Below are 50,807 nucleotides of genomic sequence, written 5' to 3' on the forward strand. Positions count from 1 at the left end.
CACCTGACTAACCAATATTAGGAAGATATATTGTTATTTTTAGCTATACTTTGATTGATTATATATGTAATGATTTTGGAGGCATACATATTTAGAACTTATAATTATATGTTGTGATTTATTTTAATTTTCATTTACCCAATTTTGAAATTCGGCTTTCGTCCCTAACCAAAGATGGCCTTGGCTACCAAGTCCATCCCTTAGAGTTAATTTTTTAGTCTTGGAGTTGGCTTGAAATTTTAATGTATTAATATTACGGTCATTATCAAAATGGATAGCGTAAGAGATCTTGCAGTGTAGATATTCATCTAAATAAACCAAATATGGTGATACATACGTATCTAATTTTTGTAACCAGTAAAATTGAGGCCTCAAAGATAGATTTAGCTCATATGCTTTGAGGCTTGTCCCAATCGATCAAGAAATCACAAATTTATCAACTATAGGCCCCGTTTCACTAAAGTTATTACATTTTTTAAGTACTTTTTTTTCGTTTTACGAGACAGGTCATTCTTTTACAATACATCACATTTAATTTAAAAAATAAATAGTACTCCGTACTCATTTTAGTTAATGGAACACACAGACTTGAAACTACAAGTTTAATTGACCGGCTCACGAGTCATGATTAAAAGTGGTGACATCCACATGAAGGGAAAAACTATAATACACACCCCTTATTTGGGTGTGTATCATATGCACCCTCAAAAATGTTATGAATTATAGAAAAAAATGTTACGAATCGTATTGCTAAAAAGTTACGAATCGTATAAAAGGTACGAGATAAACCAAAATGTTATGAATCATAATGAAAATGTTACGAATCGTACTGCTGAAAAGTTATGAATTCTAGAACGAAAGTTACGAAACACTCTAAAATGTTATGAATGAACCACAAAATAGGTGCATATGGTACACCCTTTTAAGGGGTGTGTATTGTAGACTTTCCCCCACATGAATGGTCCATTTAAACCAAAGATGGTGATGCATATATAGTTAAAAAAACTACCCCTAAATTGTGTTACTTATAAAGTTCCGATCAACAACAATGGAGCCTATAAAGGTCTTTTCATTGAAGAAAATTATTATATGCTTCGGGCATTGGCTCGACAGTCCAAGAAAAAAAATATTGTAGTATAAAATAACAACAAGACTTTTGATTTATATTGATGGAGATCCACATGAATATATTAGGTAGGCTAGTCTCTAGTGCACTCCTTAAAATTTGTTTGTTAAAGTGTCCGTCTAAGCACGTTTGGGACTCTATTCTATGAACGTTTTTTCAACCAAACACTAAACCTTGAGTTGACTTATATACTTAATGACAGACTGTCGTTGATTAATAAATTTGAAAAATCATCCATTTTTAGGGACGTTTTTTTAAGGAACACATTGTGAAATCTTCGTTGAGGGAAAACTTCATTGAGTAAAAGCACGTACCATTGCCCCATAAATACCAGTGAGTGAAAATTTGGGAATTGTTTTTTTTATGTAAACGTATGACTATCGTCGTCCAATCAACTAGATTTTTTCGAAGACCAATGCACTCGGCGGACGCTGAAATATGAGCGACTTGGATTATTAAAAAAAAAAAGCTTCAAAGTGGGCCCAACAGAAGGTGCGGAAGATCCGGTCTAGATATTATCTCCAAAAATATGTTCTTTACCATACGCGTTTTAGAGCATCCGCAATGGGAAAAATCAAAATGTGCCACGTCAGTATTAGATTATTCATTTAGTTCATAATCAAACATAACAACCTCTACCTCCACATTGGTTATTTTTGCATTCCTAACAAAAAAAACCCTCACAATACACAATGCACCTATGTCCAATCGCAAACGAGTTCCAATCACGCATCTGACCACACCAAATTATTCGTCTCGATGAGACGATTCGAATGTGGTGTGTTTTTTAGTTATTGAGTTTTGTGTTTGGTTATTGGTTTTGGTTATTAGTAAAAGTTGTTAAGTTTGGTTATGAAATGAGTGGAATTTGGTTATTTGTTAAAAGACGTGTAACTTTGCTTATTATAATGTGAAGTATTTTTTTAGCATTATTATTAAGTTTACTTATTCACATCTATTTGCGTATTACAATGCGGATGCTCTTAGGATAACCTTGGACTTCTTCATGGCCCAATGGAATACTTAAATAATGCATTGTCAACCTCGTATTCTTGCTTCTCTTTATAGTACGGAGTAACATTTTGTTGATAGACAAATGCCTGCCGGCCAAGCACATTAAACAAGGGTTTATTACGGACAAACACAAAGAATCTTTTAATAGGTTTGTGTTATTGCCCGCGCAAAACTCGCCAAATAAACTAGCTAGGTGTTTTTACTAACCAATAAGTTGCGGATTACATCTTTTTAGTTGTCTTCATTTAATTTTTTTTTTCTCATTTTTTAGTTTTGCGTCAAATTTTTATGTAATATTAGTTCGTCTCGGCGAGCGGAATCAGAAAAGTTAAAAATTATGACTTTTACACAAATATTTTAAAAAATATCCAAAAAAAAACTCAAAAAATCGATTTTTATGGCTGGGATCACACGTACAGACTGTTCTCTTCCATCCAAAAAAGAATTGCAGACAAGCCGGATTCACGAAATACATACACAAAGACCCCTAACTTGTGGGATTCATGTGCATATATGCCCCGTGGTTTAGTCTTGGGAGTAGGAATGCAGTACTAGGATAGTACTGTAATAACCAATATTCTGAATCGAACCTCCAGAAGTCAAATCAATAAATAACTAAAAGCTGTGAAATGTAAGCAATCAAACCTGTGGATCTCTCAAGGAAACATTTTGGGATCCACGGGGTAACGAAGAAATGCAGAGGAGGCACATGCAATATTATGCCGCTACCTTTACCAGGATTTACCAGGATCGATCAGCTCCTCCCCAATATTGCATATTTCGAACCCTTCCATACCCCTAAATGCACACATTTTGTGGGCCTACTCTGGCCCTGAACACGACCCGAATTGTTCCTCTTGTAAAACACGTAAAGAATAACATACTAAGCTGATCGATCGTATATCGATAGGCATGTAAACAAGTTGGATTTCGTTGGGTTAAATGGATGACGACTTTAGTTTAAACTTGGACCTTGTAATTTGTGGAATACAATGAAACTTATTCGCGTATTCATCGATATTCGATCAAACAAAACTTTCAGAGACAAAAACTTTTTTGCATATTCTGCGAAATAAATTGTTCCAATCAGTGTGAAAGGGTATTGTTAGGCCATCCACAGTGGTATAATCAAATGCCAATTGTTTTTAAAGTTAACAATGTTGGTGCAAAAGATTGCTCACAATGGTATAATCAAACTTAGCAACATCCTTAGAAATAGTCAAATTTTAGGCTTTGGATAACCAAAACTAGCAACTTTTTTCAATAATCAAAATTTATGAACCCTACACCACATATCCAAAATTTGTATTCACACGCGTTTCAATTGGTATTTTCTCCTTCTCTTCTTCGCCTACTTTTTTTTTTTGGTAAAAAAAATAAAATTGAAGAATAAAATTTTTATGTAGCCAAGTTTCTTCTCCTACTCTATATCTTCTTCACTTCACCCACAAACTATTTCTCTTTCTTTTCCTTCAAAAGTGAAACTCATATCTCTCGATCATCTACAATTCAACTCATCGTCGCTGGATTAAGGTGTTTCACTCTTCTTTCTTGTTTCTATTCCCCCCACACCCCACCAAAGAAAAAAAAAATCATAATAAGAGGGAAGGAAGTCACCGATTTTTTTTTCCTAAATTAAGAGAGGGAATCAATATATTTTAACCCATAAAAAACGTAAATAGAGAGAAGTGAATGACGGAAAACAGAGGGGGATAGAGAGTGAAATCGTAATGGACCCCATATTTTGGTTATGGACTAGAAGTGACCATAGTGAAGCTTAATATTGTTAAGCTTAGAAACCTCTTAAGTGAATAATCAAAAGCTGATGTGTCAACTTTTGATTATCCTTTTTTGATTATACCACTGTGGATGACCTTAGATATGAGATACGGATATGAGCTGATTCCTTACTTTTCACTTCTTGCCAATCAAATACAAAGATCATTTATGTTACATAATAGAAATTACAAGAATTTTATAATTTATAGTGGTCAACTGAGTGTAATGCGATTGCCATGGGAATGAAGACATTAAATAACTACTACTACTATACAAAAAAAAATATCTCCTTAATGTCATTGCGTTGTGGACTTGTCACCTACCTTTAAGCAACAATTAACTATATAATAGTGTAACTACATATTTTCTCTCTTATTGTTTCGATAATAGGGTTTCTTTTGATTAGCTTTGGCACGACACAACGTAACTTGAACCACCCACCATTTTCCGCTATGCCAATGATAGTAACATTTTCGGCCAATAATAACATCTAACGATGCAAATATGCTTACACACAAAAAACACCTCTGCCCCTCAAGTTTTTTCCACCTTCTACCAAATCCATGAAAATCAATATTCAAAGCCAAATAACAGGTAGAAGCAAAAAATAAATAAAAATAGCAGTAAAAGAATCCATACATCATACCGTACTACTTTTGTTCAAACCCTGTAGTTGGACCTGGCCCAAGGCCATATATGCAGTAGGAAGTGCCATAAAATTGGGCATTAAAAGAGTTTCTCGTGTTTGGGCTTCATATTGGATATGCTGTTCGTAAACAAAAAACAAAGCCTTCACATAGCCGAACCTCTAATGTTACTCGTGGAAAAATAGCTCGAGTGGCAGCAGAGATGAGCAATAAATTCAGACATTTCGAGTTCAATATTTGACAACTTTTGGGGGCCAAATCGCAAGAGAGAGATCTCTAGTGAAACCCCTAGTTTTGGCATAAATGATTTGCATTTGACCCAATTGAAGAGGGGAATAATCAAAGTACGCGTAAGTTGTCCCTTTACACCCATAAATTCCCCAGCCCGTAGGCACACAGCCAATTCCCCAGCCTACGTGTTGGTACGCCAAAAAATTGAAAGGAAATTGCAGAACATTGAATAAAAGAAAAAAAAAACTTTCTTAGATAAAAAAGATTGTCCTTTATTTTGCATAATGAAAATTGAAGGGAACAAGTAGATAGTACTCCTATTTACTTAATCTCATTTTTTTCCCCATAAAGGTCAAACACTTGATCCTGATTCTGGCAAACAAAAAATTCTACGGACATAGATGTTCGTTAATTTGTGTACCATCGATCAATCAATACATACTTTGTACAAATGTAGTTAGGCTCAAAAGTCTTCATACACTCGATTCTTCATTTCTTAAACTTTTGTTTTTTATTTATAAAAAATAGAGAGTCAGAGAATCGTGGGAGAGGAGAGCGAGTAAATTGAGAGAGATAGAAATGTGGAGAGGGTGAGAATTACAACTGAGAGAATTTTGGGAGGTGGGGTTGGTTCTATGTAAAGAAGTTAAATACAAATTACACTTTAAAATTGTGAATTAATTTTATATTTAATTTTTTAATTTATAGAAAAAATATATGGAATGGTAACAACACTAGACATTGACATTATTTTTCCTACTATATTACACAATTTTTTTTTCCTTCCTCATGTATCGAACGAGTATAACACTAATAGACGCAACCGTTTGTTCGGAATGGTCTCGAACACGCAATAAACAAACAATTATCAACCATATCGGAATCGGAATCTATGCACGTCGGTAGCATTATTTTGGTTTTCCAGCATTTCTCTTTCCTGCAAAAACCTGTACATACAAGCATAGATAGATAGATAGATAGATAGAGGTAGATACAAAATACCCAAATTGATAATCAACCAAACCCATCACCATCCCCCATGAGTAACCAACCCTTTCCCCTCCTCCTCCTCCTGCTCACCGTAACCCTCATCGGAACCAGCCAATTCTTTCGATTCGCAGAGGGAGGACAGAGGAGGATCCACATAACCGACGACCTGGACGACGTGGTCGACGACGAGGAAGACGAGGAATGGAAGCAGTGGGGGAAGAAACCGCAGCCCGAGTACGACCCTCCCCCCACCGACTTCTCCGGCATGGACCTGCCCCAGATCCAGGCCGAAATGATGAAGCGCCAGTTCGGCCAAGTCTTCGGCTTCGTCAAGCTCCGGTTGGGCGGCGCCAAACGAACTCGGGTATCGCCAACGCTTTTTGTCGTCTCTGTTTCTGTTTCGTGATGTACTTGCTGTATAGGATTGGAGTTTTGATTCGAGCAATCCTACGTACACACCCACCAACCACAACCCTCTTACGTCTCTTACGTATATACGGGGTCTACATAAGTAATTATGGGGCCCATACATGATGGGGTCTGCGCATTCGTGAGAAGGGTGTGGTTGATTGGTGTGTGCCTATCATTTTCCATGTCGTGAATCTCGTGATTTGGATTTCGAGGGAAGTCAACGGGGTTTGATAAGTGTAGCTGAAATTAGAACGTTGAGATGGGAATGGGGTAGATAGAATTAGAAATGAACACCTTCTCGGAATGATAAGTGTAGCATCAATAGATACGGCACTTTGGATATGTTAGTATTGATAGGCTGACACTATAATTAGGAGGAGTGATTTGGTTATGGCAGAGGACAATACTACGAGAAGACATACCAGTATTGACTTTAGAGGGGTTTAATCGATTGGGAAAGCTCATACCCGACATTATGTGAAAGCTCATTTGTATGCATTTTATATCCTATGTTGCATTTTGTTTTTGGGAGAAAATAATTGATATAGAATTAGAAGCAAACACCTTCTCGGAATGATAGGTGCAGCGCCAATAGAAGATAAGATGCGGGGGAATGTATTACGGCAATTTGGACATGTTATTATGGATAGGCTGACACTATAGTTAGGAAGAGTGATATGGTTACCGTAGTGGGTAACACTTTGAGAAAAGGGTAACACTTTGAGAAGATATACCAGTTAGAGGTGTAGTTTTATTGATTGGGACTGAAGGCTTGGTTTGGTTTGGTTATTGGATATCAAGGAAAGTTTATGTTGCATATTACCAAGGTTATGTGAAAGCTCATTTGTATGCATTTTATGTCCTATGTTGCATTTTGTTTTTGGGAGAAAAGGATTGACTGATTGATTTGTTTTATTCATGGTGGTAGATTCTTGTTAACTGATTCCTAATTCACGTAGAAACGTTGAGCTTATTTGGTTTTGCAATAGCTTTGGGGCCTATTGTGTTTTCAAAGAAGCCTCTAATGTGCAATATCCACCTTATTTGTGCTGTTGAAAGATGACATTAAGCTGAATAGGTTTTTGCCCTTGAAATTATCAGGATATGGTATCTGATATTGCTATGCAATGGTCAAAACTTTCAAGAACTGGCGCTATCGAGACGAAGTTTACGGGTTTTGATCTTGGCACGATTATGTTCACTATGGAGAGAGGCCAAGACTCTCTGGAGGTATGTTTTATGTCAGCAAATCTGAAATCTTGTCTCTTTTTTAAGCTAATAAGCAAATCCAAGTATCCTTGACTCGAAGATATATGAATGTCCCACTGAGAAGTTGCATCTATTTTTCAACTTTAGAGGACTATGATGAATTGGCGCGCAAAATTGGATACTCGCTGGTTGCAGTATGGTTCTTAAGCCAATTCCAATGTTTTTTTTATTATTAAGCGACGGTTCCTTTTAGATATTACCAATTATCATCAGCCATATGTGCTCTTCATCCATTTGTCTTCTATTGAAGCTAGAAACGCTTTTCAGAAATGTCAAGGACAAATGTTTCTCCTGAATTTTCATTAGTTCAAAAGATCATGTTTTAATTCATAGGCAGGAATCATTGGGCATTTAACTACAAATATAGTAACCAATTCCATGGTTTAGCAGTCGATTTGTTTGCTTAATGTTATCATGTAATTATAGGTGTGTAGATTGCTAGCCTCCTTCAAGTTTGGTTGATCCATGTGTTGTGGAGTTTACATCCCAAGGTTTCATTGTGAATGGTATCTCATTTTATGCATCCTTCTTGGTTTGTACCAGACTGAATTTTATGCATGAGATTGAAGATGTCTAGCCTCAGTAACTTTGGTCGGGATCCTACATTTCCCAGTTTTCACCCTCTTAACGTATCTCATTGCTGATTTGTACCTGCTCTTTCCCAGCTTAAAGAGTTCATATTGAACCAACCAGAAGCATACGAGATTAAGATAGGAGAACAAATTTTCCGAAGACCAGGAGATCCTCCTTTTGAACTACTTCTCGAGAAGCTCCACAATGACAGAAACACAGCGGATAATGCCAGTCCCATAGAGGATGATGGACACCGAAAAGATGAGTTGTAGATCACTGGAAATCCTTCCAGCATCCAAAGCCAAGAGCTCTGAAGGATTATTTTGTGCAGTTCATCTTTCTGATAATACTGTTTTCATTCCTTTCTAATCGTCGTCATGAAATCGATACTTGAGTTTCAAGAGTTTCTTACAGAGTACAAGTCCTTGGATTTTGTTTCTGTGTTCTGGTCTTTGTTTAAGTCAGTCTCGCTCCATTCGGTCCATTTCATCATTTTTCAAATGAAAATTTGTTTGGTCTTTGACATTTCGAGTTCTGTTGATGAATGATTGGATGAATGAAGAAATAAAGTCATACAGGTTGTGTTCATCTTGTTTTCTTGGGTTTCATTTTGCGTGCTTCACCAACCATCCACCAAGACTTCCACGTGACTGGAGCCAGCACCTTATTTTTTGAAACACGACATAATTTGTTTACACTCTGATGTAACTGGAAGAGAGATAATCGATTTATTTAACATATGAAAGAGATTAAAAGAAAAGAAAAGAAAAGAAGAAGAAGACTGAAGCTCCTTGTTTACTTTTTGTCTAAAACTTTTTCGGTATTTTTGTACTTTCATAGTTTTTTTTTTTTAAAATTTTGGGATTAATTACTCGTCTCGACGGGAGGAATTGAAAAAGGATAAAAATGTAGGCCAATGTTGAAAGAAGTTTATATCAGACGACACTTTAGACCAAAAAAGACAGTTATTTGATTTTTTTTTTTGTCTTTGTTGAACTTTTTTTTTTGTTTTTGTCATAAATTTATACTTTTTAGACTCTTCTCGTCGCAACGGATGGTCAATTCAAAAAATATAATGCAAATCTAACAACAATTTAGAAAAAAACGAATAAAATACAAAAAACGAAGAAAAATAAAAAGTTTACAAGAATGGAGCCTGAATGGTAGTATAAAATCTTGTAAAGGGTAGTGCTGTTTTTTTCATATATAGTTCACCACGCCATAAGCGTTTAAAAAAAAAGGAAAATAATGATTCTCTGGACATTGTTAGTAATCTGTCATACATTAACTAGACTTTAAATCTTAAAATTACCTGAAAGTGCAATTTAATGTCGATGGGAGTGCCCAAAAATTTCCAAATCCGTGTAAAATTATGGTGAAAGATTATCATGTCAGATGAGTAAGTTGGTGGATTTACAGAAACGCCCGATCTCAAACTAGCTCGACTATATAATCAATTCACAAACCGTCTCAAACTCTCACTTTTAATCAAGCGTAATAACTTTATCATACACGGAGTCGAATAATTTGCAATAAGCTCAAATTGTTAGATACGATAGTCCTTGTTAGAGAAGTTGGGTAGGTTATATGAAGACGTGTAATTTAGTAAAACATGATTTAACCGTTACATGATATGACTGACCATAAATTTACACAATAATTTACAACGTGGTCAAATGGGTAGATACAAGATGCCTCTTCGAGAAGTTAATTAGGATATTATATAGAGGGTTGACATAATCACATTCTTGTTAACATAAAATAATGATGTTCTTGTTAAATTAGAAGTCATGGGTGCTTTGAGTTAAGAAAAGGTGCAATTAAGGGAGTAATTTGTGATAAAGATCAAATTCTTGGGTTTTCCTAGTAATAGGGCAACAAGACATATCCAATTTCTACGCGATCAGAATCAGAACCAGCACGAAATCGTAAATCGAACAGGTACTCTCTCTCGGATCAAAAAAAAACAGGTACTCTCTCTCTCTCTCTCTCTCTCTCTGTCTCTCTCTCTCTCTCTTTGTGTGTGTGTGTGTGTTGTGTGCGCTGTTTCTTTATGGTTAATACAGATGCTTAAGGATCAAAAAAAAATACAGATGCTTAAACATGATGTGTTTGAGGTCCGATCCCCACACCAGGAGTGAAATGGCAAGAAACGGCGGCTTTCTGGGCTTCTGCCCAGGGCCGGCCCTGGTTTGAACGGTTACAGATGTAGTCGGTGATGCCTTTGATTGTTGTATTTGCTGATTAGTTGCCCAGAAATCAAGTAGGTTAGACGAGGTTTCGAATCACCGAGTTGTTTTGGTTTTTGCTGAAAGTGAATAACCATTGCTCAAGTAGGCAAAACTAATTTTTACAAGCCTAGTTTGCTGGAAAGGGAAGTTAACCTAGGTGAGTCAAAGTTATGACCAAAGTCACATAACTCGCGCATGTGAGTGCGAGCAGGAAAGCGTCTTTTAAAAATATCAGAACCACTATAATTCGCGAGAGCGAGATTGAGTATGAGCGCAGAGCGAGGATTGAGAGTGGGAGCAGAGGGCACTTCTAAAAGATTATGCCCCCATTTGTTTTGGGAGTTTGGATTGATTGGAAATAGGGGTAATGAGAGAGAGAGAGAGAGAGAGAGAGAGAGAGAGAGAGAGAGAGATGGGAGTAATAATTGGAGAAAAATAGGATAATGATTAGAATCCAAAATCCAAAACCCAAAAACGAACTAGGCCTATGTGACTAAGTTTATGACCACAATAGCTCCTGCACCTGTGAACCAAACTGAGAATAGCTAAAAATTCATCGACGTGCTTCTTGAATCAAAGCAGTTATAAGTACAGCCATTCGTTGCCTACGAGGTGAAATGATTGTGTGTCTTACTAATGATAAGGGGCAGCTTGGTTGGCGTTGCCAGTATTTATTATAGTTTTGTGGAGTACAAATTGTTCGTCTTGATCAGCGAGAAAAGATGTTTGCATGTCAATATTTTACAGCATTGTGTAGCACAATTTTTTTTCTTGATCAGCAGGAAAAGATGTTTGCATATCAATAGTGATGAGATGGTAAAGTTGTTTACATGTATGGTTGGGGTGTTGTTTGATGAGTTTTTAAAAGGTTTGCATGACTTCATCTGGTGTTGCGTTCTTCTAATGTAGGGCAAAGCCGTGAACTAAACTTTGCCCCGGTGGGTTAGGTGATGCATGGATTACATCCTTGGTAGTTGGGGAAGGCGTTTCAGAGAATTGAGATTTTGTTTATTTGTAGGTTCCGTATGTGCATGGCTAGAGAGGGCGTAGAGTTATAGAGGCCATTTTTGGACGTTAATTTGGTTTGGACCTTTGTTTTATGTACTGGAAAAATCCAATTGATGCTTTCTTTTCAGCACTTATATGCACCATTACTTAAAAACCATTGCAGCTACGCCATTTTTTTGAACAGTTTATGGACATGACGTTTTCTAGAAGCCACAAATGTTTATGTGCTTATCCTTGAACAGATTAAGGACGTAATCCGCACTCTGACTCAACCAACAAGAGGGTAAAGTGAAGATTACCCTAAAGAATAATCAGTCGAGAGAAGGTTAGTGAACCTAATATAAGCTACTAAGCTACCCCAGGCTGTGGAAGAAAAGAAAAGAAGGCTAGAAAAGGTAAACATGGGAAAAGGAGATACCTTCCTTAGAGCTAGGTTTCGTCCCTCTGAAGATTTCCATAAAATATACTGATAAATTCCAGCGGATTTGTAATTGGAATTTGTTAATATCTAAATTCGGTGCTTGAGAGGATTGGTGCAGGGGACTCGTATAGCAATTTTCTTACGAGTTCTTTCTTCTATTTGTTAAGATCCAAGATTGTTTGTTTCTGGTTTATTTTTACCATCCTTTATAAGATCTTGCCTTTTTCCTTTCTGTTCCCCTTCTCCCCCTCCCCCCCTGTTTGACTGATCAAATATAGAAAACTTGAACATTGATAGATGGCTGATACTGAGGAGGGAGAGGAACCTACCTCTCGAGGAAATGAATGGGAAGTTGTGTCGCTCACAGCATCAGCTTATGCTGCTGCTCCTGGTGGTCCAGATCCCATTGTATTGAATGACGATGACAAGGGAAATGCAGTTGAGGAGGGTGGGGCTCAAACTTCACATGCGATGCTTATGTCCGGTCACTTTGTCTTTCCGTCATGTAAGCATGAGAACTTGCCCATGGAACCTGAAAATATTGAGATCCAGAATTTACTAGGAGTTGAAGATGACGTTACAGAATTGGGTGCTGATGAAGGGCGTAGGTCAGATACAAAAGACGAAGAGAACTGGAGCATGAAAGGACTGGCTATGCCAGATGAATTTCCTGGTATTGAGTTTTTTGATGAAAAGGTTGACAGGCTATCCATTCCTGGAAACGAGTTCAACGAAGGGACGACATTGCAAGGGCCAAATTTGACTGAGAAAGAGCAGAGTATGTATAGTGCTTCTGACTTTAGCTCTTTCCATGGTGAAACAACCATCGGTGAATCAAACACTGGCGACAATACAGTTATTCCTGGACAAGTTGAACCCCCTGAGGGAGGCCTGGATTTGGACATCTCACAGTTTCCAAAGCGTTCAAAGGAAGATAGAAATGACAACTCAGAATTTCCCTGTGAAGCTTGGTGGAAGAGAAGAGCTGCTTCTTTGTATGCTCAGGCAAAAGAGGCAAATACGTTTTGGTCAATTTTTATTGCTGCAGCTGTGATGGGCTTCGTAGTTCTTGGGCAGCATTGGCAACAAGAAAAGTGGCAGGCTTTGCAGCTTAAGTGGCAGTTCAGCATCAATGATGAGGTATGTCCATTGCTATTTATGTGAGAAACAACAGTGTTATCTAACGGACATTATGCTGTTGTTTTGGGGGAATACATCTGGTTGGCTAGTGATGCCACAGGGATGGATATCAGAGTATTAGACTCTTTGTACTAATTATTCAGATGATGTTTTTAGAATAGATTGGTTGGATAACTTCTAAAGGTAGCCTTCTTAATCGTTCTTGGTGAATGGCTTAAGGGACAAATACGAGACACAGATACGATACTACTTGGGAAAACATACAATATGTTTGAAATTGTAGGACACAAATCTGTCACAGATGGCATATCATTGCAAGAAATTCATTATGTAAGGAATATATTGCAAGAAATGCAATATGTCATCCAAGATTGAGAAGGATGTATTCCATATTGCGGAAGGAATATTTTGACTGGTACTCCAAAGGGGACAAACACCCTAGTGGCCAAGGTTGCATTCTGCCTCTCCCAATGAAAAGAGTAGTAGACTCAAGTTCGAGTGTCCTCAATTTTCCTATAGAAAGTTCACTTATTGTATGATTCCAAGGCACCTTTCTCACTATTTTTGTTGCTTTTGATTGTGTCTATGTCATATATCGTGCAATACTGGTTGTATGCTTGATTTGGGGCCATATATAATTCAAAAGTTTCTTTACCAAGGGAATTTGGAGTCTTTGGACACTTTGGGATCTGATGGGTAACTGTTTTGAGTTGCGTTGGCATCATAGCCAATGTTTATGAAATTTATTATCGACCACAAACGTGTGTAGGGTGTCCTCTCTGGCATTGCTGGTGTTCAACGCAGACAAAGTACCTTGTGACAAGTGGTTGTGTTGCTAAGCTAATGGTAGACAAGCCTCTTTGATAAATGAATTTGGACTTGCAACCTTGTTTAACCTGATTGTTTTATCTTTTACACTATCCTTTTTAACTCCCAAGGGAGACCTTAGTAAGAGAGTGGAATTTTGCACAAATGTTTCTCAAATGCTCTCACGTTAGAGATGGTTTATGATGAGATTAAGTCCAGAACTGATAATTACTTGCTTTGGTGTATTGGCTGTGCTTGATTCCAGAATTTTATGTTGGGCTATGGTTCAAGGCCTCCCAAAATCATCCTGATTAGAAGTTTTATAGCACTTATTTGTTCTTTACTCAGAAACATGCAAACTTGTTTTCTCTAATTTCCCTGTTCAGTGGTGCTATTTGCCGTCTTTGCTTTTGTTGGAGGTTTGTAGATTCATGTTGAATGAATTTGTGAAGGTTCAAAATTTCATGCGATTTTTTAATCCAATCTTCCAGAGTTTCTTCTCTCATAGTTGGGAAGTATTTTTGAAGTCATCTTTTAGTGCAAGTCAATTGATTTTATATCTGGGTGCTTTAACATTCTGATGGACTGGAGAAACCTAACAGGATTTTTGTTGCCAAGATTATATGGTCAACCTTGAGAAATTATTGGCAGTCTCCAAATATTGTATTATGTTAGGACTTTGACAAATCTGTTCGATTTTCGCTGTGGTGGCCAACACCTCCAATGCTAAGTGAATAGAAGTTGCATGTTGACCCAAGTCATTTATGGGTCGTATATAGTCTTGCATATAAGATTCAAATAATGCTGTATTCAGAAACTTCAGTGGGAGGTAGGAATATGATATTCAGAGTTGTGGAATGTTATTTGTTAGAGAAATTTTCATTTCCACAGCATACTATACTTGTATTTGTAATGCAAATCTGACATTTTTTGTTTGCTCTCCATACTACAGAAGTTGGGAAGGATGTTTGGCCCCATTTCTCGTTTCAAAGATGCCATTGTGGGTGGAAACCGGAGGGGTTCTTTTATCAGGGGCACCTCCTCTACCGAGCGTTGAGATGACGAAAACATTAGACTTGCATTGACATGACAACGAAAATGAGAGACAGAGAGAGGTGTATATAAGTGGTGATTGTGCTAGTTTGCTTCGAAGTGTGATTCGCTTATTTTTCTTTAAGATGAAGCTACAGGGTTGGTTGGTTACTTGTGTGAATATTTGGTTCTGTTTGAATGTATTACTCCATTTATGTTGCGAAAAGGGTAGCCATTTGGAAGACTGGGTGTATGGTTCTGTTTCAAAACCTGAAACCGTGAATGAATCAAGGATTCGGTGATTTGCCATGTTGATTGGAGATGTGGCTCTTTTCTAGCCGTTGAAGACTCTTTACTGTTCATGGCGTAAATAAGTCGGGTGACTCGAGCCCAAGCTTGAAGAACAAAGTCAAGTTGCATCCACATCAAACGGTCTTGTGAATTTTTCGGTTCGATTCTCATTCGAGTGTTATTACTTTTTGGGTTGAATTTGTTCGTGCGGTATTTTTATCCCGGTTTTGATTGGGCCTCGATGAGTGAATAGTGAGATTACTCTTTGAAATTAGTTGGTCCATGAAGCGGCGGATATTGAGCTTAAAAAAAAAAAAAAACAAATCGAACGATCAAATTGACCAATGCTGGTCTTATGGTCGAGGCCTAAGGCTTGGGTTTGCTCCCTCATAGGCTCTCAAACTTAAAAGGGAAAATGATGGTCCATGACGTGTTTTGATAATTAATACTCGTTAAGGACATGCTGAGAACAATTGTGCTATTAATTCTTAGAGGCAGTCCATACGAAATTTTTGCTCCGGCTTCAAATGGGTCCCACAAATGGGGTTGATCTTCCACATATTAGTCGAAGTACGCGCAAATGGCTGGAGTGGTCGGACACTTGAAATATTAAAAAGAAAACACAACAAATACACAAGCAAATGTAGAAAATAAAAAAAGATATAATCAATTGAAAAATGACACGAACATCCCAAAAAGATAATTAAATTGGGACAAAGGGAATATAATCTAACTTATTTAGCTCCCCGTACCGCTAAGGTTCTTATTTTTTAAGTACTTATTTTTTTCTTTACGAGACATATAATTCTCTCACAATACATCATCTTTAATTCAAAAATAAGTATACTTATTTTAGCTAGTGGAACACATTATTTGCTTTAAAAAAACAAACTAATAGTCTTTGTTACCAATTATGAATAATCACTTATTTGAAGAAGAAAAAAGCTAGATTATTTTCAGCTATTTGAGGCTTTTTTATATTTTTTTTAAGCTGTTAAAACATGAATGGACAAAAGAGTCCTAAAATGAATAAGCTTATCTTACTCAAGTTTTAACTTTTAAGGACAATCTAGACATTGTGTTCATAAAAAGTTACTATTTGACAGCTTATTCAAGAAAATAGGTTAAAGTTTTTTTACAACTATAACAAATACTCCTTTAATAAGTTAATAAAATAATCCATTTAAGCGAATAATTTTAGCAAACGGGCCTTTATCAGTCCCATCCTGCACTTCTCCGTACCGGATAAACACTTGTTGGCGGGAAATAATAACTCTCTCTTTAGTCTTTTCTCTGCTGGGGAATACTGTATTAGGGTTCTCTGCAATTCTCCCTCTCCAGTACCCTAAACCTCTCCCGCCTCTTGCTGTCTCCCTCTTACTATCCGTACAATGCCCAGCCAGTACTCGTCCTGACTCGTCGACGAACTCTCTTTCATTTGTAAGTGGCAGTCTACGTTCGCCCGGATCTGCTTTCGCGATCCTCCTTTCGGTCTTGGCTCACTTATGTATACTACACCTACCGAAGAACGAAAGTTAAAAAGGCTTCCCCATTATCTCTGTCGCTCTTGCTTGCCTGTTCGCGTGTTTTCGCACCCTAGCTTTGCGCTTCCAATCTCATTACCACAAATATTTTGCAATTATTGGTGCTTTTGAATTGCTTCGTAGTTGGAAATGTTGGGTTTGTCAAGCCTCAATTGGTGTAAACCCTAGACAGGAATATTTTTATGAAAATCCATAATAGGTTTTAAATACTTGATATACGCAGCCGAGGTAACGTGTACTCTATTTTTCATTCAAATGAATAGTGGAAAATGGTGCGTAGCCTTGCTTTTATTGTTTCTTTTGTTGATTGTTCTTCACGCGCCTTGCGGGTTTATTGGTTTGACCGGTTCTCAACAGTCAATTTTGCTGGAAATCATATGTTTCAAGCTTTTTTTCTCATTGAGGGTTTTCATTATCTTGGCAGAAATCACGGATTTAAGACAAATTTTGAAGAAATGGGTAAGGAGGAAAGTTCACAAGTGACCAGAAGAACTACAAGATCCTCCGCCTCATCCACCCCCAATTCACACAATTTGGCTGAATCCACAATACCCAGTAATCTCCAAGCTATGACGCTCGACGATCTCACATTCGGAGATGAACCCATAAGCTTTGAAGACTTGATTTCTAGCTTTCCAGGAAGGCGGATTCAAGTACATGAACTAATAGGCCTTATGGGTCCATTGAATTCTCCCATGATCCCTTTGTTTGTATATGGAGGCGCTTCAACCGGGAAAACAAGTGTGGTTCTTCAAGTTTTCAGACACTTAAACAGGCCCTTCGTTTATTCCAGCTGTCGTACTTGCTATAGTCCTAGGATTTTGTTTGAGTCAATCTTGAATCAGTTGTTGCTTCATCGGAAAGATGCAGGCAACGGGTATTCGAGTGCAAAGCGATGTGAAAAGCCATCTGACTTTGTTAATCTTTTACGCGAAGCCTTGTTGACTGTTGTAAGTAATCTCAAGGGGGGTTTGGGGAAGTCAAGTTTGAAGAAAAAAGGGGGACGGGTTAAGGGGAAGATGGTGTACTTGGTTATTGATAACCTAGAGCTTCTTCGGCAGTGGGATAAGAGTGCTACTGTATTGCCTTTTCTCTTTAAGCTATATGACATTCTAAATGTGCCAGAGGTGGGTTTTGTCTTTATTAGTAGCACCTCACCTGATACGTACTACTTAGATACAGGTTACGTAGAGCCTATTCCTGTCTATTTCCCTGATTACACAGAGGATCATCTTCGTGAAATCTTCATGAGGAACCAAGCAAACCCTAAGCTTTATTCTTCTTTTCTCGAGTAAGAATACTAGTAACTTGTTTCTCTAAATGCTGTTATAGTAATCTTGTTTTTTCATGGTTCAGTTGGCGATTATGTATTCTTTCTGGGGTTTTTTTTGAAGCTTGGTATTGAGGCCATTATCTAGAATTACACGGCGCGTTGATGAACTATCTGCTGCTTTTTCACCATTGTTCAAGAAGTATTGTGAACCATTAAGTGACAAGAGAGTTGCTCCCAGTGAAGAAATGAAGAGAAGGTTGTTTAGTCATCTTCAACCGCATATCATGCCTTCTCTGAATGAGGTATTTAGGGTTTCCTCTAAGCCTTCCTCTGAAGGCAAAGTCAACAAGGAAAAGGCCAAACGCAAGGGCATTGCACAGAGATTTGGGGGTTCTCCACCCTTCGATGAGTTGGAGTTCCATATGTCTACATCTGCTAAGTATCTTCTTATTTCAGCCTTCCTTGCTTCAAGAAACCCTGCGACCCTTGATGCATCAATGTTTGATTCAACAGGGGGTTCTGATAATCGTAAAAGAAAGAGAAAGTAAGTAAATCGACAAATGGATATTTTATCACACCTGTTTATGGATGATAATGCTATGTCATGCTCTACTTGTCTCAGCTTGATATATTTTCTGGCAAGTATTTTGTATTAGAGATTCTTCAGAAGGACAAAGGCGTTTGTGGCATTGGCAAGTGGTTAGTGAGGGAACTTATATTGCATGTCCTTGAAAAACAACAGGATTTGTGATAAATTCCTTGTTAGAGCCAAGTTATATTCACAAATTAAAACGAAAGCCCTGCAATTCTTGAGAGATTTGAAGAGCTTGTAATATTCTGCATGCTTTTATCCCTAAATGCTTCCATTTAGTTTAGCATTTTGTGCTTGGTGACTCTTTCCATTGCAACCTTAAAGGAAGTGCTTCACCTTTTTTCAATTCAGCACTGGGTACCTCCTGATGCTTCCAGTATTGCTTTGCCTGATATCATCTGCTGTTAATATAGTTTCATTTTCTTTATTGACTTAGGAGTTCTGAAAAAGCAATAGATAACAAGGAAATGGCTGAACAAGAATTGCTCATGAAAGGACCGGGAACATTCCCGATGGAGAGGTTATTAGCCATATTTCAGTGCATCACATCTGTAGCAGAATATTCACTTGAGGAGGAAGACCAAGCAACTAATGGGCTAGGTGTAGACAGCGGGGATAGTGGGCTCATGTCGGATGTTCTTTTGCAACTATCCAGTCTCTGCAATGCTAATTTTATCAGCAAAGGAGGAAGCTGTCCATTGGAGGGTTCAACCCGGTACCGATCTACAGTATCTGAAGATATGGCTTTGAAGGTAATCTTTTAAATAAGGCGTGCAGAAGTTCTTTAATATTTTCATGTGATGGTACCAATCTTCATCCAGTTTTAGTAAAAATGATTGACATGTGCTGCTTGTAATGGCTGATAGGTAGCAAGGAGCCTGAAGTTTCCTTTATCAAAGTACTTGTACAGAAATTGAAGTGCGACAGGGAAAGCAACTGTTTACATTCTCCAAATTGTTTTGGGAGTCTCATCCGGAGGTAATGTTAGCGTGAAGTGATATATTTCATTCACTTTGAATTCAAAGAGCCATCAACTTGGTGAAGCATGATTTTAAGATTTCGAGTAAATCTCATAGATGAGCAGTTGAATACATAAACATCTTTCCTGAATTGATGTAGTGGACAGTGATGACCACCTGTTGGTCATGGGTATTTTGGAAGGGCTGAGAGAGAAAAATTGATATTGGATCCCACTCATTTAACTAGTTGCCCTACTGTTAAAAGGTGTATATATGTTTGCCTTTTCTTTGCTTTCATTTATGTGTAGCCAATTAACCTGGGAGCTCAACAAAACATGTTAAACTGTTAAAATGTAGCGTCATGAAATTTGTTGTTCATTACATGGTTTTCATTGCAAGTCATTTTTTCTTACGGATCTGCTGATGTTCATGAGCTGGATGGTGAAATTTGACACAAATGAACATGCTGATGAATGTTAGAGCTGGATAGTGAAATTTGACACAAATGAACAAAGAAACAAGACGTGAATTGTAAGGTACTCTTGATAATACACCAATCGAGTATCAAAGATGTTAGGATGGTATCAGATTTCCTTCTTACAGATTGCATGTACTTTGAATACTGTATGAGCCAAAGAGAAGTTTAACGGGTAAAAATTACCCATAACAATCCTAATTTAGCTGAGAAACATGAAATAGAAGCAATGCCCTGGAGCCAACCTGCAAAATTGTCAGGAGTTGGGGATTAAGAGCCTCATGATTTAGTAAGAGAACTTTGAATATGGTGATCTCTTAGCCATAAATGGTAAACATATCTTCCTTTTGTGTTTAAAATTCTGATATTCCTCCCATCTCTAACTGCTTCATCTCTTCTCATCCCTCCCCCTCTTGGTATACCTAGTCCAGAATCTTCTCTCCTGTTGAAAATATGTTCCAGACTAATGTGCCGATAATGTACAAAACAACAGCTACCTTAAACACATCATCCCAAGATCCTGCAAAGATATTTTGAGAAGTTGCAGATGAAAAGTATATAATCGCAAAAAATTACATTGAAACCAGGATAAAGAGAAGAAACTGGAGTAGGAAGCATGAATAACCTTTTTGGAGAATGAATCCAGTTGCAGCTGTACCAAAGACACCAGCAAGCACTCCCGCAGTGTTGGATAGTCCCAACAATACTCCCTGTGTTTGAGATGTTTAGTTAAGATGCTTTTCTGAAACAATTAATAAGTTTATTGGATTGTCTTGCCAAGATATGCAAAAAATGGATTCAAAAGTGTGCGAAAAGAATCATAGATCACTGTTCTGGTAATATATACTACCCAAAGCAAAACACAGTCATTCTGGTAACATAATCCACATCAGTATAGGATGCTAAATGGTATCGGAATGTTTGAGATAGTTTTGGACTTAATTTAATCAGAGTTAATTTGCTGATTGTTTTGTGAAATAATGAGCATGTGCCTTGGACAAAAGACTTTTAAAAGTTTGAATCCGTGCGGGCAGAGAATTCAGTCCCCCCCCCCCCCCTTCCCGCTTTGATGACAAATAGGACAAAGGATTGGGATTACTCACAGCATAACGGGGCCCAATGTCTTGGTGGTTCGAGTAAAGGCCAGATTGTGAGAATGCATCTGCTCCCTGCAAAAGAGAACACAGGAGCCATAATAACTATGGTTTTGAAGAAGGAAAACAATGCTTCTAAAATGTGGTGCCACACAGGCTTTCTTACGATAGTTTCTTGTCATCTCACTTGCAATGCAATACACAACTCAGATAGTAGAATTCGCGGCGCCAGTGGTTTGGATCTCGGATTTTTTGGAGGTAATTGTGGAGGGAAAAGAAATGGAAAGTGATTTATGAAACTTCTTTTTGCTTCTCCCTGTGCTTTTCTTTTCCTGAGGCAGGCCCTCCATGACGACATGATCCGAACACAATCAAAAGAATATTATGTGCACTTGAATTCCTAAACAAAGTTAGAGCCTAACACAGCATCTCTCCAACTCATGCTGTCAATAATACCAAGTACCTCACTGGAAAATGCATGTCCACAGAGAAGGCACGTAACTATGTATTTTTACTTGAATTGCGTCAAAATTTCTGAAAATAGACTTACTGAAACCTTATCAAAACTAAAACATCAGCAAACAATCTTTATATAGAATCAAACATGGTAGCACACAAGATTGTGGTTTCTGACATACAATGTTCACTGTTCATGTTTCAATAAACTGCCATCTTTTCTTGCTGAAGAATGTCATTTTTTGTGTATCTTTTTTCCACTTTCAGTTTCTCAAAGAATTTCCTCTGTAAGCTAGCAATACCCAGGTTTTTTTTAAATTTTATTTTATCTAGCAACGTTGAAGAACTAGCAAGTCCTAATTTTTTAGAGACTCCGATAAAAACCATTGAACAAACCTGACTGCATGCCATGCACAGCACCGCCAAACCAGGTGTCCGGACACGGCTCAGCTGTGTAAGGAAGAAGGCAGGCCCCAAGAACCCAATTGTTTGCATTATCTGCATGTTGAAATGTTAAGAAGATTATAATAATTTTCGTTTAAACTATCCAATGTATTGGTTACTCCACTGGTAAGGGGATTTCATTCCTAAAAAGCAGGTGCTTGCTCCATTTAAGATATTTCCCCATAACATGTATACCCATAAAGTAGCAAGTGCATGTAACGTAGGTCCTTGCCTTGCGAACTGAAGTTATGGAGAGACCTTTGCTCACAAGGGTGTCTGCAATCCATCCTCCTACATTCGCAAAAACAGCCATGGTCAACCATGGCAATACACATAGTAGTCCGGACTCGGTGAGGTTGAACTTCAACACCTGGAAAACAACCATAACCAAAAGAGAAACACCCTCGGTCAGATTAAGGTTGCCTATGACTATTTCCATTGGTCTGTATGTGCGCATATTGATAGCTTACCATCTGTTAATGAAACTTAATAGATATCATTGAAACCTGAAACTTTTAATTGCTCACTCTGCTGTTTCGAATTGAAGTATACTGTAAATAATTGGGAGTTCCAAAAAAAAGGTTGCCAGTTATGAGCGATTTTTGGCAATGCAAGGATGCATCATATATAATGCCGAGTATCCAAGGTAAGAAATATGAAGATTGAAATATGAAAAGTAAGAAACAGCTATCTCAACTGCTACCCGTTTTTTTTTACAATTAACAATCCCTTCTTTTAACAAGATTTGAGCTCGTGAACTCTCACTTGGAAGGGCACAGGAGTGGCCAGCTGCGCCTTGTTGGTTTCTCAACTTTTACCTACTTCATCATTTTCCACATACCTGATTATAGTATGTTGGCATCCATGTCAGAAGAATGAAGGTTCCCCAATTATGGCAGAAGTGGGAGATGATGAGAGCCCAAACAGGGCCTTTTGATAGAATTAGTTTCCAAGGTATGACAGTTACAGGCTCTTTGGCATTGCTGCTGCCCAAGATAAACCTTTTTTCGGCCGCACTCAGTTCTGGATCTTCTTGAGGTGAGCTGTGTGCCTAAGTCAAAATCAGAAAGCCTAAGTCAAAATCAGAAAGCATTATGGAGAGAACTTCCTATGATAAAACATCAAGAATGCAAATTGGGGTGATTCAATATATACATATGCTTATTACAGCTTGTCGGGCAGAGGGGGACTTTCATTAAACGGACAAACCTACTCTTTCAAAGGGATAATCTAAAGACAAAACAAAATCACCCCAGTCCGCCATTCTCAACCATGTCCAAGATACTTTAGAGATGCTACAGACATATACATGTTGCACTTACACAGAGAGTGAAAAGGGCACGATCCATAGTTATATATGTGTAATAGATGTAAGCAGAATTGCTATAGATCATGCTCCTTCTAGAAGATTAGAATATAAAGTATGGTATCAAACACAAAGATGCAACTGTAGAGTTCTACAGTGAAGAACTCAATAGAGTTGATCATTGTGAACCGCCTAACCTTTATAAAAGAGTACGAAAAATTCCCAATATGGTGAATATTGTGGATTAACTCAAGCTACTTGGGAAAAACAGTGGTCTTTCCAATGGTAATCGAGGGGTTGGTTTACTTCTGGACATGTTTCATGGCTTCGCTCTTCTTCTGCAAGCACATTTGCTATGGTGCTGAACCCCTGTTTAGAGACATTCTTGTTGATGTTGTTGTCGACCTAGATTTGGATGCTGATGTGGGATTTGCACAAAGTTTCCTTGCTTGGTATCAGGTGTAGCTTATTTTGCCCGCTCACTAGGGCTGGAGGGTGGGATAAGAATAGTCACCTCAAATGCGTACAATAAACTACACATGGCCGTTTGGGTCATCTGAGGTGAATATTGTCAGACAATATTTCTTTTCGTCTCCTTATTTGGAGATTTTGCAGGCAAATGAAACTGTGCAAAGAATCTAGCATACCTGAATCATCAACCATGTCAAAAGCTATGCACATCATGTGGAGGATGTACATAAGTCTCCACGTGAAATCTTAGTAAGCACAGACCGAAATTGCATATCTGCTTCTTTGTTTATGGTAACGGCTTCAGATTTGAAGTAAAAAAATTTCATTAATGAATTCAAATGTCCCAAAATGTGTTGCATCGTGACCAGGAAATGGATATTGTTGTTAACTTTTATATCGGCTTCTGTTTAAGTGTATTATGGACTAAAGAAGACAGATTATCGTGCATTGATCAAGTGACAGTATGAAATTCGTTTTGTACTTGGTACAGAATCCATTTATGCAAGTTCAACTTGTTAGTTCAGATGCAACTAAAGGAACAAAATAACAAATACTTACCTTACTCAGCCATAATGCAAACCAGATACTTCCGAGGGAACCAAACGAAAAAAATACAGATGGCCACCCGAAGCTTTTGATTAAAACGGGAGAGAAAGCCAGTCCTGTGACAGAACCAAGATACATGCCACTGTATACAAGTGCAAGCGATCTGCTTCTCTCAGAGACAGGAATCCACTTGGAAAGCATATTATTCATAGCAGGCATAGCGACCCCCTGATGAGAAACAAATGGATTCTTCAAAAAATAAATATCCCATATCTAGAAATGGGAACGGACAAATAAAACTAAAGGTCACTGAAATGAATCACCTTTAAATATCAGGAGAAATGCAAGCAATATAGCAAGCTTACAAATTTGTAATACTGACACAAGTTAGCATGCATTGGTCCATCTATTTCTTAGATTATATTTATGTTTCAGAAGCTAGCATATCCACCATGTTACAAGTAAAGAATAGAGGCTTAACTAGCACAGGAATGACGGGCAATAATGTGTGATTCCAGTATGGTGGCTATTGATTCATAAATGCTTCAGCTCTCAGGCATGAAAAGGAAAATTAGGTTAGGTCTGTGCCAGTCTACCCTCCAAGAGCAGCAGATGGGCGAAAGGAGCATTAGGTAGTGGCTTCTAGTAAAACTACTAAATGTGGCCAACTCAGCATAATCCTTGTGTCCAAACCGAATAGCGCATAATCCTTGTGCCCAAACCGAATAGCACATAATCCTTGTGTCCAAACCGAATAGCGCATAATCCTCGTGTCCAAACCGAATAGCAATACGTATTCGTTTGCTTTGATTTTATCAAGATAACTGAACCTTCAGTTGATTTTTTTAGCCAACAATACTCAGCTTTAGAAAACACAGCATCCCTCACGAGAACATATAGAGAGATTTTTGGGTAATCAATGTACTAAAATATCTCAGTGTCGGCAAGCTCGTCAATCATTAAAGAAGCTTCATTGCAACATTAAAACCTCTAAAGGTAAGGTAGACTATGTGTCTATTCAAACTGATTCATGCAAATATTTCCATATCCTCAAAAGATTGAAGAAAAGACAGAATCATCAAAATGTTTCAGGAGTTAGATCGATCTAGATCACTAGACTCTAGCCTGGTGAGCTATTAAAGATCCACAAAAAAGCATAAGAAGAGGCCAACCTCACCAATTCCCATAAAGGCGCGCATGATAAGTAAGAAAGGAAGACCAATTTTGGCAGCAATCGGCGTCAAAACTGTGGCAATGGACCACCAGATCACTCCAAAACCCAATACTAGTTTCCCACCAATTTTATCGGCCCAGATACCTCCGACAATCTGTTTGCCAAAGAAACGTAAACAAAATCCAGTTAGTAGAAGGGGCTGGCAAGAACTAAGCACATAAATAGTGCATGTCATTGAAGCATCAAATGCCATAGATAACTGATAGAGTAAGGACATTAGCTCATCAAGAGCAGTGTACAGTCGATTGGTTTTCGAACCTACTATCACCTAACTACCCAAGTACATAAATTACCATATCAACCTCTGGCTTGGATGAGGGATACGAAGAAAATAAACTGCAAAGATATGTCTGCACTATGAATCTAAGATTTTCCATGTAATAGGCTTCACAAATGTAGAAACGAATTTCAAGGTCAGAAACAAATTGTCCATTCTTAGTTAAGTGACCCATATGAATACCCTTAGAACCCTATCTGTGAGTGGTAGAAAATGGACAAGCACTTGTCTGGGGATTAACCTCAATCATAAATTCCCTTTGGCAAAACACAAACAAGTTCCATAGTGAAGTCAAAACGACTCAAACCTGAGTGAGCAGATAGCCCCAGAAAAATGAAGACTGAATGAGACCAACTGTTGCACTGTTCCAGTTAAACTCCTGCGCCATTGGAAGTATTGCAATGCTCATGTTCACCTAAAATCAGAATCTTAGAATTGTCAGCATGTTAATATGCTATCTCATCTAGACCCTGAACTGAATTGTAAAAGTCCATTCAACTACTTGTAGAAGAAATACTAACAATGAAGGCTAAAAACCACCAGTAAAGTTGAAAAGGCATGAAATGAGCTTATTATTCGGAATACTTTACATTTGGGACTAAATACATTATGAGAGAAAAATAGACTGGCACTCACTCTGTCCATGTTGCATAACAGAAATGCAGCAAAACAAAGCAGTACTATCACCCATCGCTTTGGAAACTGCTCCCACCAAGGTTTTCTTTGCTCCACATGTTTCCCTATAATAACTTCACTTGGTCCCTCTGATGATAGAAATGAGTCCACCCCCGTTCCACCAATATCAGAGTCCTCAGATCTGTAGTCAGCACGGGTCATTTTAACTGTCAGATGCTTTGAAAAGTGATGGCGCCGGTTAGCGATTCCAAGGTCATCCAGCTTTCTCGGTTGCTTTCTGGAAAAGGAGGTTGAAGCAAGGTAGCATGCACACATTGCTCTGATTCTCCGCCTATGATTAGTGTTCTGAAACTTTTTGCTAAGTTGCTGGCACAATGAAAGAGGATGCTCCTCATCCCGGAACGTTGTGTTTGAGCTCAGTGGATTACCGTTAGAAAGACCAATGAGATGAAAAGATGGACTATAAGAGCATCTAAGCAAAGAACAGCTTTTCCTTTGAACACATAAACTCTTGTGGAACATCGTTGTGTGGACATACTGTACAGCAGCATAGCCTGACCATTCTCCTCGGTGATATCCTATAGCATGTTCCCTTTTATAAAATTGCCCTGCCAACACAAGAAAGTGTCATTACACAAACCTAATTTAGAGTGTAGGGGCTCATAAACGACAAAACATGAACTCTGTTGATCTACATATAATTTATGATCAGATTCCCGTCATAAATTCCTCAATGTTCACGAAAATGATATCGTGGTCATCGTAAATGGTATCTTACATGGATGGAAAACAAAGCATTTACATAATTTTTTAACAGGCCCACAACCCACGTTTGCATGAGTCATGAGTATATTTGACTTGCTAATATTTTAACTAACTCCAATCGCTTGCATAATACCCATAGCTAATCCATATGCACTTGTTGGGTTCGTGGAGCCCGATTCAGTCTTGATTTGCCACTTCCCTGACTATATCGAGGTTCGACCTGCCAGGTCAGGTTGTGAGCTTCAAGGGCACAATGCCCCCAAAACCTAGGCAGGGGAATTTCAGTAATTGGTGATGTAAACCATACCATATAAATGCACGCACTAGCTAGTCCATGTAATTTGTACATTCTTCTTCATTTGATACATAGTATAACCTAGCGTGAGTTGTGGATGTACCCAGCTACATAACTCAGGAATCACATAAAAATCTCTGGGTTTTTCTTTGTGCAGTCTTTTCTCGATTGTTGCTTGCGCATTGTGTGTGCTGGTTAACTTGGTTTGGCCTATTTCTCAATACCACCAATGTGTGCTCTATATACTCTTCCGTTCTACTAATCAATGTAATGATAAGTTTTCGTAAGGTGACAAGGGGAAGCTAAGAGAGCATGTCGACGTGTTTTTCAGCTTAGCCCGAGAAATTAAGAAATTGCAGTTCAGACCCTAACAATAACAACTAGCACGATAATTATAGCTGCAAGAATTTGCAAGTCCGATTTGAAACAAACGGCAATTATCATTCCCCACTCAACCAACACGAAATCGTTACAACTTTTCAATCACACCGAAAAATGCAGCTAGAATTCTACTAGCTATTAAGTAGAGATACGAAGGAAAATATACATAAATTTTCATATAATTACGTCTGTTGGAATGGATACAAGTACCTGAATCGATAAAAGACCCCAAATTCCGATTGGAGATAAGCGAGCCGATTGCCATTGTTTCTCAAAACTGTGATTGTGAGGATAATCTGAGGCTTTGAAAGCTATATCAGGCCATCTCTCTCTCTCTCTAGAACTTCACTGTCTGTATATTTCTCTCTCTACAAAAAAGGATAATGTTAGTATCTGGATTTTCTGCCCCAAGTCTTTTCTGCTGCTTACGAAAGCGGGAAAAATCCCACCTGGCGTTACCAAACGGAGGGACGAGAATCTGACACGTGGCAATCCATCCTCCCCTACTTTGTGATGAAGAAGATTGGAAAATCAATTAGGGCAGTGATAATTACAAAATTATTTTTGTTGGTGCCAAAACTTTAGTACATAAAAGTCTTGTACATTGTAAATGGTACAAGTTTTTTATGCATTAGAGTTTGGCTCCAACAAAAACGGTTTTGGCAGTATCATTTTCTAATTACTTCATATTATTCAATCACAAACACTTACATATATACTCACATCTTTTTGTAGGTCTACACACTGGAGGTGTAGTGTGTGTGGATCCCGATGTAAATGTGAGTGAGTTTGTGTAAATATTTGTGCAAGTGTTTTGTGGTTGTACAATGATTGTTGGAAAATACCCCCTTCGTCCGGATTTAATAGTTCTTTTTTGGAATTTGTGTTATTTTTTAATCGATTATATATTTCAATTTATAATGTTTTACGTGATTTTGAAAATATTGTATTATAGAATTAATCGAGATCTATCAAACAAGATCCATATTCGATATAAAATTCATTACGGATTCAAAGATATAACCCGTTTTTTAACCAGTTAGAATAGAAATAGGGACAATTAAATTCGGATGGAGGGGTACCTAAATGCCCCCTTTTTTTTTTTGTCGGCAAAAACATTTTATTAAAAGAGAAAAGGGGAAAATGATTCCAACCCAAAATTGGAAGTACAACCAGTTAGGAACAAAGCCTAAAACATCTATAAGGACAAAGCTCAATACACATGTGGTTTTACGAACCCTGATAATTCAATAAAGTACATAAAAAAGTCTAAAATGTCCAAATCAAACAATGAAGTCCGGCCCAAAAGAATACCCAAAACCTAAGACTAGCCGGTAGATTCATACAAATAGTTAAAGATGAATATACATAATGCAATATTTTGCATTAGTAGTACTAGTAGTTTTCGTTGTTATTTAAGGGTTACTGAAATGGACCCCATGGAACCCGCAATAACAAATAATGCAATATTTTATGCATTGTGAGTTATGAACTTCAAAAACAGTCAAATTTGATTAACGGTTAGTTAAATTCTATCCTCTTAAATATAAAATAATAGTACTAAAAAACTTAATTTCCTTAATGGAGTGGGCCTGTGAAGTCCACGATAAAAAAAAAAATAACGCAACATTATGCAAATCGTCATTTTGGTTAATTATGAGTTGACTCCCGAGAACGTAGATAGAAAATACTAATAAAAAGACCCGGTGGCAGTAATAAAATGAGCCCCATGAAGATGCAAATATCTCGTGGAGTATTACACACTACGACCGGTAAGATACTAGTCACTGTTAAATGATAAAAGAGCAACGATATCAAAGTACGAAAGCAATGGATTATACAAAATACTACTGGAACCCATTTTGTATTGTATTTAGTGATATGGTCATTGTGAATGAATCCAAGGTGATGTCAGAGGTGTTGTCGTCTTGAGTATTATAGAGAGATCGATACAAAATGGCTTAGGAAATCGACACATTTGATGGAGTAATAATTGGTTGTGGATATAGTGCTTACAAATTAAGATATTTTCCCACTATTTTCGCCGGCAGTTTAACAAGCGCTAATGATTTTAATAGCAAGTGATGATTGAGACTTTACCTATTTTTTGGTGTTTGTTGTGTACATAATAAGAAAATATTTTACATGTAAACTATTTTTTATTAATTAAATGAAAATGACTTATTCTTAAATCTTCCGTAAGTTATTTTCATCTATTACCGTTGTTCAAACCATCCTGTAAGACCAAAGAGAGCGAAACAATATGGGAGTGAGTTGGCTTGACAATGTATGTTTCTGCAGTTCGAAAAAAGTTGGCTCGACAATTTCTCTGACTTTGGAATCTTATGCTATCAAGAACGAATAATGCCTCTGGGACACAGTACGTGTCCGGTAAAATAATGTACTTCTCCGTGAGACTTTTGGTGGTAAGCAAACTTGAAGATTACTATGCGTATTATCACTGCACACCACAGCCAAGACCAATTGACAAGCTGTGTATGCTTGCATCCAGGACCAAACAAAAGTTTAAATCACAAAATCATTTACTAAATCAACGGCCGAACGCTACATAATAAAATCCTCCATCTGATCTCAATCCACATATATAGAATACGAAAAAAATGCCCAACAACACCCTTCGAATGAAATCCCTCTCCCTCAAACAGTACCATATATAACAGAACACAAATCACCTCACAATTACTTCTTCGAATACATGGATTCGACCTTCCCATCATTCCCTCCCAACAACATATACTTATCCTTCCTAGTCAATTGGGTGCACTCAAAACCCAGCACCCCACCCAAAACCTTTTGCACGTGATTAGCCACCTCGATCGACGATTTCCCGCCCCCCTTACAACTCATCTCTTTCGGCAATTGGTCAAGGAACGTAACCTCGTACGTGGGCCTTGGGTTCATGAAGAAGAAGTAAGAGTCCCAAAATTTAAACCCTCGAACTGTGGTTCCATGGAACATGTTCTGTTTAGAGTTGACAGCCACGGGTACGATTTTATCGCTCAGTTCAGCAAACAAAGCGCTGAACCGGAGCAAGTAAGGCTCGCGGCATGTGGTCCCTTCAGGGCACACCACTAGGTCGCCCTTATCGAGAATTGATTTGATCCGGGCTGCGTCTGCTTCACGATCCCGGGTCAAAGCGACAGCTGGGATCGGAGATATAAACCTCGAGAGGCGGCTTACGCTGTACGTCACGCACGAGACTTTGCGTCCGAGTGCAATGGCGATCACGATAGGATCGAGGGCAGTGCGGTGATTGCACACATAGAGTTTGCCTGGGGACCCGGGGGATGGGGGAGGAGGCGGGGTTCCGCGGATTATGAGGTTGATGCCGAGCATTGGGTAGGTGTACCGTACGATGCGTTCAGGAAGAGGGATATTGAAGTAAATTCGGATAAGTGAAAGGATGAACCCAAATGGCAGCCAAATGTACGTGATGAGAGCGTTGAGTGGCGTCGGGGATTGAACAAGACGGCCATCATGGAAGATGATTCGGCTTTTGAGGCGATCAAGCGGGACTGGAGATGCTGATTTGTTAGGGAGCACCATGTAGCCCTCCTGTTCAACCACGGGTCAGCAGCAAATATGAGATAAATCCCAATAAAGAGAAATTGATTTTGAGGCTGACTAGTAGGCCAAAGCCAACCGAGGTGATTCAGCTGTGAATGTTTTGACCTCGTTTGACTTCGGCCTGGAAATCTGCACTTGCGAAACTATGCAACAATTGTGAAGATTAAAAATAATGCACATATAACATCACTTAAATAACTTGCATATTTGCAAGTTCTAACAATTACACCCTGCCAGTAGGAGTAAGTATCCCACATGAGTGTTGGGCACCAAAAGGCCTTGTGCCAAGCCTACCCAACGATTTTAAGACTCTTGGATGAGTCACAGTTTTAAGGCCACAGGCTACGACTTGCTGGTATGATTAGACAGCATATGTAGCATCAGGCACACAACAAGAATTTGACAGAAAAGAGAATTCCCTATTGAGCCTAGATCACTGAAAACGCAACTTGCCAATTAAGAGGGTCTTTAAATTGTCAGTATTCTACATTTTACAACAACTGGAGATGGGAGAGGCGTTCCTAGAGCAGTATCTTTTTCTCCTTCAACTTTACCAACCAATAGTAATATGAATTAAATGCTTAATGAATTCCCCCTTACTTTAGTATCCCATCCAGGCAGTCTGTGAAGGACATTAGCCATATGTCTGCACATGCCCTTATCCACTTATATAGCTTATCCTAAGTCCCACATGTCGATGGTAAATGCCCATGGCCCCACACTCAACCACCGTCAAAATTCATTCCGAAGTACCCAAAAAAAATACTACCGTCAAATTCGTTACGAACTTACGAAGGCTTTATATTCTCACAAAACTTTTGCTTCAAGAATAAGGGTCCTTACGGAGATTGATCTCTCTATTTTTGGTCTGTAACGACGGTAAAGAGAAGGTACATTAAAATAGACGACTAGATAAGTTTATTAACATTTGTTCTCCACAACTCAGGAAATGCCTAGGGCAGCGTTAATGCCAACTAGGATAATTGTTGGCTCCCTACTTCCCTGTTATTACTTTCACAGGGCATTTTTGCACTAATAATTCGAGTGAGGAATAAACAATTTAGGTCACAACATTGTCCTCTACCTAAAAATAAATATGCAACATCAATCCAGTCAAATCTAGTTTATCACCGGTAAAGTGATAAGTAACCTCTAAAAGAGCGCGTTAGTATCTTGTTCTGGCTCCGCACTAAAGTAAAAGTGTTAGAATGTAACGCAAAAATACCCTTTGAACTTGGACATGCAGCCAACAAATGCCTTCTCTAATTCAGTCCCATACCTGAACAGGAACAACACTAGAGTAGTACTAATAAACATTGTAGTGTGAATCAATGGAAATTTTGGAGAAGGACATCTTAATGACAGCAATCAAAAACCAGCTAGCTCTTGCAATTGAATTGCATTAAAAGGAATTAAAGTGCCAAAGAGAGCATCAGTGGCCGGTGAGTCCCTCCCACTAGGGTTGAACACCTCTCTTTTACTTTTTGTCATTTTCTTAAAATAAAAACCAAAATGGTTAAGCAGTTGACACTTCAAAGATAGGCTTGATATTAAACTCATTGCTTTAAAAATGAACAAAATTCTATACGAAACTTTGGATAGGGAAATCAATTCTACAAAAGGGTTTTTGGGGTCACGATAGTGTAACGGGACGCCATTCAGGGTTGTGTTTATTTCCTAGTGGTATTCATAATCCTGTCCTTATTCCAACTGATGCTCATAAGTCATAATCCCAGCATACAATTGTCTCCATATTTTATTTTTTGAATACAATTACACTTGAAGCATGCATAGTTAATGAAATTTCCTAATCCGTTGTCCTAGGCTTCAAGTTACCTTTAAAAGAAGTTATGGAATAGGCTAGTTTAAAATGATGTCACAGTGCGTCTTTTTCTATTGGACGGAGGTTGGTCACTAATTTCTTGGGTACATGTAATCCTTGTTCCTTATACCCTGCGTACTCAGCTTTATAGAGAGAACTGAAAGTAAATCAGCCATTAGTTCACCCTAAGATTCGAACCTCTAGACCTTCTAAATAAGTCCAAGGCACTGCGCTAGCCAAAGTAACTCCCTGTTTGGTGCCAGCAAAAACTGTAAAGAAGAAACTGGTTTTGACAGACAAAGCGTCTAATTCTAAGTCACATAATGCTTGCGTGTGTGCAGGAGCAAGAGCTTAAAAGTATCTTTCAAAACATCTTAAATTATTAATATTCACGAAAGCGAGAATTGACAGTGCAAGCGCACAACGAGGATTAAAAGCGGGAGCTGAGGAGCCTATTAAGGATATGTGACTAAGGTTTAACCAAAAAGGACAATCAAAGTGAAAAATAAAGCGCTCCTATATTAACAAGTTGTTCATTTTTACTGTGGTCAATAAAATTTTCTACGAAAAGCAATTCAACTTTTCCTTTCCGTGTGTTTCCTTTCCCTGCTTTTCTCATCACCCAAACAAAGCACACAACAATAAAACTATCGAATTAAGCTACTATTTGGGAGAGGGAAAGTAAAAAACCTTGCACGTGGACATGAAATCGTGATCCGACTCCCGATCACCGATCCCAATATCAGGTGATTTCTCCCCAAATTCCTTCGCAACCGCCAATCTCTTCCATTTTCCCACCAAAACCCCTGGCCTCTTCACAAACCCGGTGGCCCTCTTTGTCTTCGGATTCACCTCGATCTCAGTACCCAACACCTTGTCACCTCCCAAATACTCCTTCACGAACGGCTCAACCATCACCGTCGGATTCGCTGTCACCACCACCTGTTGTGAAGTCATTATCACAAAATCACAGCAATTAGGAACAAAGAATAAAACTCATAACCACAAGTTAACAATTTAGACAACTGAGTCTGAGGGCGTTTACTAGCTTAATTGCTTACATTTAGAAAGAAGCGAATGAGATTTTGAAAGATCTCAATGAGATTTTTTATATGATGCAAAAAAAATTTAAAAAATATTTTTAATTTACATTATTTTTTAGTTTAAAAATATGAAATAAGCTGTTTATTTTTAGTGTTTGCTTATTTTACATAATAATGACTATAAAACAATCTAATTTAATTATACAAATACAGATTCGGACACAAGATTAGTTTGGAATTGTTTGATGCCTTTGTGGGATCCACACGTGGAAATGAAATTCTCGCGAATTGGATGATTCCGGACCTAAGGTTCCGTTCCGGAACGATAAATAAGTACTTATTTTTTAAGAAGGCAATTTCAAGCTTAAAAATCACGTGCTTACGCAAATAATTTTCTTATCACTATGGATCTTATTTGATAGATCTCATTGAGATCTTTAATACGGTGCAAAAAAATTTAAAAAATTATTTTTCATTTACATTATTTTTGAGTTTGAAAATGTGAAATAAGTACTTATTTTTTAAGAAAGTGTTCTGAAACGGAGCCTAAGTCCCATGATGCGTGTTCGTGAGCATGAGCATGCCATCGAGAACCATCGTGATTGAGTGGTGGCTCACGACGGAGACATCATATGATGTGACTAACGGAAAGGCTTCTTTAACTTCACTACATTTGCATCAAAAAGCCTAAGAGCCCGTCTAAGAACCAAAACAAGATCCTTATTTTTTAAGAAGGCAATTTCAAGCTCAAAAATTATAAGTTTATTGAAATCTAAAAATATGCACTATAAATCTTGTTTGAAAATTTTCAATAAGATTTTTCATATGATACAAAAAAAAATTGAAAATTTATTTTTTATTTACATTATTTTTGAGTTTGAAAATATGAAATAAGCTGTTTATTTTTTAAGAAGATTTCTGAAACGAGGCTAAAATATTTTATGTATAGTCCGTAACCCCCATAAGTATATGTTGTTTGAGTGTGTTAGAGCACAATCCAAGAGCACTAAATAATTAAATTTTAACGCCACACATTTACATGGAATCCATTTCTTAGTTAGGCTCAATGTAAATGTGTGGCGTTAGAAAGCGGAGCCCCGGGATGAATAATTTTTCGACGAACACGCGATTAATTTTCAATATCACCTTTCGACGGCACTTCTCGAACACCTCGTAGCTGTCCGCCCTAACATCCGCCGCATAAAACCTCGGAAGCACAGCTCGCGACGCCAGCTCGATATCTCGGATCTTGAGTCCAGCGTAGGAAATAAATATAAGCATCTGAATCGCGAGGGACTCAGAGACGAATACGTAGGCGATTGCGATGACAGGGAAAGAGAGCAGCAGAGCGAGGCCGCGGAGTAGGCTCCCGGCCTCGATCGCCACCAGCATGAAGTAAGGGAACGAAGATCGGGAGATCAGCAGCGTGCCGTCGAGGTCCGCCGCGATCGAGCTGTCGCTCACGGCGGAGACGTCGCATGCTGCGATTGACGGGAAGGCTTTTTTCTCGGCGGCGGTGGTTGGCTTTGGTAACGACATCGTTCCACCTCAGGACGGAATAACCTCTCTCTCTCTCTCTAAGACTTATTTCTCTCTCTCTCTCTCTCTCTAGATCTCTCTCTCTGTATATATACAAATCTGATCGGAACTGTATCATTCGTCTTGGTGGAAGGAGGGAAGTACGGGTTTAAATGCGGGCGGTTGAGAAATTTGGCTGTTTCCACACGAAATGACTTAATTGCCCTTTCATCCACTTTGGGCTTTCGGTTTGGATGGACGTGTCTGCATTTTCCACGGAGGAAAATGTGCATGTATTTCCACTTAATTATAAATAAGGATTAAAATTTGTACTTTAATTTTTGAAAAAAATTTGTGTGTAATTTCCAGTATTCAAATAATTATTTCAGAGCACATTAAAAAAGTAGAGTGACAATAGATTTCTTAATGCTAGATGCCGGGACACACCTGCGGCGGAGCCAAGATTATTCGTCAGTGGGGTCAAGATTACTCAGGAACCAAAATTCACATATGGACTATTTTTTATTATTAAAAAAACTAGCATGGTCAAAAAGTAATGAACTTCATTCTAGCGACCAACAATACACTTAATTAAATTTCACTAGCACCAACAGTTAAAATCACAAAAAGAAACTCATACAGTATTAACAAGTTTGGTAAAAATTGTTCATACAGAATACATGGAAACAATTTAATGGAAACCATTAACATATGTAAGAAATTTGGGGGAAAACTAACCTAGAAGGTAATGAAGAGAGAGAGAGAGAGAGAGTAGAGAAGGTGCATAACTGTACGTAAAATGCAAAGGGCAGGTTTTGATGGAGAGAGAGTATATATTGTGCACCACAAAATGGAAAAAAGCCAACTTTTCATAAAAACGAAGGACAAACTTTATAATTTTACAAGGGGTTTTGAGGAAATAGTCAAGCACATGAGGGGGCAAAAGTGTAGAATTTTCAAGAACAGGGCAAGAGTGAAACATTTATGAGAGCAAAAGAGTAGAATATCTAAGAAAACTATATCAAAACTAAGCGTAATTTTGAGATCAGTGGGGTCAACTGACTTCAGTTGTCCCACTGTCCCTCCGCCCCTGCCTATGCGTATGAAAATTGTGTTATGCAAAATATGAAAAGAGGAAAATATTGAATTGAGATAAACCTGTGATGAAATTTGGGATGCGAAAGTGAAACACGGGAGAGAATGAAATTAGGTGGATGAATTTTTTTTTTCCTTTCTTTCTTTCTCCGCAGTTTTGCAGGTAGTTAAAAGCGACATTTAAGAAACTAAAACACGAGCTAGCCTTAAAAATGATGTTCACACCAAAAGAGTGTTCCCTTTTTAATACTCTCTCCGTTCCTTTTTTAAAGTCTAGTATTTCATTTTGGGCTGTCCCTTAATAAGTGTCCATTTTATAAAGTTAGTGGGTAAAAGTTGGTACATTTTCCATTTTGCCAAAAAAGTATATTCTATTTTGAAAAGTTAGTGAGTAAAAATGTAATGATAATGTCTACATAGATGGTGTAAATAGGGAAGTGGAGGTAAAAGTTGATGTGAAATGTGTAATGATGATATTTTTTTAATAAGTTAGAGTTACAAAGCAGGACATTTAAAAAGAGACGGAAAGAGTAAGAGATATATTTGATTCCTTTTACAATTCTTTATGCATAGCTATTTACTACTTTTTTTTGAGTAATCAAATTAGAGGTGTGCAAAAAACCCGTAACCCAACCAACCTGAACCGAAGGGTCTCGGGCGGGGCCGAACATGTGGTTCGGTCGGATACGGGTTCATTTTCTGTTAAAAATCAGATTTCAAGTCCGTGTGCTGTGTTTCTTACCCGATCCAACCAATTCATATAGATTAGTTAGGTTTCGGTCGGACCTGACCCGACTCGATGTAAAAATTCGGGCTCGCGAACTGTTCTCACTACTTGTTTAGCTCAAGGCCAAAAATGATGTTACCCGACATGTCGGGGTCGGGCCAAACCCGACCCGTGCACACCCCAAAATCAAATAGTAAGAGTTTTCATTAGAGAAAGTTATTTTGTGCAAAGCCCATCTTTTTTTTTTTTTGGGTAATGTGGAGTGTTTCGGATTAATTTGCGCACACCTCGGATTAATTCATACAACCGTTTCTCCTGCTTACGCGTGAGGGTGAGGTGACCCCAAGAATTTTTAGTAAAAAAAATTGAACCTGAGACCTTAAGATGAAACAAACACCTAAATTTCAGGCCAAAATCGTTTGGCCAACCCTATAGTACTCCATTTACCTGCATTTGTTTGAATTTGATGGAGTATTTATGACTATTTTTCTCCCCCGCACCCGACTGCATAACAAGACGCCCAGCCTTAAATTTTGTTGACGTCCACAAACCCCCATCCTTAATGACTTTTACCAAAAGTCACTATGAGCTATTGATTTGGGGGCAATGCAGTACTGGTGCATTGCATTAGGATTGTGATCAGGACAGAACTAAGATTTCGTAAATGCAGGGTTGAATTATGAATAAGATTTTGAAATTTTAATGTTCAGAAATCTAATAGTTTGTTTGGTTTAGAATTTGAGAGAGATTTTTTGGGTAGTAAGTGGAGAGAGATAAAAAGAGGAATGAGATAAATAATTGAAGAAAAAATTTATGGAAAACCGTAGCGTAGAAAGAGAAATTGGGTTTTGGGACCTAAAACGATCACATTTTTAAAGAATTTAAATGCCTAAATAACACTCAATACAAAATACAATATCCATGTGTTTTTAACAAAAAAAAAAAAAAAACAAATATTAATATTATTTATTAAAAAAAACCTTGAAACAATGCGGCCCCCATACGACTACACTTAGATCCGTCTCTAATTGTGATACTCAATTCGGTTAGCATTAATTGCTGAGATGGATGATTCGAATTGTGCGTTACACCCTGTAGCGCACCCCAGGATCCCCTCAAAATTCACAAATCGACTGATGCTTGAATTGGCTTTGGATCCCATGAAATCTCACCGAGGATCAATTTTTGGTGATTGAAAATGAAAGAAAGGGAAAAATGTAACCAGGGTAACCCGGCCGAATCTGAATCACACAATTCTTCTCGGTTTCGAACAGTAACGATACTCGTTTTTCAAATCGGAGCCGTCGGTTTGGGTGGGCAACAAACGCGACCCGACTCAACGGGGGATCAGCCCTATGAATAGTGTTGTTGTTCGGCTAAATAAGCTAAAAGAGCCCGTTCCAGAACACATTATTAAAAAATAAGTACTTATTTCATATTTTCAAACTAAAAAATAATGCAAATGAAAAATAATTTTTTAAATTTTTTTGCATCGTATTAAATATCTCACTGAGATCTTTCAAACAAGATCCATATTGCATATTTTTAGATTTTAATAAACTTATCATTTTTAAGCTTGAAATTGCCTTATTAAAAAATAAGTTCTTATTTCGCGTTGCCGAACGGAGCCTAAGTGGCTTTTTTTTTTCCTTATTCGATTTTTTTTTCTATATTTGTTAGTTTTTGGTCAATTTTTTTAGGGATTATTGCTTCGTCATGACGAGAGGAATTTAAAAAGTAAAAAATTACGACCGAAACTTATTTTTTTTAATAAAGACAAAAATAAACCAATAAGCCAATTTTTTTCACCTTTATTAAAAAAAATTAGATTTCGATCGTAATTTTTTTTACTTCTTAGATTCCTCTCATCATGAAGAAGCAATAATCTCAAAAAATTGACGACAAACTAACGAATACAAAAAATATAAAAAAAATAAGCCACTTAACTTATTTAGCCGAACAACCACTCGCTATTGTTTTACCCCCATTTGGTCTCAGGTCAATAGTGGGGAAAAAAGGATCAGAGTTAAAATGCCTGGTCGACCAGCTGTACGAAGTACTTGGTTGATCGGTGGTTGTTGCAAGGATTAATAAATTTTGGCAATTACTAATCGGCCCCCAGTGTCAGACCCCCCTCCTGACACGGGTTACTGTTTCTTCCTTTTACCCCCGACCCCACCTCCCTTTAAACCAAAAATACCCCTGTTGGGCCCAAAAATATCCGAACCCATTTTCTGTTATTTGTTTTTTATTTAATTAATAATGTTTATAATCTGTATCTTTTTTCTTTTTTATTTACTTAAAATAATTTTAGTGTTTCGATTTTCAATCCGATTAAGTCTGTGAAAAGATCTCCTTTTTTTTTTAATCATTTTATCTTTAATGGTCATAATGAATTTTTGGTCTCATAGTATCAAATATCTCTTAGGGCTAATTAATGAGAGCCCTAGAGTCAAAATTTAATTATGGCCATTTAGGATAAAATGATCAGGAAACTAAAATCTTTCCACATGTTCAAACGGATTGAAATTTGAACACTTCATTTTTTAACTATATTTTTAAATATATAAACGGTCTAAAAAGGTTAAAAAAATTAAGTGTTTCAAATTTAAATCCGTTTAAACTGGTGGAAAGATTTTAGTTTTTTGATCATTTTATTCCAAATGGTCATAATTAAATTTTGACTCTAGGGCTTTCGTTGATTAGCCCTAAGAAAGTCGTAGAATTAAATATCTCTTAGGGTTAATCAACGAAAGCCCTAAAATCAAAATTTAATTATGGCCATTTAGTACAAAATGATAAGGAAACTAAAATCTCACCACCAGTTCAAACGGATTTAAATTTGGAACTCTTAATTTTTTAACCATATTTTTAATATATAAACTGTCTAAAAAGGTTAAAAAAAATTAAGTGTTCTAAATTTCAATCTGTTCAAACCGATGGAAAGTGTTACCCAAATTATGCAACCTAGAGGGGGGGTGAATAGGATTGCTAGTAATAATTACCAATAAAAATTTATCTCTAACAATATATGCAAACAATAAGTATGCAATCAAAATAGAGAGATAGAGAGATAGAACCCGTTTATAGTGGTTCGGTCCGGATTTGTCCACGGTCCGGCCCTACTCCACTTCTCCTCAAGCAATTACTTGAAGGTTAGACTAATCTTTAAAAGATTACAACTTGTAAGTCTTGCGGGTGCTTACAAGAACCGAATGCCTCTAGCTTTCCCGAGGAGCTAGCACAACCGCAAGAATTTTCTCCGAAAACTTCTCAAAAACAATAACACCCAAATTCCAACCCGAATTTGGTCTTCTAAGCTTTCAAGTGTTTGACTCAAACACTCACTTAGGAAATACAAGTATGTGAAGAAGGTATGAAAATTATCGCTCACGACTTGTACAAATTTTCTCTCAAGAATAATATGAAAGTGGAAGAACAATGAGAATTTTTGGCTTTGATCTTTTGAGAATTTGCTCTTGCAATAATATGGAATGTTGTAGCTTGTGTATGTACTCATTAATGAGTTCTTGATGCCTTATATAGCCATCCATATGCTTCCTAGCCGTTGGAAACTAGCCGTTGGAACTAGCCGTTGGAAACTAGCCGTTGGAAACTAGCCGTTTGAAACTAGCCGTTGGAAACTAGCCGTTGGAAACTAGCCGTTTGATAGAGTGGTCATCCGGGTGGTCGTCCGGTTGTCACAGCTTTCTGTTCAGACAGCCGGCTTGTCAGCCGGTTCGTCAACCTGTGGCTCACAATTTCATCTAAATAAACCGTTAAAGCATGTATTGAGCTCAATAAAGTCTTTGTAAATATAAATCATGAATCCAAGAGACTTTATGCTATATTTCAAGGTCACGAAAATATTTAATTCGGGAATCGACTTTTCGATAATTTTGTATTTGCCGAATAAAAATATCATTGAATTAATCATCAAAATAATTAATAGAGATGCATATAAATTTTCACAAATTATAATGCATACATTTTTCAACAATCTCCCCCTTTTTGATGATGACACAAAATGATAGTTTTTATTCAAGTAGGAGCTATGCCAATCTCCCCCTTAATACATGCACCAAAGCAGTTATCTATGATCAACGAGTAATAGCAATAATCATCAGATCATAGCAAGCAATTTTTTAAATTTGCCCAAAATGGCAAGATAGATCAATTAAAACTTGGCTTTTTCTCCCCCTGTGACATCATAAAAAAAAACTAAAAAGAGAAAAACAATAGGGCCATGGTTCCAGCACCATGCCGCTCTTGCCCTGTAGCACTCTATCTTCGTTCATTGAGAGCTTGGCGTCCTTGATTTTCGTATTCTCGAATAATGGCTGCTACAACGGCAGCTATAATGCCAATCCAATACCACAGAGTATCCACATTTACATTCCATCCGAACCATGGTGGTATTCTCATGGTAAGTAACGCACACAGCAGAATGAAGATAAAGAGTTGCATCCAAATGGTTTGGATAAACAACCTGAACTCTGCTCGTTCGGCATCTCTTTCGTAAAACTCAATCGGTAATCCTTGCGGTATGTTTGCCATTGCTCGATTTTGAAGGATAGAGATTTGGAGAGTTTTAGGCCGAGAAAGAAGGAGAGATAGATAGATGAGGAGATAGAGAGAGTGTTGTGGAATTTATAGAGTATGAGAGAAGTGTTTGGAATGCTGCGCCGAATTGTTTGAAATGCTGCGCCGAATTGTTTGAAATGCTGCGCCGAATTGATTGAATTGCTGCGCCGAAAGAGAGATAATAGGGGATGCGGCACCGAATAGAGATAGGATAGGGGATGCGGCGCCGAATAGGACAAGAATAGGGGTGGCGCCGAAAAGAACAAGAATAGGGGAAGAAAATTGTGTTCGGGTGTTTATTGTTGTGTCCCCTTAATACATGCTCCCCCTAAAAGAGAGCTTTTTAAAGAATGCGAGGGGTATTACCGAGAATGATTATCCCTGCAAGCTTAGAGACAAGAAATTCATATCGGCGAAGTATATAAGAGACAATTTAAGCACTAAGCCATGAAGTTCATACAAACTAAGTGTAACAGACTTAATAAATCAGAGTTAGCAACGCAAAAGCTTGAATAAGTCTCAACCTCACGGTTGTCCGGTTGGACATCCGCTTGGACATCCGACTGACTGTCACGACCCTGACCCGCCCCTTGAGGTCTTAATCATGACAAATGCCAGTGATTTCTAGCAGAGGGCTCCCAAAAGACAGATTTCCAAAACCCACGAAATTATCAGCATATAACAGATTTGTTCAAGACTCAAAATAAATGATCAAACTTGATTCTTGTACATCTAACCAACACTTAAACATGTAAAGAAGGTAGGAGATCCCTACCTCGAGGGTTAGAAGCAAGCCCGAACATGGAGGAAACCTCAAAGTGCTCCGATCATGATTCTTCTTCGATCAATAGGAAGATCTCGTCGCGTAGAACAACTTTAGTACTTGGGATTTTTCCGAAATCTCATTCTAAGGCGATGAAATCGAAGAGAGAAGTTTAGAGGAGAGGTGAGAAAGAGAGAGAGTCGGTCGAGGGAGTAGAGAGAGAGAAACGTGTGTGTGTCTGCCCGGAAAAGAAAAGAAATATATGTGGGGGAGAATTATCCCCTACACACACCTTCACTTATACACCCATGCATATTACACTTGCATCCCGAACTTCTAAATTCTAGCACATTCGACATCCGAACTCATTCTCCATTTTATATCACAACTCGTGCCTTAATAAAACATAAAGAATTATGGAAATAAAATACGGGTCTCTACACTGACAAATGCAGGTTAAGTCCAGAAATCGTTTAAGAGGAGTAACATTAAAGACCATAAAACTGATTTTCTTCATACCAAACACAGGAAAATGAAACATATGATAAAATGTTTGGAGGGTGATTTCTTTATCAAGATCATTTGTACTCTTCATCAAGTATGATATTTACGAATTCAATCAACTCAACATTGAATCCAAAAAAAAAAAACTTTTGACATCAAGAACACAAAACTTTTTCATAAATGATTAGACATGCCGAGTTCTCGTCGAATGAAACAAAATTGTTCTTCACCAAGGGGTTTTGTGAAAATGTCCGCCAATTGCTTGTCGGTACTAATAAAGTTAAGTTCAATATCCCCTTTTTGAACATGATCTCTTATAAAATGATGTCTAATCTCAATATGTTTTGTTCGAGAATGTTGAATTGGATTCTTGGTTAAGCTAATTGCACTAGTATTATCACATTTAATAGGAATATGATCATATTGCAAATTGAAATCCTCCATTTGTTGTTTGATCCACAATATTTGGGCACAACAACTTCCGGCCGCTACATATTCCGCCTCGGCGGTAGATAGAGCTACGGAATTTTGTTTCTTGCTATGCCAAGATACTAGAGAGTGCCCTAGAAATTGGCAAGTCCCACTTGTACTTTTACGATCAACTTTGAAACCTCCAAAATCCGCATCCGAATAACCAATTAAATCAAATACAACTCCACGTGGATAAAACAATCCTAAGTCATGAGAACCGCCAACATATTTAAAGATACGTTTAATAGCTTTTAAATGCGATTCTTTAGGACATGATTGAAATCTAGCACACATGCAAACACTAAACATTATATCCGGTCTACTTGCAGTGAGATAAAGTAATGAGCCGATCATACCTCGATACATCTTTTCATTGACGGCCTTACCATTCTCATCTTTGTCTAGCTTAGTTGATGTGCTCATTGGTGTGCTCGTTGGCTTTGATCCTTCCATGCCAAACTTCTTAATAAGTTCTTTCGCATACTTGGCTTGGTTGATTAGGATCCCCTCATTAGTTTGCTTGATTTGAAGTCCGAGGAAGAAGTTAAGCTCCCCCATCATACTCATTTCAAATTCACCTTGCATACACTTAGCAAACTCTTTGCACATATTATCATTAGTGGCACCAAAGACAATATCATCAACATATATTTGAATAATGAGCATATCTTTACCTTTGGCTTTAATGAAAAGAGTAGTATCAATTTTTCCACGAGTAAAGCCATTGTCAAGCAAGAATGAACTAAGTCTATCATACCATTCACGTGTTGCTTGCTTCAAACCATATAAAGCTTTTGAGAGTTTAAAAACATGATCGGGGTATACATGATCTTCAAAGCCGGGAGGTTGTTTGACATAAACTTCCTCATTTATGAACCCATTCAAAAATGCACTTTTCACATCCATTTGATAAAGCTTGAAATTTTTGAAAGATGCAAAGGCAAGCAATATGCGAATAGCCTCTAATCTAGCTACCGGTGCAAAAGTTTCTTCAAAATCAATACCTTCTTCTTGATTATAACCTTGAGCAACAAGTCTAGCTTTATTCCTAACAATATTTCCGGATTCATCTAGCTTGTTACGAAAAACCCATTTAGTACCTATAATAGAGTGATCAAGAGGCTTAGGTACTAATGCCCAAACTTTATTCCTTTCAAATTGATTTAACTCATCTTGCATGGCCAAAATCCAATTTTCATCATCTTGAGCTTCCGGAAAGTTTTTAGGCTCAATTTGAGAAACAAAAGCTTGATTTTCACAAAAATTTCTATGAGACGAGCGAGTGGTTACCCCTTTCGAAACTTCTCCAAGAATCAAGTCCTTTGGATGGTTTTGCACGAATCTCCAATCCTTGGAAAGATCTTGGTTGTCTCCCATGGCATCTTGAGGTTGATTAATAACTTCATCTTTTTTGATTTGAGAGCTTTCTACTTGAGTATCACCATCAACTTTTTCTTGAATTTTCAAGTCATGAATCTCATGTGTAATCTCTAAGTCATCATTATCAACAACATCCTTAGTAGCACAAGGATTAGATTCATCAAAGGAAACGTGAATAGATTCTTCAACAAGATTAGTGCGCTTATTATAAATTCTATATGCTTTGCTAGTAAGAGAGTAACCGATAAAGATGCCTTCATCCGATTTTGAATCAAATTTACCCAAGTTATCTTTTCCATTGTTTAATACATAACATTTACAACCGAAGGCATGAAAGTAATTAATGTTGGGTATTCTACCATTCCAAAGCTCATAAGGAGTTTTCTTGAGGATAGGCCTAATTAAAACTCGATTCAAAATATAGCATGAGGTATTAACGGCTTCCGCCCAAAAATATTTTGGCAAAGAGTTTTCACAAAGCATAGTGCGGGCCATTTCTTCCAGAGTACGATTTTTTCTCTCTACTACTCCATTTTGTTGAGGAGTACGAGGTACGGAAAAGTTATGACCAATACCATGTTCATCACAAAACTTTTCATATAAAGAATTGTCAAGTTCTTTTCCATGATCCGTACGAATGTTAGAAATAACAAAGCCTTTTTCATTTTGAACTCTTCTACAAAGTTTAGTGAAATTAGGATAAGCCTCATTCTTATGAGCTAGGAACATCACCCATGTATATCTAGAGAAATCATCAACAACAACAAGACAATAATAGTTTCCACAAAGACTTGGAGAGCGAGTTGGTCCAAACAAATCCATATGAAGTAATTGCAAAGGTCTAGTAGTTGAAACAACATTTTTGGACTTAAAAGAAACCTTGGTTTGTTTTCCTTGTTGGCAAGGACCACAAAGTCTATCTTTTTCAAATTTGATTTTAGGAAGACCTTTTACCAAATTTTTTCTAGAGAGTTTTGAAATAGCATCCATACTTGCATGTCCTAGGCGCCTATGCCAAAGCCAACTATTTTCACTCAAAGCGGAAAAACATTTTATATCACAATTACTTAAATCATTGAGATTAAAAACATATACATTTTCAAGTCTTTGTCCAACGAAGAGTGTCTTGTTGCTTTTGACATTTTCAATGATACATTTGGATTTTTCAAAGATAACACGATTTCCTCTATCACATAATTGACTTATGCTAAGAAGATTGTGTTTTAAACCACTAACAAGTAAAACATCTTCAATAATAGGAGAATTACCTATATCACCGATTCCTATGATTTTGCCTTTGTTGTTGTCTCCAAATGTGACATGTCCACCATCTTTAGACGAAAGAGAATTGAAAGCCCTCTTGTCACCGGTCATGTGTCTTGAACATCCACTATCAAGGTACCAACTTCCTTCCTTGAGAGAACTTTTGAAGCATACCTACAATAGCACATCAATTCTTGACTTTTGGTACCCAAATCATCTTGGGTCCTTGAAGGTTAGCATTGATACGGTTCTTAGGAACCCAAACCTTTTTTGCATTAGAAGATGAGTATCCTTTCATAGGACATGTAGGAGAAATATGACCAATTTTACCACAATAATGACATGTCAATTTAGAATGGCTAGAAGGAGGAACATCTTTTCCAAAAAGATTTTTGTGTTGAGTGGGATTATAACCAATTCCGGCCTTGTGAAAAGAAACCATTTGTTTTCCAAGAAGAATGTCTAAACTTTCTTTTCCATTAGTGAGTTTTGAAAGAGAATTAGTTAAATCATCAATTTGTTTTTCTAAAGATTCATTTTTGGAAGTATCCTTCAAATACTCTTTTTCTTTTTCCAAAGAGGTTCTTAAACTTTCATTTTCTTCCTCCAAAATATCTTTCTCTTCAATTAAATCATCTATTTCTAGTGAAAGATCTTTAGCAACCTTTTTAAGAAATTTGTTTTTAGAAACAACCTTTTCAAATTCTACTTTCAACTCTTTATAGGCAATAAATAATTCATCAAAGGAATAGGATGAGTCGAGATCTACCTCGTTTTCTTCGATGGCCATGAAACACAAGTTAGCGACCTCTTGTTGCTCATCGTCCTCATCGGAGCTACTATCGTCACTATTGTCCCATGCGGCCATCATAGCTCTCTTTTTGTCCTTCTTTGAATATTTTTTTGCATATGGACATTCACTTTTGATGTGGCCGGGCTTCTTGCACTCGTAGCAAATGATTGGATCCTTTTTACTATTTTCTTCTTTGCCTCCATCTTTTCTTGAAAATCCTCTGCCTTTGTGAGATGCTCTATTTTTGAGGAGTTTCTTGAACGTTTTTGTGATGAGCGCCATTTCATCATCTTCACTTTCGTTGCTTGAATCCTCCTTGCTTTTTGATTTGCTTGTTGTACTTTTGAAGGCAAGATCCTTAACTTTCTTCTCTTTTTCACCCTTGAGGTTGTGATGCATTTCCTCCGTCATGAGAGATCCCATGAGCTTGTCCATCGTGTATGTTGAGAAATCTTTGGATTGTAGGATGATGGAGGTGGTAGTGTCCCAATTGGTTGGCATGGAACGGAGCACCTTCCTTGTCATTTCGGATTGACTGTAAATCTTTCCAAGAGCTTTTAAACCGTTAGTAATACTAGCAAATCTAGCAAACATTTGAGATATAGATTCATCCGGTTTCATTTTGAAGAGCTCATAGCTATGCACAAGAATATCAATTTTGGACTCCTTAACTTGACTATCTCCTTCATGTGACATTTCTAACTTATCCCATATTTCTTTAGCCGATTCACATGCGGAAACACAATCATATTCATTGGGAGTAATAGCACAAAAAAGAAGGTTCATAGCTCTATAGTTCTTTTCTATTGAAGCCTTTTCCAAATGACTCCACTCATAATCTGGTTTAGGCATAGTCTCTTCTCCAACTTTCTTAGTAGGAATAATGGGACCATTTTTGATAATTTTCCATAGATCATAATCCGTGGATTGAATAAAGATCATCATTCTATTTTTCCAATGAGAGTAATTTTCTCCGGTGAACAAGGGAGGTCTATTGGACGATTGACCTTCGATACAAGAAACATTACTAGTGGTTGCCATGGATCTTAACTCTTAGATGGTTAAATCTACAAACAAGAGCCGAGGCTCTGATACCAATTGTTACCCAAATTATGCAACCTAGAGGGGGGGTGAATAGGATTGCTAGTAATAATTACCAATAAAAATTTATCTCTAACAATATATGCAAACAATAAGTATGCAATCAAAATAGAGAGATAGAGAGATAGAACCCGTTTATAGTGGTTCGGTCCGGATTTGTCCACGGTCCGGCCCTACTCCACTTCTCCTCAAGCAATTACTTGAAGGTTAGACTAATCTTTAAAAGATTACAACTTGTAAGTCTTGCGGGTGCTTACAAGAACCGAATGCCTCTAGCTTTCCCGAGGAGCTAGCACAACCGCAAGAATTTTCTCCGAAAACTTCTCAAAAACAATAACACCCAAATTCCAACCCGAATTTGGTCTTCTAAGCTTTCAAGTGTTTGACTCAAACACTCACTTAGGAAATACAAGTATGTGAAGAAGGTATGAAAATTATCGCTCACGACTTGTACAAATTTTCTCTCAAGAATAATATGAAAGTGGAAGAACAATGAGAATTTTTGGCTTTGATCTTTTGAGAATTTGCTCTTGCAATAATATGGAATGTTGTAGCTTGTGTATGTACTCATTAATGAGTTCTTGATGCCTTATATAGCCATCCATATGCTTCCTAGCCGTTGGAAACTAGCCGTTGGAACTAGCCGTTGGAAACTAGCCGTTGGAAACTAGCCGTTTGAAACTAGCCGTTGGAAACTAGCCGTTTGAAACTAGCCGTTTGAAACTAGCCGTTGGAAACTAGCCGTTTGATAGAGTGGTCATCCGGGTGGTCGTCCGGTTGTCACAGCTTTCTGTTCAGACAGCCGGCTTGTCAGCCGGTTCGTCAACCTGTGGCTCACAATTTCATCTAAATAAACCGTTAAAGCATGTATTGAGCTCAATAAAGTCTTTGTAAATATAAATCATGAATCCAAGAGACTTTATGCTATATTTCAAGGTCACGAAAATATTTAATTCGGGAATCGACTTTTCGATAATTTTGTATTTGCCGAATAAAAATATCATTGAATTAATCATCAAAATAATTAATAGAGATGCATATAAATTTTCACAAATTATAATGCATACATTTTTCAACAGAAAGATTTTAGTTTCCTTATCATTTTTATCCTAAATGGTCATAATTAAATTTTGACTCTAGGGCTCTTATTGATTAGCCCTAAGAGATATTTAATTCTGCGAGGCCAAAAATTCATTATGAACATTGAAGATAAAATGATAAAAAAAAAAAAAGATCTTTCCACCGATTCAACAGGATTGAAAATCGGAACACTAAAATAATTTTAAATAAATAAAAAAGAAAAAAAAAGTATAAACATTATTAATTAAATAAAGAAGAAATAACAAAAAATAAGTTTGGGTAATTGGTTCAACATTCCAAATGCATCAGATGCATGCATGCTCGGGCAAATAAGAAGTTGAAAAAATCTGGATATAATGGAAGAATAAAACAATGAAACTTAAGAGATAAAGCAATTAGAAAATAATATGGATCCAGAAATAGAATAATCAAATTAGGACAGATCATCGAAAGTTTACCGGGAATACAAGAAATGCAAAGAATCAAAACTTGTGGTAGTTTAATATTGACTAAGTAATGAATATAGATCAGCCGGGATGACAATTTCATATTCATATTCAATATTAGACTTGTTTGATAAGTTTTGTTAAGTAGATTTAAAAAATATAAAATTTATTTAAAAAAATACGTGATTCTAACCTCTTTAAACAATTTATATATTAAAAAATATAGTTAAAAAATTAAGTATTCTAAATTTCAATTCATTTGAACCGGTGGAAAGATTTTAATTTTCTGATCATTTTATCCTAAATGGTCATAATTAAATTTTGATTTTTGGACTCTCGTTGATTAACCCTAAGAAATATTTGATTCTATAATTTTCTTAGGATTAATCAACGAGAGTCCTAATGTCAAAATTTAATTATGATCATTAAGGACAAAATGATCAGAAAATTAAAATCTTTCTACCAGTGCAAACGGATTGAAATTTAGAACACTTGATTTTTCAACCTCAGTTTAAACTACCACAAAAATATAATTTTTCCGTTTTACATTATTTTACCATCAATATTAGGCTCGTTTGATAGGTTTCGTTGGGTAGATTTCAAAAATATAAATTTATTAAAAAAAATTACGTGAAAAAAAAGTTATTAACATTTAAAATTTTATAACAAAAAATAAAAAGAGAGAGAGAGACCACGGAGAGAGAGAACGCTAGGAGAGTCAGGGGTAAAATGGGAAATTAAAGATGCCCGTGTCAGGAGAGCCTGACACCGGGGGGGTGCGATTAACAGCACCCTGAAAATAGGGGTTTTGGCTGGAGTAGTTGAGGCCTTGAAACAATGGGACATTTCATATGGAGTATACAATTTTCACATGCATGATAATGGTTTTGGAACATCGTAAAGTTTTCTAG

General features: G+C 37.4%; 5 protein-coding genes across 10 annotated transcripts; 3 read left to right on the forward strand and 2 right to left on the reverse strand.

Annotated features, from left to right (window-relative positions):
• Positions 1-5,591: 5,591 nt before the first annotated feature.
• LOC131333447 (uncharacterized) lies at positions 5,592-8,628 on the forward strand. Its single transcript, XM_058367976.1, has 3 exons — positions 5,592-6,151; positions 7,300-7,428; positions 8,133-8,628. The coding sequence occupies exons 1-3, from the start codon at positions 5,837-5,839 to the stop codon at positions 8,310-8,312; spliced, it is 624 nt and encodes a 207-aa protein (XP_058223959.1). The 5' UTR covers positions 5,592-5,836; the 3' UTR covers positions 8,313-8,628.
• Positions 8,629-9,826: 1,198 nt separating this feature from the next.
• On the forward strand, positions 9,827-14,988 carry LOC131333039 (ATG8-interacting protein 2-like). Of its 3 annotated transcripts, none has more exons than XM_058367344.1 (4): positions 9,855-9,981; positions 11,522-11,604; positions 11,998-12,840; positions 14,600-14,988. In XM_058367344.1, exons 3-4 carry the CDS (start codon positions 11,998-12,000, stop codon positions 14,702-14,704), a joined length of 948 nt encoding a protein of 315 aa, XP_058223327.1. In that variant the 5' UTR covers positions 9,855-9,981; positions 11,522-11,604; the 3' UTR covers positions 14,705-14,988. The 3 variants fall into 3 exon arrangements, with proteins under 3 accessions (XP_058223326.1, XP_058223327.1, XP_058223328.1); XM_058367345.1 differs by having other exon boundaries at positions 9,957-9,981; positions 11,522-11,674; XM_058367343.1 differs by lacking the exon at positions 11,522-11,604 and having other exon boundaries at positions 9,827-9,981.
• Positions 14,989-16,264: 1,276 nt separating this feature from the next.
• LOC131332324 (origin of replication complex subunit 5) lies at positions 16,265-20,316 on the forward strand. Of its 3 annotated transcripts, none has more exons than XM_058366488.1 (5): positions 16,265-16,410; positions 16,939-17,805; positions 17,909-18,331; positions 18,816-19,131; positions 19,246-20,316. In XM_058366488.1, the coding sequence occupies exons 2-5, from the start codon at positions 16,970-16,972 to the stop codon at positions 19,294-19,296; spliced, it is 1,626 nt and encodes a 541-aa protein (XP_058222471.1). In that variant the 5' UTR covers positions 16,265-16,410; positions 16,939-16,969; the 3' UTR covers positions 19,297-20,316. The 3 variants fall into 3 exon arrangements, with proteins under 3 accessions (XP_058222471.1, XP_058222470.1, XP_058222472.1); XM_058366489.1 differs by lacking the exon at positions 16,265-16,410 and adding an exon at positions 16,457-16,742; XM_058366487.1 differs by having other exon boundaries at positions 16,284-17,805.
• LOC131332323 (ascorbate transporter, chloroplastic-like) lies at positions 19,845-28,122 on the reverse strand. Of its 2 annotated transcripts, none has more exons than XM_058366485.1 (11): positions 27,929-28,122; positions 26,278-26,885; positions 25,949-26,056; positions 25,303-25,458; positions 24,143-24,358; positions 22,649-22,858; positions 22,040-22,177; positions 21,760-21,861; positions 20,917-20,982; positions 20,439-20,523; positions 19,845-20,333 (listed from the first exon to the last, which is right to left on the reverse strand). In XM_058366485.1, exons 1-11 carry the CDS (start codon positions 27,981-27,983, stop codon positions 20,236-20,238), a joined length of 1,842 nt encoding a protein of 613 aa, XP_058222468.1. In that variant the 5' UTR covers positions 27,984-28,122; the 3' UTR covers positions 19,845-20,235. The 2 variants fall into 2 exon arrangements, with proteins under 2 accessions (XP_058222468.1, XP_058222469.1); XM_058366486.1 differs by lacking the exon at positions 27,929-28,122 and adding an exon at positions 27,176-27,198.
• Positions 28,123-30,243: 2,121 nt separating this feature from the next.
• Positions 30,244-35,830, reverse strand: LOC131332438 (probable glycerol-3-phosphate acyltransferase 8). The gene is made up of 3 exons (XM_058366657.1): positions 35,318-35,830; positions 33,819-34,070; positions 30,244-31,294 (listed from the first exon to the last, which is right to left on the reverse strand). Exons 1-3 carry the CDS (start codon positions 35,708-35,710, stop codon positions 30,419-30,421), a joined length of 1,521 nt encoding a protein of 506 aa, XP_058222640.1. The 5' UTR covers positions 35,711-35,830; the 3' UTR covers positions 30,244-30,418.
• Positions 35,831-50,807: the final 14,977 nt, after the last annotated feature.

This window comes from Rhododendron vialii, chromosome 7a (genome assembly GCF_030253575.1).
Source record: "Rhododendron vialii isolate Sample 1 chromosome 7a, ASM3025357v1".
NCBI lineage: Eukaryota > Viridiplantae > Streptophyta > Magnoliopsida > Ericales > Ericaceae > Rhododendron > Rhododendron vialii.

Bases quoted from the DNA above. Each gene is read 5' to 3' on its own strand.
- LOC131332323 (XM_058366485.1), bottom strand. From the start codon at position 27,983: ATGGCAATCGGCTCGCTTATCTCCAATCGGAATTTGGGGTCTTTTATC. The intron at 20,983-21,759 runs GTTTGTTCAATG...TCTCTTTTGCAG, and splicing joins TGTGCATGGCATGCAGTCAG to GGAGCAGATGCATTCTCACA. The intron at 20,334-20,438 runs GTTATTCATGCT...ATATCTTTGCAG, and splicing joins TGGATTCATTCTCCAAAAAG to GATCTTGGGATGATGTGTTT.
- LOC131333447 (XM_058367976.1), top strand. From the start codon at position 5,837: ATGAGTAACCAACCCTTTCCCCTCCTCCTCCTCCTGCTCACCGTAACC. The intron at 6,152-7,299 runs GTATCGCCAACG...TGAAATTATCAG, and splicing joins GCGGCGCCAAACGAACTCGG to GATATGGTATCTGATATTGC. The intron at 7,429-8,132 runs GTATGTTTTATG...GCTCTTTCCCAG, and splicing joins GAGGCCAAGACTCTCTGGAG to CTTAAAGAGTTCATATTGAA.
- LOC131332324 (XM_058366487.1), top strand. From the start codon at position 16,784: ATGGTGCGTAGCCTTGCTTTTATTGTTTCTTTTGTTGATTGTTCTTCA. The intron at 18,332-18,815 runs GTAAGTAAATCG...TTATTGACTTAG, and splicing joins AATCGTAAAAGAAAGAGAAA to GAGTTCTGAAAAAGCAATAG. The intron at 19,132-19,245 runs GTAATCTTTTAA...AATGGCTGATAG, and splicing joins CTGAAGATATGGCTTTGAAG to GTAGCAAGGAGCCTGAAGTT.
- LOC131332438 (XM_058366657.1), bottom strand. From the start codon at position 35,710: ATGTCGTTACCAAAGCCAACCACCGCCGCCGAGAAAAAAGCCTTCCCG. The intron at 34,071-35,317 runs GTGATATTGAAA...ACTTCACAACAG, and splicing joins TCGAGAAGTGCCGTCGAAAG to GTGGTGGTGACAGCGAATCC. The intron at 31,295-33,818 runs GTTTTTTACTTT...GTGGTTGAACAG, and splicing joins ATTTCATGTCCACGTGCAAG to GAGGGCTACATGGTGCTCCC.
- LOC131333039 (XM_058367343.1), top strand. From the start codon at position 11,998: ATGGCTGATACTGAGGAGGGAGAGGAACCTACCTCTCGAGGAAATGAA. The intron at 12,841-14,599 runs GTATGTCCATTG...TCCATACTACAG, and splicing joins AGTTCAGCATCAATGATGAG to AAGTTGGGAAGGATGTTTGG.